General features: G+C 40.1%; 1 protein-coding gene across 2 annotated transcripts; it reads left to right on the top strand.

Annotated features, from left to right (window-relative positions):
• The first annotated feature begins 26,123 nt into the window (after positions 1-26,123).
• RGMB (repulsive guidance molecule BMP co-receptor b) lies at positions 26,124-52,863 on the top strand. Of its 2 annotated transcripts, none has more exons than XM_043594393.1 (5): positions 26,124-26,458; positions 27,423-27,498; positions 28,088-30,982; positions 36,294-36,802; positions 51,897-52,863. In XM_043594393.1, exons 3-5 carry the CDS (start codon positions 30,835-30,837, stop codon positions 52,563-52,565), a joined length of 1,326 nt encoding a protein of 441 aa, XP_043450328.1. In that variant the 5' UTR covers positions 26,124-26,458; positions 27,423-27,498; positions 28,088-30,834; the 3' UTR covers positions 52,566-52,863. The 2 variants fall into 2 exon arrangements, with proteins under 2 accessions (XP_043450328.1, XP_043450318.1); XM_043594383.1 differs by having other exon boundaries at positions 30,717-30,982.
• The last annotated feature ends 19,226 nt before the right edge of the window (positions 52,864-72,089 follow it).

The raw sequence follows: 72,089 nt of genomic DNA on the forward strand, positions 1-72,089 counted from the left end.
CAAATCTGTAGAGTTAGACTGGTAAAAATAAAAATCTAAATAATAATAATATTCCAGAAAGATCCCCAATGCACACTTAAAACATATTAATACCTTTTTATGTTTAGGAAAAGGATGGAAATACCGAATAATGGGAGCCCTGTTAAGGAAAAATTATAATTAAAAATGTATCTTTATATTTTAAGAGTAACACTAAAATAATAAAAACAGAAGTTATAGCTTTTGAATAAGAGAAACAAAAGGAATTTCATCAATGTAAAGAAAGCAAGGAAGGTAAAAAAGAGAACAATAACCACAAAACACAAAGTTAAAATAGAAGAAATAAACCCAATACATGAATTGCCACAAATAAAAACTACAATAGTTCTAATTACAGCAATTATCAGTTGATTTTTTCTTTAATTCCAACTTAAACACTGCTTTCAAAAAACCTAACTAAAAGAAAAAGCCAAACTTAAAATTGAAAATAAAGGGAAAGAAGCAGGGGCACCTGGGTGGCACAGTCGGTTAAGCGTCCGACTTCAGCCAGGTCACGATCTCGCGGTCCGTGAGTTTGAGCCCCGCGTCGGGCTCTGGGCTGATGGCTCAGAGCCTGGAGCCTGTTTCCAATTCTGTGTCTCCCTCTCTCTCTGCCCCTCCCCTGTTCGTGCTCTGTCTCTTTCTGTCCCAAAAATAAATAAACGTTGAAAAAAAAATTTTTTTTAAAAAAGGGAAAGAAGCAGAGATATTGTCAAAAATACTATTCTTGTAAAAAACTTGAGTAACAACATTAACATCAGGCAAAATAAGGTCAAAAGTCATTAGCCAAGATGAAGAAATCTATATAATAATAAACAATCCACCAAGAGGAAATAATATTCATGAATTTGTATGCACCTAATAGTATAGGTATAAACGTAAAGAGCAAAAACTTTTAATTACCTTTATTAGGAACATACAACAAGAACTTTTTTCTACTACTTCCCAGGGAACTAAGTAAAAGACTTCAAATCAATCAGTTATACTCTGCTCCCTTTTTGTAAAATGGTGGTGTTCATGCTCATCTTACTAAACTCAGTGTTTTTAACTAAACAAATATATACTGATGTACATGTGTACATATATATGTACATATGTATACATATACATATATATGTGTATGTAAGCATGCATGTGTATATGTATACATATGAATATTAACAGACACAAGATCAGAAAAAGAAGAAAAACAAAAGATCCACCGCAAAAATTCAGGTATCATCAGGTACAAATGCCTCTACAAAAGGAAATGGATAAATGACGACAGAGGATAAACCATGAAAGTCATGATGGACATTAAAGAGAAAGAAAGAACTAATTACAAAGATCTAGAACCAGGGAGTTACACATAATAATTAAAATAAATAAAAAATACATTTCCTTTGGGACCTTGCATTATTTAAGTCAAATAGAAAATAAGTTAAATTCTTGACTATTTCATAAGTGAATAGGTTATCAACATTAAAACAGACAAAACCATTGGCTCTAAAATGTCTCCTGAAGCATCTTTTAGAAAAAAAATAAATAAATAAAGGTAGTTGGATTGCATCAGGAGATATTTGCTCTGATGGAAGATTTTTTTTAATTTTTAAGATAAAATGAGCTGCAATACAAAAATATGTAAAATCTGACAATTAATATGACAGATTTTCTTTAAAAATTAGGTACTTTTGTGCTTTAAGAACAAAGTAGTTAAATAGTAATGCAGTTCATAATGAAGGTTGTTGAATTCCTTCTCATTACTTTGATCTCTCACCAATGTGTGTGACAGTACTTAACGCTAAATGGATAAACTTACTAAATTCCCAATGTTCTCTTCTCCCTTGGGAAAGTAATTTCTATTGACATACTCTTCAAAGAAAAGCAGTTGTCTGAAAAACTGAGAACTAGTACAAAACAAGCTGAAAAGAGCAGGTTCCAAAAAGCCTAGTATCTAAGGAAGACAATACTGATAAGGTCAGAAGATTAAATTATGTCAACAAAATGCAAAAAAAAATGTTTAGTTATTTAAAGATAAGACAGATTATTTCTTGCCTATGGGCTTCTTGAAAGTAAGATCCATGTCTTTTTCAACTGTTTCTCCAGGGACCAACAGAAGGCCAGGCATCAAACAGGCATTCAGTGATTAATTGTTGAATGGACTTAAATTAAGAAGGCATTGGTGCATTTACCTGGATCTGAAATGAAAAGGGAACACAAGAAAAGCGAATATGTGTGGAGAACAATGACATCAGTAAATGGCTGTTTTTACCACCCAGTGACCATTTGTGTTTCTGTTGGTAATAGTGCCCTGAGGTAGTTCCTCTCCCTCTTAGCACATAGGTTCCAAGTGAGCCCCCAAAGATAGCTTAGGGATAGCATGTGATAAAAACCGAAGCCAGTAAGCATAGCACATTACCCTGGGCAGCATCAGTTAGTTCAGTGATGGGCGCCTGACACAATTAGAGACAAAGATACTTCTAAGAATCAGGGTAGGGGTGCCTGGGTGTCTCAGTCGATTAAGCATCGGACTTCGGCTCAGGTCATGATCTCAAAGTTCTTGACCATGGCCCCGCATCGGGCTCCATGCTGACACTCAGAGCCTGGAGCCTGCTTTGGATTCTGTGTCTCCCTCTCTCTCTTCCCCTCCCCTGCTCACACTCTGTCTCTGTGTCTCTGTCTCTTTGTCTCTCTCTCTCAAAAATAAATAAATATTTTAAAAAATGAAAGAAAAAGAATCTGGGGACAGAATCACTATTTTGCATTTGAGATTTGAAGACCACACCACTATGGATTAACAGCTGCTGCTGATCATGAGGGGAGAGCCCTCGCAGGGTCAAAGTCAACCAAAACAATGCAGAGATGAGAGAAATCCCAGCTCCAGATTGAGCCCCTGAGTCCAGCTGCACCATGTGTGTCTGCCTCACAGGGTTATTTTGAAACACAGCTTTCAGCAAAGGGAGCCATAGTATTTCCCCCCATATCACGCAATCTTTAATTTTCTATGCTCTTGTCAGTTCTTATTGATATACCTCTTCGTCTTTTCTTCCCTTGTCCGTGCATGATTCCTGGTCCTCACAACCATCCTCTTTATTTTCTGTGAGTTTACTCATTCTACCTTTTTCCAAATACTTGTGCTTGTGTTCCAGAATTGACTTATTTGTGTGTAGGCCTGTTTCCTTTCTGAAGTATGAGCTCTCCCAGGTAAGGGATTATGTCTTATTCATTTCATATTCATAGCGCCTACATAATTTAATTTCTGGAACATGGTAGGTACTCAGAGTAATTGTAGACATAGTATGTGTGGTGCTGCAGAGAGAGCTGTAAAGCAAGCCCAACTAGCTCCCAACTGGCTACTTAACTACAGTACAGAATATCGTGGCATCTCAGTTTCCCCTGTATGTAAAATAGGAATAACAATATAACGTTCATGATTGTTCTGAAAAGTAAACAATGTTTGAAACATGTTTCTATGATGCCTAGCTTACAGAAAGTCCTCAATAATCACTGGTTTTTTAATTCCACTTCCAATAAACTTGATAATTCAAGTAAGCAATAATGAGAATGTAACCGAGGACTATAGTTACAGGGAAAAAGAAGACCAAATTTAGGAGCTAAAGTAAAATCAACAAATTTGGGCAAAGGACTAAATAGAATGAAGAACACAGATAATTAAATGTAACCTAGAAGATTTGGGGACTCAGAGGGACCACTGATGATTCATTATGGTGCAGAAAAAAAGCACAGAGCATGTTATCAGCTGGTTAAGAAAGAAATCCTCCTCCAGAGCTCTAGTAATGTAACTGGCAGTAGCAATGGTAAACTATAATTCAAGTGCTGTGAACACCTTAATTAGTCAGACTCCAGTTCTCTGTTAGGGCCTCCATCAGCCATTCCAGTAATTAATTGCCAAAATTAGTTGTAAGCATTGAGCTCATTGATAAACAATTTAATGATAACAAAGCATATGGCAACAGCAAAAAAGAAACAGCTGAATATCCAAAATGGGGTAGAGCTACCGTATAGAAATTTCCTTAATACTTAGTACCCTTCTCTCACTAATTAAAGTTTCAGGCCCTTCTATGGAATTTCTACTGAACCTTTCTGATGAAATTTGCTGACTGGAAATGGCAGATCTAACTATCAGAATGAAGTGGAGGTTGAAATATATATTTGACACATAGATACTATACACATCAATAGTGAAATATCAGCCCACGAATCTCTTTTTCATTACTAGAAAAGTGCAAAGCTTAAGTATGATAATGCATTTTTGCTGACAGACTGGACAGTGCCAATAAGGCCAATGAGATTATATGTGGATTATCTCTAGTATTAACCATGTCTATTCAAGTAATATAAATCTATGTACACAAATTTAGACAAAGAGTGTCCCATATGGGACAAAGAGTGTCCCATAGTATCTGCTATGGGACCCTTAGTGAATTCTTTTTTTTGAAAGTTGATTTCTTAATTTTATATATCCAAACTCTTTTATTTAACTATTTGGATGGGATTCTTTACAAAATAAATTGCTTATTTGCCCAACTCCTTATACAAAGAATATTAATGACTCAAGTTTATCATTATAAATAACAATTACTAAAGTGTTTTTTTTGTTTTTTGTTTTTTTTTAGTTTATTTGTATATATTTTGAGACAGAGAGTGGATAAAGGGTGGAGAGAGAGGAAGAGAGAGGGAACTCCAAGCAGGCTCTGCACTGTCAGCACAGCACCTGATGCAGGGCTTGAACTCATGAACTGTGAGATTATAACCTGAGCCAAAACCAAGTCGAATGTTTAACTGACTGAACCATCCAGGAGCCCCAACAATTATTAAAGTCTTTTTTGAGAGAGAGAGAGAGAGTAAGAGAGAGCACAAGCAGAAGAGGGGCAGAGGTACAGGAGAGAGAATCTTAAGCAGACTCCACGCCCAATCGGAGCCCAGAGCCCTATGCGGAGCTGGAGCCCATCGTGGGGCTGGATCTCGCAACCTTAAGATCATGAACTGAGCAGAAATCAAGAGTCAGACACTTAACCAACTGAACCACCCAGGCGCCCCTAAAGTCTTAGGTATTTAAATACCCTTTAAATTAACATTTTCATTACTAGGACTTTGTCTTTGTAGCATAGTCAGTCTTAAAGGTGCCCAACATTTTACTACAAGGATATTGATATAAGGTTGGTTTCACACATAATTATTTACAGGATGTATACTCAAACACCATCAAAATAGTATAGGTAAATGATAAAATATGCAACATTTACATAATTTTTACAAAATAAAAATTATAAGGAACATGTCATGCTTTTTTAAAAAAGGAAAATATAAATGTTACTATGAAAATATGAATCACAATATTGTGCAATGACATAGTGGTGACCTTAAAACCCCACAGATGAGCATAGAGCTGTTTGCTCTAACACACACAAAATCAGGCTCTATTATAATCCTTTTCAGGTCTTGTCCTTGAGTTTTGAAATGTTTTGCCTTTCTCCATGGCAGTACAGCTATGTGCTCTGTCTTCTCAATATTGACAGTACATCTTTCCATAGCAACCCCATTCCGTTTTCATTCTCTTAGAGTCATGAGAGTAAGATGTCAGTGATCATTGAAACCAATCACCTTCTCAATGCTCAAGTCACCCCATTGACACCTCTGTCAAATGCCATTCAGCTGAAACTTGTACCCATACACTTATGACAACTTCTGCCTCGTCTGTCTATTCCTTTCAATTATGCGAGTTTCTGCTAGTTCCCTTACAATGTTAACATTTTGGTTTTAGGGATAGTCCTTAAAGTCATTCAAATATAAACACCTTTCCAGTCACAATTCTTGAAATCTTTAAAAATGACTATCATAGTACCCACAGTCTTCTCTTTTCCTTCATTTTTCATTCAGTCAATATACCATTATTTACCACCACCACCACCACCACCACCACCCCCCCCCCCGGTACTTTGTGCTGGGCACTGCTCTAGATACTATTAATACAGTAATGAGTAAGACCAATAAGGTCTCTGTCCTCATCAAACTCACATTGTAATGGGGAAGATAATAAACAAGAAAATAAATAAGTAGACAAGATAATTATAGATCACAGCAGGTATCAGGAAGAACCTAAGTAAGTTTTTGTTTAAGAAAAGGTACTGAGAGGGTCTGAGTACATAGAGAAGGCAATGAATCTGAGTAGATATGGAAGTTGAAGCTCCACCCATTGCAAAAGTCAAGGGAAAAGCATTTTAGGCAAAAGGAACAGAATGTGAATTCACTCTTAAATAAGAAAACTTTCAGGGGCGCCTGGGTGGCGCAGTCGGTTAAGCGTCCGACTTCAGCCAGGTCACGATCTCACTATCCGTGAGTTCGAGCCCCGCGTCGGGCTCTGGGCTGATGGCTCAGAGCCTGGAGCCTGTTTCCGATTCTGTGTCTCCCTCTCTCTCTGCCCCTCCCCCATTCATGCTCTGTCTCTCTCTGTCCCAAAAATAAATAAACGTTGGAAAAAAAAAAATTTAAAAAAAAAAAAGAAAAAAAAAAAAAAGAAAAAAAAAAAAAAAAAAAAAAAAAGAAAAAAAAAAAAAAAGAAAACTTTCAAAATCATGAAGGAACACAGTGGAGGCAACCGTGACTGGAGAGAGTGAGAAATGGGTGGAGCAGGGAATATGAGATAAGGTGGAAGAGGTAAGAAGCACAGATCAAGTAGGGACTTGGTAAGAGGTTTAGATTTCTTTCCAAATGCAATGGCACGTGACAGGCATGAGAGTGATAACATCTGATTTGTGATTAAAAGAACATTCTGGCTGCCTAAACTTCACAAATTCCTGTAACCATTTCTCACAGGAATGATTTGCATTGCTTCTCTTGGTCCCACCCCTCTAAACAAGCTCTAGTTTTTCTACATTCTTCTCTAGAAGGGAACCCAGAGGGGAAGGCAGTGCTTTGAGAGTGATCTATCATTCAGAATAAGGTGAAATATTCTGGGATCTTCTATTAATTTAGCCGAAGATTGTTTTCCTACAAGATTGGAAATCGTATAAGGAAGCTTATTAGGAAAAAAAAAAAAGTAAACTCTGCTTGAGGGCTCAGAGCAGTGGTTCTTAACCTTGCCTGCCCACTAGAGTTACCTGGGAAGCTTTGAAAAAAAAATCCCTGGTGTCCAGACACTATCCCAGATCAATTAAATCAGAATGTCTGAAGGTAGTCTTTTAAATATCCCCAGGTGGTTTCATTGTACATCCAAGGCTGAACATCAGGACAGAATGGCTAGCCTTGTGCTTCCTAAACTTTAAGGAACAGAGGAATCATCTGAAGATCTAGTTAAAATGTATGTTCTGATTTTATGGGTCTGAGGTCTGTATTTTTTAATAGCTGCCAATATACTTTTGCTGCTGGCTTAAGAATCACACTGTGAGTAGCAAGAGTTTAATTCCAAAATTCTCATACCATGCACAAGAATCATTTGGAGAGTTTGTTAAGACACAGGTTCCTGGACCCAATCCTCAGAGATTCTGAGTTGGTAGTGTAAGGCCTGAGAATCCGTATTTTTAACAAGTTCCCTGTTGATGTTGAGGCTGCTGGTTCAGGGACAACATTTTGAGATCTACTGGGCTCTCCAGTGAGAAGGAAACACATAAACTGTAGGCTCTGATATTCAGAGCACAGAATTTATAATTTTGATTTTCATTACCCAGAAAACTTTTCATCTTTTTTCATTCTCCCCTGAATTCCATTTGGGCACATAGTTATGTATAGTCTCAACAGGAAAATGCTAGCTAAAAGTCAATTTATTTCAGGAAGAAAAAATATGACAATGACAAGCCAGCAAATGTGCTTTGGTAAGAGGGAAATTAATCAGGAACATTGAAGCCAGCCTGATATGTTTCATAAGAAAAGCTTATGTTAAATTTTGAATTGTCTCCTTCTCATAGATTTTAGCTATAGCATGTAACCAGTTTCTCTACTTAATAAGATCTTGAATATTCTGAATTCTTTTGTTTTCACTGTGTATCTGCCTATTCACTTTCTTGTTCCCTTTGTTTCAGTGAGTCTTCGTGTCTCTTTCCTGTGAACATGCTGCATAATACAAACTAATAAAAATATATGCCAAAGAGTAGGGAATTCAGTATCATAAATAGAAAATAAAGTGAATTGTTCTCCCAGCACCAAGTGTTTCTCAGTAAACATGTTTCTGAGTAATATATTTCCTTCAGACTCATCTGCATATCAAAACATTGATAGATATATCACACTTCATCTGTCATATATATGTATATATATACTTATATATTTCTGATATGACACCATTCATTTCCTTTTGCTGTTTATCATTCTAGGAGTTATTATTTAAAGAATTTTATTAATAAACTGTGTTTAACAAACCAGAAAGTTTGTATTTTCCTGATATAAATAATTATTTACTCAATAAATAAAATGTTCATTGATGTCCAGGAACTACAAAATAATGATTAACTGTCTATAATGTAGATATAAAAAGTACCAAGCTTAGCACTCTTCTTGAATCAGTTAAGAATTCAGGGGCACCTGAGTGGTATAGTGGGTTGAGCATCTGACTCTTGATTTTGGCTTAGGTCCTGATCCCAGGATCATGGGATCAAGCCCTGCATCAGGCTCTGCCCTGAGTGTGGAGCCTACTTAAGATTCTCTCTCAGGGGCTGGAAGAAGATGGCGGCCTAGGAGGACACTGGGCTCACCGCGCGTCCTGCTGATCACTTAGATTCCACCTACACCTGCCTAAATAACCCAGAAAACCACCAGAGGATTAGCAGAACGGAATCTCCGGAGCCAAGCGCAGACGAGAGGCCCACGGAAGAGGGTAGGAAGGGCGGCGAGGTGGTGCGCGCTCCACGGACTGGCGGGAAGGAGCCGGGGCGAGGGGCGGCTCGCCGGCCAAGCAGAGCCCCTGAGTCTGGCTTGCAAAAGCGGAGGGGCCTGACGGACGGAGTGTGTTCCGAGAGCAAGCGCGACTTAGCGTCTGGGAGGTTATAAGTTAACAGCTCTGCTCAGAAAGCGGGAAGGCTGGAGGACAAAGGGAGGGAAAGCTGCTGAGCCCCCGGGTGACAGAGCTCAGTTTGGTGGGGAACAAAGGCGCTCACCAGCGCCATCTCCCCCGCCCATCCCCCAGCCAAAATCCCAAAGGGAACCAGTTCCTGCCAGGGAACTTGCTCACTCCGAGCAAACACCCAACTCTGTGCTTCTGCGGAGCCAAACCTCCGGCAGCGGATCTGACTCCCTCCCGCTGCCACAGGGCTCCTCCTGAAGTGGATCACCTAAGGAGAAGCGAACTAAGCCTGCCCCTCCTGCCCCGTGCACCTTGCCTACCCACCCCAGCTAATACGCCAGATCCCCAGCATCACAAGCCTGGCAGTGTGCAAGTACCCAGACGGGCCATGCCACCCCACAGGGAATCCTGCCCCTAGGGGAGGGGAAGAGAAGGCACACACCAGTCTGACTGTGGCCCCAGCGGTGGGCTGGGGGCAGACATCAGGACTGACTGCAGCCCCACCCACCAACTCCAGTTATACACCACAGCACAGGGGAAGTGCCCTGCGGGTCCTCACCACACCAGGGACTATCCAAAATGACCAAGCAGAAGAATTCCCCTCAGAAGAATCTCCAGGAAATAACAACAGCTAATGAACTGATCAAAAAGGATTTAAATAATATAACAGAAAGTAAATTTAGAATAATAGTCATAAAATTAATCGCTGGGCTTGAAAACAGTATACAGGACAGCAGAGAATCTCTTGCTACAGAGATCAAGGGACTAAGGAACAGTCACGAGGAGCTGAAAAGCGCTTTAAACGAAATGCAAAACAAAATGGAAATGACGACGGCTCAGATTGAAGAGGCAGAGGAGAGAATAGGTGAACTAGAAGATAAAGTTATGGAAAAAGAGGAAGCTGAGAGAAAGAGAGATAAAAAAATCCAGGAGTATGAGGGGAAAATTAGAGAACTGAGTGATACACTAAAAAGAAATAATATACGCATAATTGGTATCCCAGAGGAGGAAGAGAGAGGGAAAGGTGCTGAAGGGGTACTTGAAGAAATTATAGCTGAGAACTTCCCTGAACTGGGGAGGGAAAAAGGCATTGAAATCCAAGAGGCACAGAGAACTCCCTTCAGACGTAACTTGAATCGATCTTCTGCATGACATATCATAGTGAAACTGGCAAAATACAAGGATTAAGAGAAAATTCTGAAAGCAGCAGGGATAAATGTGCCCTTACATATAAAGGGAGACCTATAAGACTCGTGACTGATCTCTCTTTTGAAACTTGGCAGGCCAGAAAGAATTGGCACGAGATTTTCAGGGTGCTAGACAGAAAAAATATGCAGCCGAGAATCCTTTATCCAGCAAGTCTGTCATTTAGAATAGAAGGAGAGATAAAGGTCTTCCCAAACAAACAAAAACTGAAGGAATTTGTCACCACTAAACCAGCCCTACAAGAGATCCTAAGGGGGACCCTGTGAGACAAAGTCCCAGAGACATCACTATAAGCATAAAACATACAGACATCACAATGACTCTAAACCCGTATCTTTCTATAATAACACTGAATGTAAATGGATTAAATGCGCCAACCAAAAGACATAGGGTATCAGAATGGATAAAAAAACAAGACCCATCTATTTGCTGTCTACAAGAGACTCATTTTAGACCTGAGGACACCTTTAGATTGAGAGTGAGGGGATGGAGAACTATTTATCATGCGACTGGAAGCCAAAAGAAAGCTGGAGTAGCCATACTTATATCAGACAAACTAGACTTTAAATTAAAGGCTGTAACAAGAGATGAAGAAGGACATTATATAATAGTTACAGGGTCTATCCATCAGGAAGAGCTAACAATTATAAACGTCTATGCACCGAATACCGGAGCCCCCAAATATATAAAACAATTACTCATAAACATAAGCAACCTTATTGATAAGAATGTGGTAATTGCAGGGGACTGTAACACTCCACTTACAGAAATGGATAGATCATCTAGACACACGGTCAATAAAGAAACAAGGGCCCTGAATGAGACATTGGATCAGATGGACTTGACAGATATATTTAGAACTCTGCATCCCAAAGCAACAGAATATACTTTCTTCTCGAGTGCACATGGAACATTCTCCAAGATAGATCATATACTGGGTCACAAAACAGCCCTTCATAAGTATACAAGAATTGAAATTATACCATGCATACTTTCAGACCACAATGCTATGAAGCTTGAAATCAACCACAGGAAAAAGTCTGGAAAACCTCCAAAAGCATGGAGGCAAAAGAACACCCTACTAACGAATGAGTGGGTCAACCAGGCAATTAGAGAAGAAATTAAAAAATATATGGAAACAAACGAAAATGAAAATACAACAATCCAAACGCTTTGGGACGCAGCGAAGGCAGTCCTGAGAGGAAAATACATTGCAATCCAGGCCTATCTCAAGAAACAAGAAAAATCCCAAATACAAAATCTAATAGCAAACCTAAAGGAACTAGAAGCAGAACAGCAAAGGCAGCCTAAACCCAGCAGAAGAAGAGAAATAATAAAGATCAGAGCAGAAATAAACAATATAGAATCTAAAAAAACTGTAGAGCAGATCAACGAAACCAAGAGTTGGTTTTTTGAAAAAATAAACAAAATTGACAAACCTCTAGCCAGGCTTCTCAAAAAGAAAAGGGAGATGACCCAAATAGATAAAATCATGAATGAAAATGGAATGATTACACCCAATCCCTCAGAGATACAAACAATTATTAGGGAATACTATGAAAAATTATATGCCAAAATTGGACAACCTGGAAGAAATGGACAAATTCCTAAACACCCACATTCTTCCAAAACTATATCAGGAGGAAATAGAAAGCTTGAACAGACCCATAACCAGTGAAGAAATTGAATCGGTTATCAAAAATCTCCCAACAAATAAGAGTCCAGGACCAGATGGCTTCCCAGGGGAGTTCTACCAGACGTTTAAAGCAGAGATAATACCTATCCTTCTCAAGCTATTCCAAAAAATAAAAGGGGAAGGAAAACTTCCAGACTCATTCTATGAAGCCAGTATTACTTTGATTCCTAAACCAGACAGAGACCCAGTAAAAAAAGAGAACTACAGGCCAATATCCCTGATGAATATGGATGCAAAAATTCTCAATAAGATACTAGCAAATCGAATTCAATGGCATATAAAAAGAATTATTCACCATGATCAAGTGGGATTCATTCCTGGGATGCAGGGCTGGTTCAACATTCGCAAATCAATCAACGTGATACATCACATTAACAAAAAAAAGGAGAAGAACCATATGATCCTGTCAATCGATGCAGAAAAGGCCTTCGACAAAATCCAGCACCCTTTCTTAATAAAAACCCTTGAGAAAGTCGGGATAGAAGGAACATACTTAAAGATCATAAAAGCCATTTACGAAAAGCCCACAGCTAACATCATCCTTAACGGGGAAAAACTGAGAGCTTTTTCCCTGAGATCAGGAACACGATAGGGATGCCCACTCTCACCGCTGTTGTTTAACATAGTACTGGAAGTTCTAGCATCAGCAATCAGACAACAAAAGGAAATCAAAGGCATCAAAATTGGCAAAGATGAAGTCAAGCTTTCTCTTTTTGCAGATGACATGATATTATACATGGAAAATCCGATAGACTCCACCAAAAGTCTGCTAGAACTGATACAGGAATTCAGCAAAGTTGCAGGATACAAAATCAATGTACAGAAATCAGTTGCATTCTTATACACTAACAATGAAGCAACAGAAAGACAAATAAAGAAACTGATCCCATTCACAATTGCACCAAGAAGCATAAAATACCTAGGGATAAATCTAACCAAAGATGTAAAGGATCTGTATGCTGAAAACTATAGAAACCTTATGAAGGTAATTGAAGAAGATTTAAATAAATGGAAAGACATTCCCTGCTCATGGATTGGAAGAATAAATATTGTCAAAATTTCAATACTACCCAAAGCTATCTACACATTCAATGCAATCCCAATCAAAATTGCACCAGCTTTCTCGAAACTAGAACAAGCAATCCTAAAATTCATATGGAACCACAAAAGGCCCCGAATAGCCAAAGTAATTTTGAAGAAGAAGACCAAAACAGGAGGCATCACAATCCCAGACTTTAGCCTCTACTACAAAGCTGTAATCATCAAGACAGCATGGTATTGGCACAAAAACAGACACATAGACCAATGGAATAGAATAGAAACCCCAGAACTAGACCCACAAATGTATGGCCAACTCATCTTTGACAAAGCAGGAAAGAACATCCAATGGAAAAAAGTCTCTTTAACAAATGGTGCTGGGAGAACTGGACAGCAACATGCAGAAGGTTGAAACTAGATCACTTTCTCACACCATTCACAAAAATAAACTCAAAATGGATAAAGGACCTGAATGTGAGACAGGAAACCATCAAAACCCTAGAGGAGAAAGCAGGAAAAGACCTCTCTGACCTCAGCCGTAGCAATCTCTTACTCGACACATCCCCAAAGGCAAGGGAATTAAAAGCAAAAGTGAATTACTGGGACCTTATGAAGATATAAAGCTTCTGCACAGGAAAGGAAACAACCAACAAAACTAAAAGGCAACCAACGGAATGGGAAAAGATATTCACAAATGACATATCGGACAAAGGGCTAGTATCCAAAATCTATAAAGAGCTCACCAAACTCCACACCCGAAAAACAAATAACCCAGTGAAGAAATGGGCAGAAAACATGAAAAGACACTTCTCTAAAGAAGACATCCGGATGGCCAACAGGCACATGAAAAGATGGTCAACGTCGCTCCTTATCAGGGAAATACAAATCAAAACCACACTCAGGTATCACCTCACACCAGTCAGAGTGGCCAAAATGAACAAATCAGGAGACTATAGATGCTGGAGAGGACGGGGAGAAACGGGAACCCTCTTGCACTGTTGGTGGGAATGCAAATTGGTGCAGCCGCTCTGGAAAGCAGTGTGGAGATTCCTCAGAAAATTAAAAATAGACCTACCCTATGACCCAGAAATAGCACTGCTAGGAATTTATCCAAGGGATACGGAGTACTGATGCATAGAAGCACTTGTACCCCAATGTTTATAGCAGCACTCTCAACAATAGCCAAATTATGGAAAGAGCCTAAATGTCCATCAACTGATGAATGGATAAAGAAATTGTGGTTTATATACACAATGGAATACTTCGTGGCAATGAGAAAGAATGAAATATGGCCTTTTGTAGCAATGTGGATGGAACTGGAGAGTGTGATGCTAAGTGAAATAAGCCATACAGAGAAAGACAGATACCATATGGTTTCACTCTTATGTGGATCCTAAGAAACTTAACAGAAACCCATGGGGGAAGGGAAGGAAAAAAAAAAAAAAAGAGGTTAGAGTGGGAGAAAGCCAAAACATAAGAGACTGTTAAAAACTGAGAACAAACTGAGGGTTAATGGGGGGTGGGAGGGAGGGGAGGGTGGGTGATGGGTATTGAGGAGGGCACCTTTTGAGATGAGCACTGGGTGTTGTATGGAAACCAATTTGACAATACATTTCATATATTAAAAAAAAAAAAAAGATTCTGTCTCTGTCCCTCTCTCTCTCTCTCTTTCTTTCTCTCCACCCCCCGTCCTTTTTCCCTGCTGTCTCTAAAAATAAATAAATAAATAAATAGATAGATAAATGTATGTTATGATATCATCAAAGTCTTTAAAAAACCCTAAAACAATTATGGTACAATTCACCTCAAAATAGCATGGATTCTTATAGCTGTAAATTATAGTATGAAGATTCAAAGTGCATATTGTCAAACCAGGCAGATATGGGAGGTGGATAATTAGATATCTCTAAGTGTTCTACCAATTACCTGACATTCTTAAAACATAGTAATAAAAGGTACCTATTGGAGATCCTTCTCCCACTGGATTTAAAATGTCCAATTATTTTCAACCCTTCTGATTAGAAACAATCTCTGAAGAATAGAAAGAAAGAAAGAAAGAAAGAAAGAAAGAAAGAAAGAAAGAAAGAAAAGAAAGAAAGAAAGAAAAAGAACACTCTCTTCAAATTGTGTTTTATTTTTAAGAAAAGAGAAGAGAAAGATTGACTTGAGAACTTACTCATAATAAATCTATTCTGGCAGAAACCTAAACAGAAACTAGAAGTTTCAAGTTAGAATATGGCATTTGATTGACATTTTGCTTGCCATCAGTCTTAACAGTTAAAGAAAATCAGTGAGTTAACATGGAGTGCCTTGCAAAGAAGTATAGAAAAACCAAAGAATATACCAAGACTCAGATTCCTTGTAAGACATGTTAGAAAGGTAAATTTCAGGCATGAATTCAATGACATGCTAAATTTTGAATTATCTCTTTCTCATAAATTTGAGCTATAGCATGCAACCAGCTTCATGATTTCATTATTGAGTCACTTAGTGGATTACCCAGTGTTGACTAGCTCTAGTTGCATGGCTGGAACTGCATTGTTGAAGTCACCACGTTATGAGTATTGCAGGTATACACAGCCCGATATGTTTCTTAAGTGAGTTAGCCCTAAGTGGAAACCTCTGAAGGCAATTAGCATTTTGGCAGTGGGGAAGGCGAAATGACCGAAAGCCCCTATAGCTAAAATAGCTCTACCTATGAATTATTATTCAAGCCAATATGTGTAATTTCTTCTGTGACAGGAGATGGGAGAAACTAAAATTAAACTACTGGGGAGATAACATTGCTTTAAAAAAAAAAAAAAAAAAAAAGGAGCCATTTCAGAAAAAAGCCCAGAAAGTAATTATAAATGTAAGATATCCTGATTGGGAGAAAACACTACCTAGAGTTTCACACAAGTCTTTTAGACGCTAGTATTATTTAATGCTTTCATTAAAAGCTCAGATGAAAATGTTAATAATAATCAAACTTACAAATGATTAGAAGAATTACTTTTGTTTTGAAAATTAGGATTAAAATAGAATATGAACCTGAGAAGTTGGAGAAACAGGTTAAAAATAACAATAGTTCATTTGATAAAAGAGAAAAATGAAGTGGTTTACACAGACAACAGAGTCCTACAAAACATTAATGAGAACAGAACACCAAAGAGCATGAGAAAAATGAAAAATGTCAATAATGTGTCACTAACACAAAAATTCTATGATACATTTTACCCTTCATTAAATATAGTATTTAACACAATTGAGCGAATTCTATTTGCATTGCTCTGGTTTGGTACCAAGTGAAATTCATTCTAGAAATATTATGTAATAAAAGAGACACAGATTATATCATTTCGAAGAGAATAGAAGAATTCATAGGTTAAGAAAGAAATACCTTCAATACGAAGATTACAGGAGTTTGTTAGTCCAGAAAAAAGAAGACAAAGTGAAAATGAAAAAAAGTATTGAATAATATATAAATGGAAAATTGTACTAGTTGTGATGGTTAAGAGACTTTATAGGCAGAGACATGGACTTGATTCCTACCTCTTCAACCCTACTATCCGCAGAAAAGAGAACATGACTTGGTAAGTTACCTCACCCTCTAAATTTCCCGATCGGTAGAATGTAGAAAATAATAATATCGGGGCGCCTGGGTGGCGCAGTCGGTTAAGCGTCTGACTTCAGCCAGGTCACGATCTCGCGGTCCGTGAGTTCGAGCCCCGCGTGGGGCTCTGGGCTGATGGCTCAGAGCCTGGAGCCTGTTTCCGATTCTGTGTCTCCCTCTCTCTCTGCCCCTCCCCCGTTCATGCTCTGTCTCTCTCTGTCCCAAAAATAAATAAACGTTGAAAAAAAAAAAAAAGAAAATAATAATATCTAGGTTTGTAGGGTTCTTATAAGAATAAGTGAAATAATATATTACTGGAGAGTTTACATTGGTTTCTGAGTCTCATTTTTTTGTTGTTAATTAAGATAATTTAGTTACAGTAATGTTTTTCTATTTTTTTAAGTTTATTTATTTATTTTGAGAGAGAGCCCACATGAGCAGGGGAGGGGCAGAGAGTATGAAGAGAGAGAGAAAGAGATGACATTTTCATCTGCACTGACAGTGCAGAGCCCAGTGTGGGGTTCTATTGCTATGAACCGTGAGATTATGACCTGAGCTGAAATCAAGAGTCAGACACTTAACTGACTGAGCCATCCAGCTGCCCCTACAGTAATGCTTTTCTAAAGTGAAAAACAGGAAATACTAGACTACATCCCAACTGTGGGTTATTTTAAAACCAAGTCATTTTTTCCCAAAAATAAAGGGAATGATCTAAATCAGATTCCCAAACTTGCAAACAAAGCTTGTTTAAAATATTTTATTGTATTTCACAAGCACCTTTTGTCCTTGGGGCTACAGTTTGCTCTCACTCTTTTTATCTTTTGTGCCTTAAACTTAACTTCTAAGATTTCTAAACTTAATGTGTTATTTCCTACCTAAAACCTTTATATCCTCACTCTTTTCTCATTCTTCATACATATAATTTGAAGTCTACTATTTCCAGTGTCTTTCCCAAAAGGCCTACATTTCTTGTCACTTCCCTAACCACATCGATCAAATGTTGGCTGTCCTGAATTTCATAGGAAATGTGAGGCACTCTATGAGGGGTAGGACATTTGGTGAAAATCTAAATGAATAATTTCTAACACTATAAAAAAAATTAACCATTTCATGTATTTTATTGTATATAGTTATCAGAAAGGTTTTCACGTATCTTTAGGAGATTTTACTAAAGAAAGGCATGGTTTTTCTAATTCACTGGACACCTAAGTGCCCACAGGGGAGAGAACATATGATACATGGGGGGGGGGGGCAGTGAATATGAAATCAATTCTGATGAGCACTCAGAAGTCGTTCATGATTAACGAATCCTGTCACTGAGACCTAGAATATCTAAGGTGTCAGATGAAGAAAAACTTGGCTCCAATTTCATTAAAATACATCATTTAGTAATATGGAAGCTGTTATGAAAATGCTTACATAAGAAAAAACAGTTCAGAGACCTCATCTGCATTCTGAAATAAAATTGATTATTCAAACACATATTTTTACATGTGACTTGAGAATTCAGGGTTAGATACAGCAAATATCTTGATGTCAGGCATGAAAATATTGAAGAGATTTTCACTAGGAAGTCTAACAAAAATCTCGAAGCTAATAAATCCAAAACTAAATCTCCCAGACAAAATTTAACTTTACCTGAGCCCTCTGCTTCCACCCTTTTGCATTCAAAAAAAATGGGTAACCACCCTGCACTCAAATATTCCAAGATAATTAGGGATGCCTGAGTGGCCCAGTCGGTAAAGTGTCAGACTTCAGCTCAGGTCATGATCTCATGGTTCATGAGTTCTAGCCCTGCATCGGGCTTTGTGCTGACAGCTCAGAGCCTGGATCCTGCTTCAGATTCTGTCTCCCTCTCTCTCAGCCCCTCCCCCACTCGTGCGCGCGCGCTCTCTCTGTCAAAAATAAATAAAAACATTAAAAAAATGTTTTGAATAAAATAAAATAAAAAAATATTCCAAGATAATCACCTCCACCCTTCCTCAAGGACTCAGGTAGCAGTCTTCTCCATCTTTGCTCATGACTCCCGTAAGACAACCTGATGATTCCCTTGCCTTACCTGTCTCCCCTTCAAAGCCCCTCTCTTTTCTTTGAGATGGTTCTCATTAATAATCTTTCTCCATCTTGCAACAGACTGAATAAAATCCTCTCCCTAATTGTCTGGTGCATTTTCTCTTTCACACACCAAAAACCGGTTCCAAATCTTGGCTCAGTTGATAGTAATCCATCCTGATGGTGGCTCAGGCTACAAGTCTTAGAGTCATCCCTGACTCCTCTCTTTCTCTCAAAGATCCCTGTCTGATTTATCAAGAAATCCTTTTGATTTAAACATGAAAACATATCCAGAATCTAGTCACTTCTGAATAATTTCTTCACTATCATTGATCTGAGCCACCAGCATCTCTTACATAGATTATTAAAATAACCATCCCACTGGACTTTCAGCTTCCAACTTTGCCTGGCTATTGTATATTCTCAACCAAACAACATGAGTGAATTCCTGAAATTTAGATCATGTCATGCTCAAAGGTTCTCCAAAGCTTCTTATATTCAGTCAGAATCCTTACAGTGGCCTACAAGTTCTCTGCGAACCAGGCCACCGTAATATCTCTGACCAATCTCCCCTGCTCACTCCATTCTGACAAAACCGGCCTCTTTTCTCTTTCTTGAATAAGCCAAGCATGCTCCTGCCTCAGAATCTTTGCATTGGCCATTGCATCTGCCTTGAGCTCCCTTCCTTCAGGTAGCTACATAAGCCATTCAGTAGGCTCCTCCAAATGTTTGTGCAAATGTCACTTTCTCAGTGAAGCCCACCTTAACCACCCTTTAAAAATTGTGCAAACAGGGGCGCCTGGTCGGCTTAGTTGGTTAAGCTTCCGACTCTTGATTTTGCCTCAAGTTGTGATCCCATGGTTTGTGGGTTTGAGCTTTGTGTAGGGCTCTGTGCTAATGGTGTGGAGCCTGCTTGGGATTCTCTGCCTCCCTCTCTCTCTGCTCCTCCCCTACTCACTCTGTCTCAAAAATAAACATTTTTTTTTAAAGTTTTGCATGCAAACCAGCTTTCCACATCTCACTACCATGTTCTGTTTTTCCCAGAGCACTTTACTTCTCTTAATACACTCTAGAATATCTTCATACCTATGTTTATTCTCTCTCTCTCTCTCTCTCTCTCTCTCGGAAGGAGAAACATTTTTATGTTTTATTCATTGATGTACTTCTTAGTCCCTACCTATTTTCTTTTTCATTGATATATTCCTAATACCTAGAAAAGCATTGGCACATAGTAGGCAGTTCAATAAGTATTTGTTGAAAGATTGATTGGTCAGGTAATTAACTTGACTGGTTGAATGAATAAGTGGACATAACAATACTGGCTATCTGTCTAGAGTAATAATGAGTGCAGTGATGAAGCTGTGCACTGATGACCTGGATTGTTTTCATTATGATTCTGTTTTAAGTTTTCCACATCATTACCCCTAGTTCTCTTTCCAGGTTCTGAATGTGGTAAGAAACACTAGTATTACTGTGTATCTGGCAACATGGACACTACTTATGCATTACCATAGCCACACAGTCCTAAATAATAAGGAAATGGTGTAAGCTAAGTTGTGAATCAGGCAAGAGTATGCTCATAAGATAATTCTGTTTTGAATTCACTAGAAACTTAGAGACCTTGGGGCACCTGGCTGGCTCAGTCAGTTAAGGGTCTGACTCTTGATTTGGGCTCAGGTCATGATCTCATAGTTTGTGAGATCAAGCCCTGAGTGGGGCTCTGGGTGGAGCCTGGAGTCTGCTTGGGATTCTCTCTCTCCCTCTCTCTCTCTCTCTGACACTCCCCCTCCCCCCATCAAAAATAAATAAATAAACATTAAAAACATAGAAAGAAACATACAGACCTCCCATTAAAGGAATGTGTATCAAAACCTGTACTTCCAAGATAAAACCATAGGCTACTGGGCATTTAATCAAGCCAAGAATGTTCATTCAAGTCTTGATAAGAGCTGTACAGAGTGGCAGGATGTGAGGTGGGGAAAAAGAGGCTCCAGCTCTCTTCTCTATTTGAGGAGAGAAGGAGAGATTCTTGATTGGGCTGGAAGAGGACCACAGGTTTTATTTAAAATTTTTTAAAAATAATTCTTAAGGTTTTTTTTCCCAGCCAGTTCATTTTCAATTCGCCTATTAACTATACTCATTTTGTCAGTGGCTCCAAAACTTTAGGATCAATCTCTGAAGACTGTCCGGTAAATAATATAGAACAATGAAGTCCAATGGAAACAACTGGCTTTTAGAATCAGAAAGATTCAGTTCAAATCCTGTACCAATCACTCATTATGTGTCTTTGGCCATGCTTTTAAATCTTTTAACGTAGTTCCTCATCTAGAAAATGAGAACAATGATCTGTGCTTCAGACAGAGGTTGTGACAGTGCAGTTAGAGCTCCAAATACTAGATGTCGCTCATACTAGTAATTAAATAAACACTATCTCCGGGGCTTTTTTGTTGTTGTTTTTTAGTTTTTGTTTTTGTTTTTGTTTTTTTTTCTTCCTGAGGTTTAGAACCAACCAAGAAATCTCCCCTCATTCAAATGCCAATTGGGAATTAAAGAACTCTGTTTAAATTTCTAAAATTCTCCCAGGTTAAGGTACTTTCTGCCATAGGTTTTTCTGTTCCTTGAACACTCCAAGATTGATCATACCTTGAAACTTTGACTTCTGCCTGGAATTCTTTGCCCCATTTCATTACAGGCCTTCATTACAGGTGTGATATCTTAGAAAGTCCCTTCTCTCAATGGTGGCTCCTTCCCACGTTTATTACTCTCTATCATAGCACCCTGTTCCTCAAACTCTATAGCATTATTAAAGCTATTTTGTTTATTAACTTATTTAACCCTTTATTCTCCCTCCACCACCAGAATGTACTTTCTAAAGAGCCTTGTCTGAATTGTTTATAGCAGTATCCAGAGGACTTAGAAGATTGCCAAGCTTATTAGTGAGTGCTCAAAAATCAGCTGCTTAATGGAAGAATTAAAAGGATTTGTATTTAGTTAGTATCCTTTCTTTAAGGAGGAGCAAGTATCCTGGGTGCTGATTGCTTACCAGGGGGCTGGGGCTTGCATTCCCATCTCCCCCATGGAACCCTCCCCGAGAGGCAGGGGAAAGGGAACTTCATCTATTCCACATAGATGCCTGTATCACTCATACATTCCTCACATTCTTTGTTGATGGACAGTCCCAACTGGGACAGCTGAAGAGCATATTAACAACTCAGCAGCAAGAGACTGACCTCTGAGAATCCTTTCCTACTCCTAAAGGATCCTCTTCTTTTGAAACAAACCCCACTCCTGAATTCAGCCAGATTCATTTCACTCAAGCTTCTGACAAACATGCAGTTTTCATCCCTGGGTTCATTCTCAGGCTTGAGTCTAGCCTTGTTTCTGGCGCAAACATGACCCGAGCCTCTTTATGTGGCTTGGACAATTTGAAATGATGGGATGATGAAATATGAGAAGAGAAAAAGGAAAATAATACTTACTATTTTTGTACTTGTGATTATTTGAACAGATTCCTTTGGTCCCATTATTGTTCCAATCTACTAAATTGAATTAAAATGTATGCTTGGGGAATTTTCTCTAATATTGGTAAAGTATAAGCATATATCATCTATTATATTAGAACACAGCACTTAAAATTCTTAATTGGTAGTATTGACTATTAGAATACATGGTATCCAATTTCCCATATATCTTAGATTTCATGGAATTTGAAGGATTGTAGTATATTCCATTCTGTAATGTTTTCATAACCTTCTTGCCACTGTGTATACAGGTGAGTGTCTGAATAGAGATTTTGCCAATGAAAGAAACTATGAATTGCCACCATAGATCTAAACCAGTTCACAGAAGAATAACTTTGCATTTGTTTATCTTTCTAAAAAGATAATTTTCCAACTGCTGGAAGTTTATTTTTTTATAGAGCAAATGTAATGAAAAAGAGTGGATATTTGGGGGGTATATATATTTAGCCTCTTAAAACTCATATTACAAGATCCAGAAAAGATAGCATGTGTGTATAATGACTGCAATTGAAATCATCAACAAATACAATAGGAAAAAGGCCAGTCCCTGTAGCTTCATGTCTACTGTTTTACACTGTGTTGAATGGCTAAATGGTTCATGACAAAAGATTTTCTAATGCCAAGCCGACCAAAAAATATGGCTTTTCTCCTGGCACTTCAAGGAGATTATGGTCTATTTATCACATATTTTTTTCATGAATATTGACTTTATGAATTTAATATGCATTCATTTACCTGTTTTATTATGCACATATGTAGGAGTATTTTAGAACTGCAGGATTTTTCTAGAAAGTTAGGTTTACATTGCTGAAAGAACAAAATAGTTTTCACATTCTGATATTCTTTTATTTATTCAACAGCTATGTGTCCAGAGGTTCCATTTTTAAAATTTACAATTTACCTGAATTCTTTACCTTAACCATCATATGTGCTGATGGTTCAAGACAGCTGTCTTACACCTTTATATAGACGGAAAGAAGGCATAGGAAATTCTCACCCTTTTAAAAGTAAAAGTAGGTCTTGGATCCTTTATGTTATTACTCAATTTAAACAATGATCCTCCAAAATAAAAAAGAGATCTTGAGGGACTTCAATAATATTTAACTACAGAAGCTATTTTTATTAACCACATGTAGAAAGTAGCATTTCTCCTAGCATTATTTTATAAATATTCCGTTTCTTACCAATATTATTATAATTACTATTAATATTTAAAATAGTGTAATTTATTAGCAATAATAATAATTCTCAAACATGATGAGTACATAAAGGAATTATCAAATTGAGAATCAGTCCAAAACTAGAGAAGAATTTCAACTAAATATGCAAGAAAACCAAAACAAGAAATACTAGAAAACAGATTCATATGTTACTTGATATTTGAGATGACTCCCCCAATTTGCAAAAGGAAAAAATGAGAAATATCAAAAGTAAACAAGCTATGACCTTAACAACTGGAGAGTTGGATGTATACATTAGCTGAACATTTTAAAAGCTGAAGTTCCATCACATTTAAGTGGAAAATCAGAAGGTGGTGCAAATACACATTGCATCATCATCAGGTCTTTTAACAGCACAGAAATGGTAAGTTGATTTTACTAAAAAGTGATTTCTTGTGCCTTTTCTATTCCCATCTTTGGTTTATTTTGGTTGGTATGAGGAAAAAAAAAAGGAAGATTAAAGTGAGGTAAGAGAAAAAAAAGTCGTGGAGCATTGAACAAGATAGAATTTTGGGAGAAAAAAAGCCATGTCCTTCTACTAATGGGACATCCAAGGTCCAATCAGAAATATAACCAGTTTTAGCTTGTATGAATGGGACCATGGGCAGGGGTGACCAATACAAATGAAAGCCACCAAATTAGATAAGTTCAAAATATTTTTCCACCACTATTGTTTAAAGAACTTTTTTCCCCCAGTGAAGGTATACTAAAGAGTTTTCTTTAGTGGATGATTTTTTAAAGTGTGCATTGCTATGAAAGCTAAGCAATTCTGAAATTTTTATGAAATTGAAGAAGCAAGAGATTTTTAGGTCAAGAATTAATACTTCATTATGAAAATTCGCCCTCTTTTGTTTTGGTTTCAGAAAAGATTCCACAGAAAACAAACAGCTAAGGTTACCCAGAGGGAGAACTAAGGCTCCGTGTTCCAAAGTGGGTAGTGAATCGAAAATCCTGGAAAGTATCATGAAGCTAGAGAAAAGGTATTGATTTAATGAACGCATGTACATGATGATTGACAAGTTAGCATCCAGGTTCACTCCCCAGTATTTATGGGAAGGAGTGGGGAGAAGGGGATTCTGGCAGCTTGTGCCTACTATTTCTGTAATGTCCAAAACAACCTTAGCAAGGGAGTGAGCAAGGACTGGGTCTGCATCAGGAAACATTCTCTGGGTTCGTGAGGCTTGCTTTGAACTCTTTTTCACCACTATGTGTCAGCTTGTCTTTGTGTTGGTGGAAGGAAAAGGAAAAAGAAAAACATAAGACTGGCCTTTAGGTTCTAAATCAAAGCTCTATGCTGCTGATTGTTGGTGTGGCTTTTCAAAGGCAAAGCGAGTGGGGGACATTAAAATTCCTTGTTTCTATGGACCAGGAGCTGAGATGCTTTTTAGTTTTTTGGTTTGGGTTTTATTATGATGATGATGATGATGATGATGATGATTCTAAGTAGCAAGAAGAGGATTTTTCAATATATCTTACATTTACCTTAAAATATCCCTAATATTTATTTTTCAATTTGATTGGCACTTTGACAGGAAAAAGCAAGGTGAGAAAACTCTTTAAAAGGGAACCTAAAGAGAGTGTGAGGAGGCTTCCCTTGTCACGTGATTTAAGAACCAGAGGGACCATTGCCCCTAACACAGTTTCTTGATAGTGACCCCAAGGTTCAAAGACATTAGATCAGTCGCCCAAAACTCCCACTCAGAAAGTCATGACAGGACCCTCCTCCTTGGATATTTACTCTGTCCTCTTTATACTGCCCTATGCTGCCTCTAGCGTTAGATCAGGAAACTTTAAGGGATATTGAGGACAGGAGACTAGAAGAAAGCTGGAGAGGGTCAAAGGTACTTAAGTGATTTACCTAAGTCAAGATGCTTGAACCTTTGCCTGGACAAGAAGAGGCAGCCTGCTCGTGCCAGGCAGTGAACGCACAGAGCAATAGCTAGCGCTGAATACCTCTGATGCTCATTTTCAACATTGGAAGATCAGCCTAGAGGAAGAAAACTAATCGCTTCCCTCTTGCCCTCCACACCTTCTACTGGGATTCAAGTAACTGTCCTTCCTCAAACATCTTTGTGGGCTTGTTCTCTATAACACACGTCCTCACCTGTGTCTTAGGTGCCTCTTTAAATTCTTCGTCCCCTCACAATTCGCAAATCATTATCCTGGGCATTCGTAAGCTGTAAACTTTGCCACTTTGGCACCTCAGGTGGACAGGAAAGATCTCTAGATTCCTTATTTCAGCGAAAGTCCAGAGGACCGTTCCTGCCACTACCCCAACGCCTTACACCAACCCCCGCCCCCGCCCCCACACATACCCACTATTTATACACGCTAGGAAGACCCTCAGAGATCATTTATGGAGAAGAAGGGGTGCATTTTTGTGGCTGCTGGTGCACAGTTACCGAAAATCCTGGAAAGGCGGGCGCGGGACCGCATCCGTGCCTGTGCCGAGGCGCAGAGCGGGAACAGCCTGCACGTGTCCGCTGCCGCCCGGCCCCGAGACGGCTGGCACGATCGCCAACCGGGAATCGGTTGGTGCCGAGGGTGGGCAAAGGCAACACGACCCGGTGGAGGGCGGCGCAGAGGGTGGCGCTGGCGGCATGAAAGGCGTCTTTGTGCGGGACTTGGGGTGAGGAGGCGGTGAGAATGGCGAGAGCTGAGCCCGGACCTGGTGGCTGGGGCTCGGGGACGCCGCCACCCGCCACTCCTCAGCCGCGCTGGAAAGATCCGGGTAGTGCCGGCAGGGGGCGGTGTGACGCCGGAGGGGGTGAGGTGAGGGCCCCCGGGTTTGGTCTTCTTTGAGACCTGAGGGGAGAGAGAGACGCTTGGAGAAAGCGGGACGGAATTGAGAGATTTGTCTCCCCGCCCCCTCCCCTAGGTGGCGGAGAGATCGCGCTGGCTGGAAGGGTGCAGCCCCTCTCCGGGCGCTCACTCCGCAGTCTAGGAGGCGAGAGAGCGGCCCCCGAGGCGGAGCCTCCCTCCTGCCCCCGGGTATCGCTGCCCCCACCTGGGGGGGAGAGGCGGGCGCCGCGCTGCCCTCCCTCTGCGCCCCCGCCGCGTGGCTTGCGGCTTATTTTCCCAGCTGGCAAGCGTCGCGCTGCAGACAAGGGAATGCCTGTGGTGAGTTGTTTATTTTGTCGAAGTTTGCGGTGGGCCAGGGGGACGTGGGGGGCGAGCGGCAGGCAGCAGTCGGGACTATTTTGTTTAGGTCTTGCTCCACCTGTGTGGTATAAATCTGCCAGCCTCAGGGCGGCAGGGGGCCAGGGTGAGAAAACCCCAGGGCTCCAAAAGGCCTCTTTTTGCCACTTGCAGACCCAGAACTACATTTGATTTTCCACTCCTGGAATCGGCTAGATCCTAGCTTACACTACGCCCCATACCTCTAATCACTGCTTCACGTACCCGCTGCGGACAGGGCTTGCGCTGTAAAGGACGGTCAGCGCCCATGGCCCAGGGACAGCTGGCCGTAGAAGTTCTTCCCGGGTACCCTTCCCCATTTCTTGAGGATAGGAGAGCTGTTTGATAGGAGGGGCGCTCTTCAAACTAGTGGGAACTTGTTTGGGCTACTTATGGCACGAAGTCCGTTCAGGCGTGTCGGGTCTACTAGTACCGCAAACAGATCCAGGTTGGCCAGAGTTTCCCAGACTTGAGGCTGGGGGTCGGTAAGCGCTTGGCTCCCAGGGGAGCCCAGAGGAATCCCCCAGGGCTGATGATGACAGTCACCACCGCGGCTGCGTTTGCCTGGAAGAAAAGCCTAAATACATTAGCGAGCTGGTAAAGCTTTTAAGGCCTTCTCCGGAGTGAGTGGCTGGCTAATGAGAGGTTAATTTTGTTTGGAAGGGAAGGCTGCGCTGGTTTCCTGAGATAAATGGACAGGAAGCGCATTACCTCCGCGCGCTGGCAAGCGGCTACCAAATGCTTTTTGCACCTGCCGCTTTGAGCGGTGCGATCCGCTGCAGAGCCCGCAGGGATCGTGGGGGCCGGTTGTGTACGCTCGGGTGATGAGCCCCACTCAGGCCCCGGGCCCTCTCCTTCCGGGGGCGCAGCGCTTACGCCAGGCTCTGGGGTCTTCTCTCACACCCAGGTCCTGTGTGCTCAGGAGCTCAGGGGCCCCCTGATCCCGCCAAGCCCCCTCCAGGAGCGGAAGGGTTAAGAATGATGTAAGTACAATCCACTAGCTGCTTTCTGCTGGGCTGTGGGACTCAGGGCTATTTTAGCCCCAGCTTTGCGTCCACCCTGGACTGGGGAGCAGCGAGGGGGCCTTTACTCTAGAATGGGTTGAACAAATCGCTACCCTGGTAGCTCCTCTGTCCTAGGTGATCTGTTAAGCAGAGAGACCCTCATGTTAGATTTATGGAAATGGAGATATATTAATGGGAATAGTTAAGACATCATGTATGGGTTCAGGAAAATAAACCTGTAATTCTTATGTAGAACCCATTAATGTTGCTGGCATGTGTTTTAATTCTGTCCATTCGCACGTTCATACCATGGGATGTTTTGCTGTGACCCCTAATTGTGCTGTTCTGGTCTCATCTTTTCTTCCTGAAAAAGATGAAGGGAGAAAGACTAGAGATGGCAAGGAATAGGGTGCGTTTGTGAGTTGTGCGAGCAGTCACTTCACGATTTTTTTTTCCTGATTAAAATGTAAAACTTTTATAAGTCATTGATTTTACGGGGGGGGGGGGGGGGGGGGGGGGAATAACCAGATTTTTCTTTGTGTAATCTTAAAATTCTCCTAACTTGCAGCATTCGAGCTGGAGGAGTGGATGCGCTATAAGCGACCATTCACCACGCTCTTACTTTCCAAGCCAATTCGGGGGATCTTGCTAACCAGTCCTAATTAACCCTGCGAGTGTGTCAACTGACCTTAAGTCTTGAAAACAGGAACCACCTTGCGGTTTAATTGTGAAAATTAACATTTTACTCTAGCCGGCTGAACACTTATGTGGTAATAAAAAATGAATTGTTAGGCGTATAAATCTTGAGCTTGTCAAATTTTACAACAGATGAGCAATAAAGCACCTTAGAAAAAATGAAGTTTTCCCTCTAAAGAACAGTTCCATTCCGATGCCGAATTTGTGATGACTCGAGGACGCCCTCTGTTGATAAGATAGTTTAGAGCAGTGTGTGTCTAAGGAACAGGATATGGAGGTGGGGAAAGTGGAGGCTGGGGGCAGGGTGGAATCATAGCAAGTAATGACAGCGAAAAGACCCCAACTAAACTGAATTTGATTCCTAAATTTTGGTTATGTGTTCTGAAGTATGGTGAATAAATTGCCATGCTTTTTTCATAAGGGTCAAATTAAATCTTGGGTTAAGGAAAAAGAACCATCTTACTGTTAGTAGTCTTTGTTGGCAACATACTTCGCAAAGCTGTTCACATTTGATTACTTTAAAAAAAAAAAGATGTTGACCAGTATTTCATTAACTTTAGTTGATTTATGTAGTAATTGCAAGGGAGTAAATTTTTAGTCCCATAGTATTTATTCCATAATATTATCTAAAAATCGTATCAGATAACTCCTCCTGCAAAAAAAGTCATTTCTCCAGGCCACTCTGAAGCTATTATTAAGCATATTATGGATATACACAAGGCTTGGATTATATCTTGGGCAGTGAAAGGTGTGTTTACCACTTGAGTCATCATAGTATGTAATAAGTAAGTAATGAAAAGTTACAGTAAAAATAGATAGGCATTCTTCTTTAGGGACCTAGTGGTTTGTACAGTTCATAATGTGTCTAATGAGTAAGCCGGAGTGATATAAGGTTTGCCCTCAATTATCCTAGTCCATTGATTAGCACATTGTAACATGTGGAATATTAACGTGTCCGTGGTTGATACGAAATTACCAATTAGAGATTATGAGTAGCGAGCGGGTAGAATTGCAAGCTACAATTTGACTATAAGCGAATTTAAAATGGCAGCCCTGAGCCCTTTGGAGGAAAGGCAAAGGCAAGGGCAGTCGAAGTAACTCCGAGCCTTTGAAGCCATCTTTTAGATTAGATACCACTTCACACCTACTGATAACAGATTGGAACCTATCGTCAACCTCACAACATGCTTTCCTGTGTCTCCACTTGCCAACCTCTTTTGTGGCACACAGTTGGGGTTTCTTCCTCATTTTTGGATCCATCCAAGTGGCAAAAGTAGAAACCGATCTGCCATTAAATTAATATATTAAGACCACGAAAATTTGTGGAAAAGCCACCGAGCAACAAGAAATGATGGCATAATTACTCTACACTGCATTAAAAACTCACTATCCTCATTAATCTAATTACACTGTAACAGAACACGTTGAAGTTCGCCCACTCTCAGACTCCTCCCCGCTGCTTTCAGGAAGGGAAATGTCAGAGGAACAATAACGCCAGAGCCTCGAACAGCTGCTAGCGAATTCCACCGGGAGCTGGTGGGTACCTTCCCAGCCCATCCGATCTGTTCCGGACCGCAAGTTGCAATCGGATTTCCAACGCGGTGGGGTGCTAGTTTTACCAAACGTCCGGAAAGGGCTCGGAACACGGTTCCGCAGAGGTGATTGGCTGCGAAGAGACCTGCCGCCAGGCGCCTGGTAAAAGCGCCCACTTCCTCTCAGGAGCAGGAGCTGGAGCGGGAGTGACAGAGTGGGGGTGACTTAAAACACATATGCACACAACACCTTAAAGGGAAGCCGAACCCAATCACATTAATTAAAAGGAAAGTCAAAGGCCGCTTCCTTTGTAACGCCGGCAAGAGGGAGTAGCCGTTGCCAATATCTGTAGGACAGGAGGAAACAGTAAATCGCGGAAAGGGGTGAAGGGAATAGAAGAGGAGGGAGCGCGAAGGAGGTTGGGCCCGGGCGCGACGGACAGGACTCTCAACAGGCGGACGCGGAACTCAAATTACAATGAGCAATCTGAGGGTGGGAGCAGGAGCAGGGGCGGGCGCTTTGTCCCCTGCGAGTGGCCAGCTGAGCCCAGTGGACCAGCGCTTGCAGCCAATGGGGTGAGAGGGAGGGGCTAGGCCGGGGGTGGAGACGACGCGGATTGGCGTGCGTGAGGAGGGCGGGGCGGCAGTGCAAGGCTGAGATTGATTGACCGCGGGGTCGCGGCACAGAGATATCCGGGCTGCAGGCGGCTGCTCGCTAGGGCTGGGCGCGCCTCCAGTGGGTCCACGGCCGCTGAACCCACGCTGGCCGGGACCAGGGCGCCCGCGCTTTGGGGGCCGGGCTCGGCACTAAGCTCACCGTCTTTGTGTCTTTTCTCCCGCCCCCTCTGCCCCGCCTGCCGCCGCGATGCCGCTGCGCCCCGTTGCCGCCGCCGCCGCCGCCTCGCTCCGCCCGCGGCGCGCTTTTCGCTGCGGCGGTGGCGGCGGCCCGTATCCGACGCGGGCCTGAAGGAGGAAGAAGAGAAAGCGAGGCACGTCCCCCGGTCCATGCCGCAGCCACGGCCCCGAACCCGCCACGGCGCCCGTGCCGCCGCCCTCGCCGGAGCCCACGAGACCTGCATGGACGGGCATGGGCTTGAGAGCAGCACCTTCCTGCGCCGCCGCCGCCGCCTCCGCCGCTGCCGCCGGGGCTGAGCAGCGCCACCGCCCCCAGCTCTGCCCGCCGCCCCTGGCGTTGCTGCTGCTGCTGCTGCTCAGCCTCGGGCTGCTCCACGCAGGTATGAGGCGCGCGCGCGAGGGTAACCAGCTGCAGGTCCAAGTGCTTTGTTCCCAAACACTCCGGCTCCCGAAGGCACACGTTGGGGCAGAAGGGCGGCGTGGCGTGGTGAGACGGTAGAGGCCTCATGGGCTCCAGCCCTGCACCTCTGCCGGGCTCACCGCGCAGCGGCAGGAACGCACCCGCAGGTCGTGCGGCGCGCCCAGGGCGCAGAGGAGAGGCCTCCTCCCCCTCCCTCTCGCGGTTCCCCGCCTTCGGCTTGGACCGTTGATAAATCTTCCCAACAGTCGCTTATCAAAGATTTAGCGGGCGGGGGCGGTGGGGGCTGCGCCCCCGAGACAAACGTTCCGGATGCTTTATTGCTCGCTGCATTGGTGTTTACTGAAAGTCAGGCTGGGATCAGGTTTCCACCGCCGCCGCCCCCTTCGAAGCGAGACAAGGAGCCTTGTGCTGCTTCTCTGGAGTTGGGGGTGGCGACGAGGGGAAGAAATCGCACCAGATGTAAAGATTTTCACCGGAATTTGAAAACCTGGGGGGTTAATCTCGAAGTAACTTAAACGTCTTTAAACAGGGATTTCTTCGTATTTGCCAAAACTGCTTTTAGTTCAGCTTTCAACCTCTGTGGAAAAACTGGTGCTTTGTGGTTAAGCCGCGTGTTTTCGGGTTCCCGGAGGGGTTGACACATCTCCCTGCTTTCTGGAGGTCAGCGCTTCCCCTGTGGAAGCGGAGTGAGTTCTCTGTCCTTAGCCAGGTAGACCTACAGATGAGCCTTCTAGCAGGTGATAGTTATTTTTGTTGTGAAATAAGTTTCACTAATACAGTGTTATGTCGTTTGTATCTCAAGGGAGGGGGTATCTAGGATGCTCTTTATAAATAAGTGCTACGTCTTGGAGTTTGTCTAAAAAAATTCTTTAGTGCCAAATTGAAGCTAAATTCTCTTAATTTGAGAACTAGAGCATTAGATAAGTTTTCCTTTGAGATCTTTTTGTCCTGTATTTTATGACAGCAGTCTCAACGCTGGAGAATCGTGAACTGTAATGCCACCCAACTGTGTGGAGTAGTATTTATTTATTAAGTCATACCAGCCTTTCTAAAAATCTGGGAGGTCTTTTAAGTAATGGAAAAAAAAATGTGGCATTTGAGGAGACTTAATTTACTTTTGGTAACTTTGCATTGTGATGGAACAGCTGCATTTTAACACTCACTTGGGGAAACATAGAGTGTAATTGTAAGTTTTACAATGATTAAGGCTTTAAATGACTGACTTTAGAACCTTAGAAAATAATGTCAATCTGCTTATGGTTCCAAGAAAATTTTCATGATGTGTCAAAAGTTACATTCATAAATGTTTTGTGTGAAGAATATATGTTCATAATGTCAAAGTGTAGGTTTCTTGAAATGGAAATTGAAGTACTGGGTAGGACTGTGTGTCCCTCTTGACTGCTTGGAATATTGTTTCCCTTAGTTGCCAGAGAGTTCTATTACAGAACTGGAATGTGGTCCTTGAAGATTTTTCTGGCCAATAATGAAAGCCCTAAGAAGTTGTTTTAATGTTTTTGAAAATTAAGGTGCCTTATTTCAAAAACTTGGAATGTGAAACTCCTCTCAGTATCTTAATGTGCCCTCACTTAAAGTCACTGTTATATTCTACCTAGAGTTTCTGTGGTGAGTGATATCTCTGGACAACTTGTTGGGGTTGGGTGATTAATTTGGTTATCGAAGAAAGGGCTCCTTTTGAAAGATAGCTTTGAAGCATTTTTCTCTTGATCATACAAAGATTGTTTCTCAGAGAAGGGAGCCTAGCCGAGTGCTCTTTGCAGATGGGCTACCATATGTTTTATGCCTGGATCCATATAATTTGCCACAGCACCCCATATGTCCCTGCATTTTACTTAATTCAGCTTCAGCATATCTTACTTCTTTTATTATAAACTGGTGATTGTGTGGCAAGTTCACACGTGCAGTCCTGGCATCAAGGAAATGGGTCTTGAATGGTGAAGTCTTTGAATCATTAACCAGAGCTCTAGACCCACAAATCCTTTAGCACTTTCATTAACTGGAATGAAAATAGTACCACACCAATCATAGATGACCTGACTCCAAAAATGAAGAGATCTGTAACTGCAGGTTTTGATTTCTGCCCTTAGGAAATGAAAAAAGAACTTTTATACTTTGCTCCCTACCTCCCCCCCATCCCCCACTTTTAGCAAATCTCTACAATTCCTGAATGGAGATCCAATATGGGAGTTACGTGCTTACTCATACACTTCATGGCCTTGTTGGCTACATCCTTGAGATTGTTTCTGCTCTGCATTTTCTTGGCATTTTGACAGGAAGCTTACTTTACCTCCTATAACAGGCAAAGTGTGCACTGTCATTATAAATTCATGAAGCCTGGATATTTCTGGGTGTATGCTGCAAATTAGTCATTATACGGGAGCCTGCAGTGGGGCTGAAACTGCTGACCCAGATGCACTCTCTAGTTAGCCCTCCTCTTTCCCATCATCTCTATTTGAAAGGCTGTTAGAAACCTCATCCCAAACAAAAGAACCCAAGGAGTTCTGTTTTATGTGTCATTTCTCAAAAGAATCAGCACCTGCCTGCTATAAAAAAGGGAAGGGGGGGGGGCGGCCTGGGGGAGGAAGGAAAAAGGAGGTGGGAATCTAAATTCTTTTCTGAACAGTTGCATTTGCATTTCATGCTCTTACTTTGGAATATTTTATGACTATTTGAAATAATTATAAGTAAATGTATGCTCGGATAGATTTTATAGACCATAAAAAGAACAAATAGGCACTGGAAGTTTAGCGGAAAGTTCTTGTGCTGTCATTTACCTTGTAGTCCAGGAGCTCTTCATTATTGAGTGATCTTGGTCCAGCTTTCATTTCCTTGCTTTCTGCTTGCTATGACTCTGATTTAAAAAGAAAAACATAATTGATACAGTAGTTGCTTAAGTCTTTAAGCCATCAGCTACTGTTGTGTGAGACTCAGGAATGTGGAGGAGATGTGATATGAGGAAGGAAAACGGGATTTGAGAAAGGCATTGCGCCCTGGGCTTTGCTCTACCCATTTGTGATCCAGCCAGGACAAGGCCTGTAGTTTCCCTTTGTCCTGAATTTCCTAACTGTAAAATGGCTTTAATGCTTTTGGGGTTGATTGGGTTTTTTTGAGTAAAAACAGTTGAAAATGACTTGACTTCATCTACTTTGGAGAGAGGAAATGTATAAATACAGGAGCTGCTTTTTATCAACTCTGGAATGAGTAAACATGAAATATGCCAAACACATGAAGGTGTGCTTGTTTTTTTTTTGTTTTTTTTTTTTTTTTTTTGAGTGTGATTTAGTGAAAGCTGTAAGTCCATAGCTCCAAAGTATTAAAATACTGGGGTTTTTTTGTTTTTTTTTTTTTTAATTCAGGTTAAAGTAAATGCCCTATCTAGACTACATTTTTCTCTTCTTGGTCTTTGAAATTTAAAAACGGTGGGGAGGTGGCTTGAGAGGTTGTCATCTTGCAGTCTTTTCTGCTGAATTCAAGCTAGAAACAGATTACAGGCTGTTTCATTCAGGCTTAAAAGTACTTTAATACTGAAAAGATTAAAGTATCTTTCTGGAATGTTACTAGGGTTAGTTTTAAGTCTTCATCAGATGAAGTCCTAAATCTTGATAGTATCCTGAAGTTTGTGTCCACATCTTAAAATAATTATATACTTAATGATACTCTTCCCCCCCACACACATCTAGAATAGGAATTGTAAAATATTTTATGCCTGTAAAAGATCATGAAGTTCTTTTTAGAACAGTCTCCTCATTTCTCAGCTGAGGTACCTAAGACTTGAAAGGATTGAAACTTCCTCCAGTGCAACGACCTAAAAAGAATGTGGAAGTAACACAAAATATGTCTTAGTTAGTTTCTATAAAACTTGAGGTGGATGATTAAGAAAAGTACTTTTCTTTTCAGTAATTCTAGAGTTCCCACTTTAAGGACCAGAATATTAAACTGTTTGGCACATACAACTGACCTAGTATTGGCAATTCTTACATATTTTTATGCTTTGAGAGGTTTTTATTTTTTTATATGAGAAGCTAGTGGCAAAACATCATTTGAAAACTGTGAAATAGTAGGGCAGTAGTAGGTGGTTTTTCATTACTTCATTTTAACTTTGCTTAAATCATTAGGTATATTGGAACTGTCGACCTAAGGAAAAAAGCCATTTTTTCCTTATGTTCTAAGAATTCTGTGTGCTATGTTTCCTTGGTTCTGATAAAACACAATTGGTGCAGTCATCTGCCTGTGCAGCAGGATTTCAGTGCGGTGTCCTTTTTGATTCAGTGTACCCTTCCTGATGAGCTGCTTGGGATCTGGGATCCAATGGTGACGGGTGTTAAGGGAGAAGTAAATCTGCAGCTTGGTTAAACGATCAACTTTATTTATTTATTGATTGATTGATTGATTGATTGATTGTAACATTTATTCATTTTTGAGAGAGACAACACAAGTGGGGGAGGAGCAGAGAAGAAAGGGAGACACAAAATCCAAAGCAGGCTCCAGGCTCTGAGCTGTCAGCACAGAGCCCGATGCAGGGCTCAAACTCAGGGGCTAGAACTCCCTGACCGTGAGATCATGACCTGAGCCAAAGTCGAATGCTCAACTGACTGAGTCACTCTGGTGCCCCTTGACTTTATTTTTTTAAGAGAACATTTACACTTTGTAGCATCCAGGAGATTGTAGGTTTATATACAGTTTGTCAATAAACATCCTTAAGGAAATGCAGAATAACTTAGTACCTGGATTTTCTCTTGATATTCTTACCCTATAGCTGTACTAGAATCAAGTAAAGGTGTTTTAACTAATGCTATAAATTTAGGGATCCCTACCTAAGGTGTGGAACCTTAATCATGGTTTTGTGCTTTCCAAAGCGAATGAGTTATACACTTAGCAAAATCAAAACAAAGTTCACATCTTTAACTTGGCCTTAGAGCAGAGGAATCTTTCTCAAAATCTATAAACAATAGCAAAGTGATCAAATACTCCGTTTAATTTTAACATGAGAATACTGGGCTCAGACTCCTGTTCCCTCATAGTGGTTCACGATTTAAAGTTTTAAGGTAACTGATTGCGTGCAGTTTTTCTCCCAGTGGCTTAATTTGTGAGGGAAAAAGAAGCACAATGCAACCCTAGTTCTGAAGGCTTTCTTAAAATAGGAGTGTATGGAATAGAACAAACTGTTCCCAAAGGACAGTGTCATTTTCTCATGTAGCTCAGGGAGTTATGAAGCGTTTAAAAAACGTTTGGTGTTATCTTTTTTCTCATAGGTGACTGCCAACAGCCGGCCCAATGTCGAATCCAGAAATGTACCACGGACTTTGTGTCCCTCACTTCACACCTGAACTCTGCCATTGACGGCTTTGACTCTGAGTTTTGCAAGGCCCTGCGTGCCTATGCTGGCTGCACCCAGCGAACTTCAAAAGCCTGCCGTGGTAACCTGGTGTACCATTCTGCTGTGTTGGGTATCAGTGACCTCATGAGCCAGAGGAACTGTTCTAAGGATGGACCCACATCCTCTACCAACCCCGAAGTGACCCATGACCCTTGTAACTATCACAGCCATGCAGGAGCCAGAGAACACAGGGGAGGGGACCTGAGCCCTCCCAGTTACCTTTTTTGCGGCTTGTTCGGAGATCCTCACCTTAGAACTTTCAAGGATCACTTTCAGACATGCAAAGTGGAAGGAGCCTGGCCACTCATAGATAATAATTATCTTTCAGTTCAAGTGACGAATGTGCCTGTGGTCCCTGGATCCAGTGCTACTGCTACAAATAAGGCAAGTATACTTTTTTCTTTCTTATAACTTGCAGATGTTTGATTCTTCAGACAATTTTTGAAGTATGATACAAAAGACAGTTTAAAAGGAACTTTTTCTTGTTCTTGGCATGCAATTAACAGGGTGAATGAAAGATTAAATGAAAATCATTTAGTAAAGAATTTCTCTGGAATTCTAGGCTTATGTAAAATGTGGGTCTTAGTACAACTAAGCAGTGATATGCAAAAAACAAAACAAAAACAAAAAACACCGAAGTTGAGTTCTCTATGGAAAAGGCAGGCCTGTTTAATGGGAAAATGTATACTTTTTTTTTTCTGTGAAGTCTTTTGAGTGTGACTCTTGTTGAAGAAATCCATGTTCCTATTTATCAGATGACCAAAGTGGGTGTTCCAAGTAAAGAAAGCTATCAAACCTGGGGCAATAACCCATCGGGAAACATATTTTATTGGAAATTTGGAAGCTATAGTAAAATGTAATGGCTATAAGCCAGCTTCCCAGTGGCAAAGCCACAATTGTGTTTTAGTTATTAATGTTGCCGTGACCAAGGAATTTTAGAATTGGCTGTTGTGGAGCAGTGATGTATAATCCCTGTTGTAATCTCAGGATAACATTTTAATTAAGCTGAGGGGGAAACTGACAAAATTAAGTTAAGCTTACCCTGCGTAGCTGCCCTTGTCTGCATTTGTGTGTGTGTGTCTGTGTGTGTGTGTGTGTGTGTGTGTACTTGCGTTAAAGAAGCTAATGCCAAATAGAGATCATTTGAACCAACTTTAAGGCACCACTGTCAGTGCAACTAGGTGAAGGGCTATGAACTGGATTCCCAGTTGGCAGTCAGTGCTAATTCAGGCATTAGTAAGTAAATACAGAGGTCAAAAAAGGTTTTCCAGAAAAAAAGACTGTCCCAAATAACCAGCTCCTTCCCTGTCTCTCCCAACTACAAAATCACACATACAGGCTATCTCATCTTGTTCATTTTCCTTTATCTGTTCATCAGTTGGTTTGGACTGAAAGATAGTTGACAAGGATCAAGCTTTTGTAATAGTTATGACGGCTCTTTTGATTCCAGGACACCCTCCCTTGCCTCTAAACACGTGTGGCATATTTTTAAGTGAATTTAAATGATTTTACTTGGCATTTTGTGGAGGTAATTTTACAACCCCTCCAGAGATAGCTGGAGACACCCAGGGGTGTCACAAATCTAAGATTAGAAGTCATTGCTCTGAACAAAGAAGTCTGTTACATCAGTCCAGACATTTTAGGTGGACTCAAAAATGTTTATGCTTTAACTCCCAGTAAAAGCCCAGGCTTGCCTTTCCAAATCCTGCATCTCAAGTAAACTTTACCTCCTCTGGTTTTTATAAGCATGCAAATAATTTTTCTTGTCTATATATTAAAATAAGTATCAGCTGTAAGTTATGGTAGACAGGTACACAATTATGAACTTATAACACAAATCATGGCCAAAAATCCATCATTGCTGCAGAGTCATAGTGCATAAAACCTGGAGATAGTCTTTGGGAAAATATGAGACTAAAGATTCAAGAAGGCAGTTCCACTGGGAATGGAGAGAGTCATCATTGATCGTGTAGATAATTGAGGGCTTAGAGGGCCTTCACAATACCTTTGAGATTAGTAAGTGCTTTGTGCACAAGAAAATATTGGTTCTTTTCACAAGCCCTAAATTTAATTTTCCATGCCTTCCATCCAATCACGTGTTACGTCTACTTGTTACTTAGCCTTTCAAAATTCTATACTTTTTACTGATTGTGGTGAAATATTTGGGGACAATGAATTTTGTTATGAGTATTAATATTACATAAATGGAACAATTGACACTGAAGTATTTTAGGTCATTCCATTTCAGTTGTGATTGAATCTGTCATAGTTTTTAGCAAATAAATAAAAAGTACAACTTTGCTTTCTCCCTCAGTTTTGTAATGATCAGAAGTTTCACCCATTCCAAAAAGGATGTGGGAGAAAAACCGTCCTCTGACTTAAATTCAAGCAGACAATGAGAACGCGTGGTCTTTAAGTGCACTGCTGGAAAGTTGTTCCCCACATCTGGTGACCATGCTTTTCAGCAGCAGATGACTCCATGGCTTTGCGACCTCTGGTAGTTGTGTTGTTTTGTTTTGTTTCCCTTCTACTTTTTTCAACTCTCTGCAAAGCCCCCCAAAATATCTGGAAGGTTACTGCCGAAGAGCTTTCTCAATGCTGATATGATCTGTGCTGGTGAAACACAACTAAGGGCCTAAAATTTTGCAGCACAATTTCCTTTTACCTACCCAGGGCCAAAATAAAACCTTTAAAAATTTTTAAGCAATGAAAAAATGATGGTAATAAAAATAAAAATGCTCTGAAGCAAAAAGAACGTAGGAGATAAGTTCCAAAAAAGATCTGATTGGTTTTTTTTCCTGATGTCTACTGTAATACTTTCTTAAAAAATCTTTCAGAAGATTTTTTTGCATGAGTCTCAGCTTTACTGAGACCTCAAAGAGGTACATAGACCAGCTCCTTAATAACTTAGCACTGCACATTGGAGTTACTGTATCATCCTTGGGGTCAAGCATTTTTAATGACGTATGTGCTCAGTGTCACTAGATTTAACAGCTGACCAATGCTATGGTAGAGGCTAGCCAACTGTGCTGCTGAAATTGTTGTATGTAAGCACTCATTCATTTCACTGTCTTCAGCTATGAACTGAAGCACTGACCCCAGTGTTATGCTCAGTGAGGGCCTAGAGATAATTTCCTCAGTCCTGGGAACCTGGCTTCTTGAGCAAGCCATCTTGTAGTCATCTTTGTGATCTCTACCTGGCCCTTAGTACCTTTCCATCCTCACAGAAAGAAAAAATGTAGGGGGAAAAAATCTAAACGCAATGAAAGTGAAGTCATCTCTATTCAAGGGGTCATTTATTAGCTAAGCCTTTTTCTTTGTCCACATAGCAAGCATTGAGTTTAGGGCAGCTAGACTTGCAGTACTCAACAATGTGGCCTCATCCACCGTCATCTACTTTCTGTCCTCCTTCCCTGGGAAACTTAGGGTGGTTTTCCAGTTGATCATGATGGGCACAGATATGCCTCCTCCAGGCAACTCTTGTTAGGCCCTCTACCAGCCCGTCTCCCTCTCTTCAGAGGAGTCTTGTGCGGTCGCTACCTTGCCAGGTAGGTGTGTGTGTCGCTAAAGGGGAGGCCAGGGCTAGCTTTTTATCCCCACCCAGGGGCTTGAGGGGTTTCTGGCACAGCTGCATGCCTTGGCTGAGATCCACACCAGCTCAGAGCTGTCTTCCCCACCTTTGGCTGTGAGCAGCGGCTTCAGGCCTGCAGGCCCTGGAGAAGAGAGATGAGAGGGACAGGCTTAGAACTGGCAGAATTGGCTAAATAGGGAGAAGGAAAAAAAAAAAAAGCAGTTTTTGTTTTGGGGGAAGAGGCGGCCGCACTATTTAGGCTCCAAAAAGGACACATGTGCATAGCTCTCCTGGGCCTCAGACAAATACGCCAGATCATCTGGAGAGAATTCTGTTCAGTACCATCTCTTGCCCATTCTCTTTGCCAGCTCCTTCATCTCCTGTTCACTTCACTCTGTGTATCTGTGTATCTCTGTTTAAGTGGACTTAGGCTTTGTGCCATGGTTACAGAAGGCAATTTTGGAGTAAATTTGATGAAAAGATTCTTTACTTCACAAATGTATTCCTAGTAGCCTAAACAATGGGAATACTTTTTAAAATGATTTCTTACAAGTACTTTGGATACCTTAGCTCTATTTTTCAATTTATTTTAATGTAATCTTGTCTTTGTGCATCACTCTGGCTTTGTCATCCTGTCCTTCAATCTCAATAAAACAAAATTGTAAGTAGGAGGGGAGATTGGGGATGACGGCAAGTGCCTTTATAGACTGCTACAGAATTTTCCATGCTTCCTCCTTTAGTGAGAGAAGGCGGTTTACCTTAAGGTGTTTGCATTTGGGAAAGAGGTATGTTCTTCGTCTTGGCCAAGCCAGGTGACTGTTGGCCAGGTGGCTGAGCACCCTGGGGTGCCTTGTATGTTCCGTGGGCTTCCAGCTCCTGGTAATCCTGTTGGCAGTAGTACTTAGCGCCTATCCAAAGCATGGGAGGAAGAGGCCATGCCCAGCAGCTAGTTACTTATTTATTAAAGTCCATAATTATCCCTAATTCTCAAATTCCAGCTACTTTCTGGGAAATTCCTAAAAACTTCCACTGGTTGATGATACTAGAGATATAGGAAGACTTAGATTGTTGGGTTCATTCTTGCTTTCTGTCTCCTTCAAACTATAACCCAAAGTGCATCATTGAGGTAAAACATACTTGCTTGTGGGGCCCTAGAGCATGGTTTGGGTCCTCTCCTCCTCTCTGACGCCCATTCACATGTAGCTGTTGTTTCACAGCAGTACGTGGGCACGTGAACCAGTGTTCAGGATCATTTTCTGTTGGTTACAAAATCAAAGCAAGATGTGCCTGCATTTCAAAGGCTTTCAACTGTCCTGTTAAACATATCTCTGGATCAAGGTCAGGAAGACTGTCCTCTTTTGAACCCAGGCCTAGTACATCTTTGTAGCCAAGTTTTTGCCCCCGACCCCACCCCATTATGTTTTTAGTATCTTTACAGAGATAGTCTGAGCTAAACAATAATGATCATTCTTATTTTTATTGACTAAGGAAGATGCCTCATACTCCCATAGGCAGGATTGTATTTTGAATATATGGACACTGTTCTTGCATGCTGGCTGCATTATTAGAGGGGACAGTGGCATTTGCTTTGTGAATATAGAAGCCTTTGCTTCCAGAGATCAGAAACTTCCTTGCAGGTGACTAACTTTTAAAGGCTGAAGTTTCTCTTTATTTTGTTGTGATTATCTTTTATGCAGGTAATTCGTGCCATCTCTTTAAGATTGCTCCTTGTCCTAGCATTTGCAGAAATGCTGGGGGGGAAAAAGTAAGAGTGATTGGAGCATATTGGGGAACAGATGGGAAAGAAGTTTGCAGTTGTAGCTCCCTGCTCAGTGTAATCATTTCTCTCCTAAAGTGTATGATTAACTTGACGCTGCATTTGAACCACCGAGCTTTACAGGGCCTACCATGGGGTGGTGAGGGAGATGCAGAAGTGGTATCAGTCTCTGTCTGGGTGTATGCACATAGCACATCAGCCGTTGGTGGAGAATTGTGGGGCTTGTGTGTAGAACTAGCCACTCAGGGTTTCTTTCTAGAACATCAGTGGCCCACATTCATAAGCTGGTTGCAGATGTGCCTACTTAGCAAGTTGTCACAGGTGTCAAGAAAGGCCAGAGAGGTGGGCTGCTCGCTGTACCCAGGGCATACCCCTTCCCCTGGTCACTGTCACAGGTCACCGGTTCTACTCCTGGTATTTGGCACAGTCTCCCTTTCCACCCACTATCGTCAACGTGGCCCCTCTCTTGAACCTGCATTTCCTTATTCCCTTACACCCTAGAAGGATCTAGAACCCTGGCTGCCACTTTTGAAGGTTGTTGGTCTTTAATAACCAAAATAAATTTCCAGAGTTTTTTTAATAACTTTCCAGAATTTGACATCAGAGTCACCAATTCTTAAATTCATTTTTCTGGGTCCCATCTCATGAAACCCATGAAAGCATATCTTAGATAACCTTCTCCTCCCTGACTTTATTTACTACTTGTAGAAACAAGATTGAAACAGTAAACAGGGTGCCTGGCTGTCAGTTAGGTGTCTGATTCTTGATTTGGGCTCAGGTCATGATCTCACAGTTCATGAATTCAAGCCCTGCATCGGGCTCTGCGCTGACAGTGTGGAGCCTGCTTGGGATCCCCTCCCTCCCTCCCTCTCTCTCTTTCTCTCTGCCCCTGTCTTGCTCTCCATCCCAAAATAAACTTTTTTTTTTTTAAGAAGATGAAAACAGTAAATAGTTTTTAGAAGAGAAGTCAGCTATAATTCCAGGTGGTTGTGTTCTTCCTTTGTCCTTTTCTGTTTCCTGCCTCGCTCCTGTTTGTACTGGATTATAAGGTCTTAGGCCCAGGAGCTACTCAACTTTGCTTCATACGGGTTCAGCAAATTTCTTGGAGGGAAACAGATTTCCAAATATATGTAAGGGGGAAAAGAAGAAGGAGAAGAAATTATTAGCTGTATGGTTTATCTTTTAGTGTAAAAGATCATTCTGTAAGATGAATGGGCCTGCCTTGGTGGTTCTTTATGCCATTCTTGCCATACAAGCTACATCATCCTATTGTTATGTGCATTAAAATCCTCTGGGTCCTAGTCTTTTACCATCTCTGTTCTGTAGAATGAAGAGACTTAGAAGATGTTAGTAGAAACCATCTAAAATTGTATAAAGTTTGTACCTGCATATCTATTAAGCCCTGTATTTTGAGTCCTCCTTCTCTGTGCCCCTCCCTCTGTCCCAGCTGTGGTTTAGGAGGAGGAGACCTTCAAAATATCCTCCATTTGTAAATGAAATGAACACAAGTCCTGTGCTAGCTGGGCAGGACTCCCTCCACTGCTTATGGGCCTCTGCTCCTTTCAAACAGATCCACAATCCTCCACAGCTTAAACCAGAGGCCAAGTCTGATACACAACTGACAGAACTTCTTTTACTGTCACATTTCTAGCTGCCCTGTTAAATTTTCTTTGGGTCAACATTTTGAGAGGAAGGGGCGAGAAGGAAACACCGGATGGTTGGTACTTTTTTATGTTGGCTTCAATTAATGCTACCCAAACAGTTTCTGCCTATGTGGAATGTGGCACATAAAAAGAGTTACCCTACAGTGCCGAACAATGAAAAATCTACCTTACCCATCTTGTCTTTATTTGTTTTGACTGCAGTAGAACTTGCTCTTCCACTGTTTTGAATTTTGTGTTCTCGTGGGTGGGGTAACTTCAGGACTTTGTAAAATGCTCAACTTAAGCGATAACTAACAAGCATAGCAGCACACATCTGAGGTACAGAACTGAACTGGACAGGCTTCCAGTGAAAACACAGTCCTGTTAATTGTAGAAAGAGCTTTTGGTGAAACTGGGTCTCTGGCAAGACGAGTTCTTTGTGTCCTCGTGAGCCGGTTATTTTAAGAGTTGAAGCTAAAAGAATGTTTGGCTAATTCTGGTGGGGTTCTGTGAGTGTCAGAACATTGCATGTGTGCTACGGTAGATTGATAATGATGGCATTTAAACACTAAATGCTCCTCAGCTCTGCATTTTCTCCTGAAATGAGAGGTCAGGGTTTAATCTTTATACCTAAAGGTATGTTCAAGTGTGCCCGCGTGTCCAAGTTTGCACTCGGTGGTGTTGCTGACTTCCTCTCTCCTGCCTCACGCACATGAAGACCAAGGCTATTGCTTGTAGCATTTCAGTTAACTGACTTCTTGAAATACGTGGTCATCACCTCCAGCCACCTCTTTCGTGAATGGGCTTTTTTTTTTTTTTTTAATAGCCCTGGGAACTTGAAATTGAACCTAGAAGTGGTAGAGAGTGAGTGTATTGTAAAGACCTTCAGACCCTTTTAGTTTTCAAATCATTTCTCAAAACTGAAAAATGATCAGAAGCTGTGATTTCCTAATCCCCATAGGTTTGGGCAATAACTCTGCTGAACCAAGGCCTAGGGCATTGGCCCGAGGTTCTGCTCTAGGGTCTCAGGATCTATGGCACTGCCCCCTCCCCCTCTTTGGAGGGCAATCCACAAAGGCAAGACCTGCTAGGGCAGATTCCTGCCCCTAGAGTTATGCCTCCAGCCCTGGCTCTCACCTTTCAGAATACTTCTGGCCTCTGGTCTGAAGCACAGTGGCAGTGGAGGCCTGTAACACTGTCCACACATGCTTAACTTCACATCTAGAAACATGACTTCTTACACTTGGTGGCCTCATCATAATGCAAAATCTGAATACAGCAACCAACAAGTGCCATGTTGAGTCCTCTGAGTGGCTAAGATTTGAGGACTAGATGCCCTCCCTCCTCATGCCCAGCCTAGCCTTGCTCTGCTCTGTACAAGGAAGCTGGCCTATTTCACTGTCTCGGAGCCTATTTATACTTAGAGCCTTCCTTGTTTTAAGTACACAGAAGTTACTCTTTGGAAGTCTACATTTTTGTGCCTGTCTCTTTTATGTGTCATCCCTGGGCCTGCTTCCCTTTCACTCTTGCGTATTCTTTCCAGCCACTGAGATTAATGCTTCTCCCCTGGACCACCCTAGCAGCCTCAGCTGTGGGTGTCCTTCGCCTCTGGTTTGGTTTCTTCTTTCTCCATCCGCTGCCAAGAACCCCTCCAGCAGCCAAGGCAGCCCTTGTTCCTGCATGTATTACCTGGGGCAACACTGAAGAATAAATAAGTCTGATCCATTCCATTTCTCTGGAATCCTGGAAGTGCGCCTAGAACAGAGCTCTGTGGAAAGAGATTCCGAGGGTAGAGAAACCTATTTTGATACCTCTTTTGAAGGTAAGAGGCCTCATTCCAGCCCTAAAAGAGGAGTCCGCCACCCTCCTCTTACACACGTATACTGTCTTTCTGCTAGTACCTAAAAAAATACACTTTTGTAGGTCTTAGGTTCAGCTTTCTTGTATGTAGATACCTGATGTATAGGTTAAGTCGTCATTTTAGAATTACATATCAGTTACTGACCATCTCAACATTTTCCCCTAAATACTGTATATAATATTCTTCTGTGTCTTTTTTAATTCAAGTATACTTCACATACAATGTCATATTGCTTTCAGGTATACAACATAGTGATTTGACAACTCTATACATTATACAGTGCTCACCACGATAAGTATAGTCACTATCTGTAACTGTACGACGTTATTACATCCTTATTGACTGTAATCTCTGTTGTACTTTTCATCTCCATGAGTTACTTATTTTATAACTGGAAGTTTATACCTCTTAATCTCCTTTATATTTCACCCATCCTTCCACTGCTACCACCACCCCGCCCCCAGCAACCACCAGTTTGTTCTTTGTATTTTGAGTCTGTTTGTTTCTTATATTACAGGTATAAGCGAAGTTATACAGTGTTTCTTTCTCTGACTTATCTTACTTAGGATAACACCCTCTTTATCCATTCTACTTTCAGTAGACACTTGGGTCACTTCCAAATCTTGTTTATTGTAAATAATGCTGCAGTAAACATAGGGGTGCATGTATCTCTTTAAATTAGTTTCCATTTTTCTGGAGTAAATACCCAGCAGTGGAATTACCAGATGGTATAATCTTTTATTTTTAATTTTTTGAGGAACGTTTATACCGTTTTTCCACAGTGGCTGTGGCACCTGGCTCCACCAGTTTACATTCCCACCCTTTTCTCTCCTACTCACTAATACTTGTTAGCTCTGTCTTTGTGATACTAGCCATTCTACCTGGTGTAAGGTAATCTCTGATTGTGGTTTTCATTTGCATTTGCCTGATGATTAGTGATGTTGAGCATCTTGTTATGTGTCAGTTGGCCATCTGTACGTCGTCTTTGGAAAAATGCATATTCAGGTCGTCTGCCCATTTTTTAATAGGATTTTGTTCTTGGTATTGACTACTATAAGTTCTTTATATGTTTTTGAAAATTATTCTCTTACTAGATACACCATTTGCAAATATCTTTTCCCTTACAGTAGATTGCCTTTTCATTTTGTTGGTTTCCTTCACTGTGGAAAACCTTTTTAGTTTGATGGAGTCCCAATAGTTTATTTTGGTTTTATTTCCCTTGCCCAAGAAGACCTACGGAGAAAAATGTTGCTAAGGCCAACATTCGAGAGATTGTGGTCTATGTTTTCTTCTAGGAGCTTTAATGGTTTCCAGGCTCACATGTAAGTCTTCAATCTATTTTGATTTTACTTTTATGGTGTAAAAAGTGGTCCACTCTTCCCAACACCATTTATTGAGAGACTGGTTTTTCCATTGTATGTTCTTGTGCCACTTTGTTATACATTAATTATCCATATAAGCATGGGTTTCTTTCTGAACTTTTTTTCTGTTCCGTTTATTTGCGTGTCTGTTTTTGTGCCAGTGCCATACTGTTTTGATTACTACAGCTCTGTATTATAGTTTGAAATCAGGGATTGTGATGCCTCCAACTTTGTTCTTTTTCAAGACTGCTTTAGCTACCCAGGGTCTTTTGTGATTTCATACAGATTTTAATCCTAATTCCGTGTAAAATGCTGTTGGTATTTTGGTAGAGATTCCATTTAATCTGTAGATTGCTTTGGGTAGTATAGACATGTTAACAGTATTCTTCTACTCCATGAGCATAGTATATCTTACAGTGTATTTACTTTTTGTCTTCAATTTCTTTCATCATTGTTTCATAGTTTTCAGAGTAGAGGTGTGTCACTCGGTTAAATTTATTCCTAGGTTGGGGCGCCTGGGTGGCGCAGTCGGTTAAGCGTCCGACTTCAGCCAGGTCACAATCTCGCGGTCCGTGAGTTCGAGCCCCGTGTCAGGCTCTGGGCTGATGGCTCAGAGCCTGGAGCCTGTTTCCGATTCTGTGTCTCCCTCTCTCTCTGCTCCTCCCCCGTTCATGCTCTGTCTCTCTCTGTCCCCCAAAAAATAAATAAACGTTGAAAAAATTTATTCCTAGGTATTTTATTAATTTTGTTGCAATTACAAATGGGATAGTTTTCTTAATTTCTCATTTTGAGAGCTTCTTAATAGTATATACAAAGGCAGCGATCTCTGTATGTTAATTTTGTATCCTGCAACTTTATTGGATTTAATTTTTCTAATAGGTTTTTTGTTAAATCCTTAGGGTTTTCTATACATAGTATCATTGTCATCTGCAAATAGTGACAGTTTTACTCCCTCCTTACGAATTAAGAATGACTTATCTTTCTTGTCTGATTGCTGTGGCAAGAGTGGACATCCTTATTTTATTCCTGATCTGAGAGGAAATTGACCCTGAGAAATAAAGAGTAGATATTTTGGACCTAGAGATAGAGCTTGTGAATGTTTTCCTTTGAAGCATGTACCCTTATTGGAGTGGTTTATTTTTGCTCACACCAGAGGACTTAATGTAGAGGCTGTGTGCCAGTTTATCTAAGTAAGGGTAAAAGGGGATGTGAGCAGTGGTTCTCTTATCCTCCCTTATAGGTGCCTTTTTTTTTCCAACCTAAAATTGCACCCAGAGGATCTACTGAAGCAGACATATCAGCTGATGATGCGAAATAGAATTAATCTTAGCTTCCTTTAACACAAACAGAATTTTAACCAGGTACTTATCAAAATTGTGTTTCTCTGTGTTCTTTCCTAATTTCTGGGACTATTTCAGTTTCGTTGGTTGGCCCATCTTAATCCAAGAGATAGGAGTCCCTTGATCTGAGAGTCCAGTTCTGGAATTTGAGGATTCTGGTAAGGTTCTGCACTTACAGTGCTGAATAGCCTGACTAAACGCTGATGGTTATTTCTTCCAAAATATAATAAGCACTAGTTAAGTGTACAGCCTGAAGGGAATTCTGCTGTTTGAAAACCTATGCACAGCACTTTGCAAAGCTGTTGAGCCTGGTGGAGCTCTTTCTCTATCTTGGCAAAGCTGGGCCTGGGTTTTCCTTTGTTGGTTACCTCATTTTCTTTTAATGCATTTTCTTTTCGTGGTGGAAAAGAGAGGCAGGTGCCCCTAAAGTTCGATTTTTCACAGCAAACCTTAAATCCGTATATCACATGTAGAAAGGTTGATTTGTAGCTGCTATCTCTGTCTTCCTAATAGACCTTGTGGGTGGTAAAGATCTTAGGGAGTGCAACATTAAAAATGAATGAGGAGTACTGGAGTAGTTTGTCTGAGGTAGGGGTTGAGAGGGACTTGGTGGGAAAGGTTTAACAAAAGGCATTGATGTTTTAAATGCACAGAAATGCCATCCATCAATAATAAATGGTGTGGCGTAGAATAGATGTGCCAAATTGAGTTATTACAGCATATGGATCAGTTCATGGATGGGGAAAAGTAAGCACTATAGCTGGTGTTTTTAAATTATCTGTTTGAGAGCTTTAGAATACAGTTTTGAATATCCTGTTTTCACCCTCTAATAGCTGCTAGTTGGCAGTTGAAAATGTTTGGAATGTCCAAAAATTCTGAGGTTTTTTTTTTTTTTTTTTTTTGAATAAGAATTGGGGCGCCTGGGTGGCTCAGTCAGTTTAGTGTCCGACTTGGGCTCAGGTCATGATCTTGCAGTCCATGAGTTCGAGCCCCATGTCGGGCTCTGTGCTCATAGCTCAGAGCCTGGAGCCTGCTCCAAATTCTGTGTCTCCCTGTCTCTCTCTCTGACACTTCCCTGCCCACACTCTGTCTCTCTCAAAAATAAACATTAAAAATATTTTTAAAAAATAAGAATAAACAAATTTTGTTTTTCTAAAAACAAGATAGAATCTGAAAATTAATTTCTGGCTCCTCACAGCTGAGTGCCTTTTTTAAGAGCTTGAGTTGTAATTGTATAAGGAATTAAGTTACATTACAAAATATAAGTCACGTACAACTGTTGCCTGGTGTTTTCTTCACTCATGTTGATTATATCTCTGGGTACCTCTTCAGTACACACTCAAACTATAGGGAACCACTCAGGAAACCCCTCTAGAGAGCGAGAGAATGTGAGGTGGCGAGAGGGGCAGAAGGAGAAAGAGAATGAATCTTCAGCAGGGCCCACACTGATTATGGGTCTCAATCCCACAACCCTAGGATCATGACCTGAGCCGAAATCAAAAGTCAGATGTTCAACTGACCGAGCCACCCAGGAGTCCCAAGATTTTGATTCAAGGGCTAATTCTGTACATTTGCGCCGTGAGAATTATTTTGCCCAAAAGAGAAATATCAGCTTTGCTGTCTCAGAGAGAAAATGACTCCTAGAAAATTGGACAAAAATCTGTTAGAAAGACTGGGATATTTGGTAAATGTAGATCTTAGTGCAGAAGTCAAGCTTGAGTGTTATTTGATCTAGGGTTATGGGAGTTACTGTTAGTGGAGCAGGCATAGCAGAGGACAATACTGCATGAGGTGTTTGAAATGACTCCTGAGTTGGAATTGGTGTGCTTAAAGAAAACACTAGGCTTGGTAAGACATGTGGAACTATTCCACTCCTCTTGATGTTGACCCTTGCTTGCCCGTTTAGGAACTTGACTGGAATTGGGTCTCTGATTGTCTCAACAAAACTAATTCCTCTTTGTTTTTCCTAAGATGAACAAAATGGTACTTGATTCTTGCAAATAATGTTCACTTAAATTTGAGGTTGGTTAGACTAGAAAGACAAATTACTTAGCTGTTGTAGAATCATTGGTTTAGTCCTTGAGTGTGTGAATGCTCCGGGTAAAAATGAGGACAGTGATTATATGAAAAGTTTTACTCACCCTTATTGGAGCCATCTGTATTAACTTTCAACTCTGTGAGGTGCAGAATTTACTCGAATTAATCTTTTCACCTCCAAAGGATCCTGGCTTGTGTTAAAAAAGGCACTTGTCAAACTGTCTTTAGAGCCACCAAATAAATCTATTTTATAGTCCCATTAGATATCTAGCTCAGAATCCCATTCACTCTGGAAGGTCCTATGGTTGGATGCACAACAAATTTCCTGCAGTCATCTCTGGTACACCTCCTTTGGGTTGTTAAGAAGGTGTTGAAATGTGAGAAGGCCGGTAGTGAAATTAAATTGTGGGTCAGGGTAATTAGGAAGGGAGAACACCAAGCATTTTCATAGTACATTGTCTGGCTTTTAGTCGCAGCTGCAAACAACGGATATGAGTTTAACCAGTTGCTACAGTGCAGCTGGTTCGGATCTGGCTTTATAACTAACTGGCTGAAGTAAAATGAAATGGCTGGAAAATTCCAGTCAAGTAACACCAGTGGTTCGAACATGTGGAATTAAATAGTGTGAGTAAATGCTGGCCAGGTTGAGGAAAAAAACTTCAGACAAACTAGAGGGTGGTGGTGAGGATGTGTAGAAGAGGGGTGGGGAGGGGGCAAGCAGGGCATTTTCTGGCCCTTGTAACAAGGGTCTGTTGTTTGCATTAGCTCCCTTGCAGGAGAGGGGAGTTTTCCTCTCTCCAGAGAAGTTTGTAGTGTGGCTGGTCTACCTTCCTCCTGGACTGAGGTCACCTGTTTTTGTTTGTGTTTTCTTCTTCAAGAAGAAAGAAAAATATGCCATTACTTCAGGTCCTGACAACAACAGAAATGGCAGGCTATTGTCTTTCCTTTTCTTCAGGACGCTTTTCCTACCTTGTGTGACCCAGAAGGCCCTGTCTCTCTTGATAGTCCTCTTCTTACACCACGTGTACCAGACATGCTGAGTGTGTTGAAGGTGAAGGTTCAGTGTCTTGCACTTGTTCTAAATAAGGAAGGAAAATGGGTTTACTAAAGGAAAGCTTTTGTATTATCCATTTTGTCTGCTTAATTTGGAGAATTTAGACTTGGCTCCAGAAAAAATTTCTGAGAAGTTCAAGGGCCATTGTGCTGTTTGGGGAAAACATTTGCTGTAACTAGGTTGAGGGTATTTATTCTCTGCCAGTGCCCGGGACCTGTGTTTGCCAAGTGATTTCCCAGTCCCAGGGATTAGCCAGTCATGTGAAACATTTGATTAAGAGACTTAAAGAAATCTTAGCTGAGGCACGATTGGTGGCTATTGGCAGGATGGCCCCATCCTCAACTCTGCTTTGTCTCTTGAGTGTTTGTAAGAATGTTTGTAATGATGAGCCATGGGGGCTGGATTTATGATCCAGTGAGGAATCTTTTTAGAAATCAAAGTTCTGGTGGGTATATTATTAATTAAGCCCCATAAGTTTCTACATAACTTAGAAAGGAGTCTTTTTTTTCTCAGAGCTATACCACCAGTCAGCTGTTTGGGGAAGAAGATACCAAGTTATCAGAAAAAATTACCTGTATCCGAACAGCAACATGGTTCTGTCTGAGGAAAGTAAAGTTTTTCTTGATGCACATTTCCTGGATTTGCATTAAATTTTTATACTTAAGCCTAGAGGACTTTTTCTCCCCCTTAACAGTGGCACCTTTCATTTGTGAGGCAGGAGCACTTGGGCCTGAGTCTGGAGATCCTGTCTCCAGCCATTCACCTCCAGCCTAGAAGAGAACACTTCTGTTTCCCTTCCACCCTGTTTAAATTTGTATGCGTTCCTCCCCACAGATAACCATCATCTTCAAAGCTCACCGTGAGTGCACAGATCAGAAAGTGTACCAAGCTGTGACAGATGACCTGCCGGCCGCCTTTGTGGATGGCAGCACCAGCGGTGGGGATGGCGACACCAAGAGCCTGCTTATCGTGGAGAGGGAGAGCGGCCGCTACGTGGAAATGCACGCCCGCTACATAGGGACCACGGTATTTGTGCGGCAGCTGGGTCGCTACCTGACCCTCGCCATCCGCATGCCTGAAGACCTGGCCATGTCCTATGAGGAAAGCCAGGACCTGCAGCTGTGTGTGAATGGCTGCCCCCTGAGCGAGCGCATTGATGATGGGCAGGGCCAGGTGTCTGCCATCCTGGGGCACAGCGTGCCTCGCACCTCATTGGCGCAGGCCTGGCCTGGCTACACACTGGAGGCTGCCAATGCTCAGTGCCACGAGAAGATGCCAGTGAAGGACATCTACTTCCAGTCCTGTGTCTTCGACCTGCTCACCACTGGGGATGCCAACTTCACCGCCGCTGCTCACAGTGCCTTGGAGGACGTGGAGGCGCTGCACCCAAGGAAGGAACGCTGGCACATCTTCCCGAGCAGTAGCCACGGGACACCCCGTGGAGGCAGCCATTTGTCTGTCAGTCTGGGACTCACATGCTTGATCTTTATTGTGTTTTTGTAGGGATTGTCTTTTGTTTTTTTTTATTTTTTGTCTATAACAGAATTTTAAAATATATATTGTCATAATATATTGAGTAACAGAGTATATATGTATATACCATGTATATGACAGGATGTTTGTCCTGGGGCACCCACCAGACTGTACATAATGTGCGTGACTGTTCCAAGTATGTTGGATGTAGTGTTCTTCGACTGTATTGATTTTGTTTTGCAGTTTTGTGAAATATTTTATAATGTCCCTGCCGGGGGACCTGTTAGAAAGCACTTTATTTTTTATATATTAAATATTTATGTGTGTACCTGGTTAGTACGTATAGTACATATACAAAGACGCCATCGCAGCGTTCCCGCTGAAGAGGACCAGTGACGGTGCTCGTGGCTGTCCCTGGCTGTCCGTCCCTGCCTTCTCCCTTTGCTACTGATCTGCCACATTGGGTGCGCAGCTTTCACTGGCCTCCTGCTGGCGGAGCTGCGTCCCTTGAGCGAGGAGGTCCTTACTCTCACTCCGTGTGGAAGGACAGCTTACTCCACGACAGGCACTTTGGCTCTTGTGAAACACGCATCTCTAAGCAACCCTCGCCCTCCACAACTGTCACTTTTTCAAAGGGCAGGGAGTGTATTACTACAGTTTTCATTAATTAGGATTGTTCTGAGCACTTAGGGAATGTGAGGTTGAGCCATATGAAACTGCTGTTTCTATTAGGTCAGAAGGGGCTGGTGATGGCAATTTCATAGATAAATACCAGGCATTTTACTAGACGCCAGGAGCTCTCAGACATTTCCTCCTTCCGTGTTCCTGTTTAAAACCGTATCACGCCTTGCTCTTCTCTGTATCATTTGTGCAAGCCCAAGTTCTAAGCCTTCTTTCCTTGGCTATTTATGCCCAGAGACACACTGCTCCCTGTCTCCACCCCCCGTAATCCCTCCTCAACCTCACCTGATGAACCCAGAGACTAGGCCTTGTTAGATTCTCTCTTCGTGTCGAGGCCCAGATCCCATCACAAGGTGTGCCACTCTTCCTTGCCGTCCACACCGTGGCCTTCACAGTCGCTGGCGCTGACGTGTCTGCATGCATGAGGGAAAGGATAGGGTGTTAAATGACAGGAAAACTTTGAGGGCCTGAGCCAGTAAGTGGCAAAATGGGCTCTGGTGAACCCAGACCTTCTCACTGAGCAACGTTGCTTCCCAGGTGGTCTCTCTTTCTTTAATTAGATATGCTCCTTTGTAACATCTATGGTGATAATATACTAGTGAGTGCTCATGTAACTTGGTAAAATTCCTATAAAGTAAAATACCTCCTTCCATTTCACCTGTTGGCACGCCCTTGCAAAAGGAAAGCACCACCCACAAAATGCAAGAACAATGAGGAAGTGAGTTCTACCTAGGGCAGGTGGATTTCTATTGTATCTATGTAAATGTTTGGTTCCAAGGAGAAACGAAAGAATTTGTACCTTACCTTACTCAGATTTACATAAGTGCAAGAAGAAAGTTAATTTTATATACCACAGCAATTAGGATCCAACTTGTGCTGAATTTTAGATAGCCAGGTATCTAAACCTGGGGCCTGCCTTTTGCCATGCCCCATTGATTAGGGTCACGGCCAGAGGTCCAAACTGGCAGGAGAAGAGGATTTTGGTTCGTGAAATTCTATTTCTTAGTGAACTGATGATCCAATTACAGCATGGAGCTGTGGGTTCACCTAGAGGTGGGAAACTGCCCTTTTTCTGATCTAGGAGAGGATAGTCTTGGAAAGTCTGGGAAAATCACAAAGGCACCCTACTTCTTACTTGATAAAAAGACACAATACCAGAGAAGTGAAACTGAACTTGTTACCCTTCTATAAAGACGCGGGGGCCTACCTACCATGAGCTCTGAACTGTGGCTATTTCTGTTCACCTACAGAACATGTGCCAGTTCAGAAGCTATAGTTAGCTAGTAATTTTGTTAGGTAATTGAGTAGAACAAAGGAGGAAAAATATTTAGAGTATAACCACTTCTTGTGTGAACAATATAAAAGTGAAGTAAAAGCAATAGAAGTTTCTACAGTGTCTGGCTTTAGAGTGTATATGGTTCATATTACCTTTGTCCTCTTTAGGGAAAGCAAAATCACCACCTCTACTAATAGTTGGGGAAAGAAACAGGTTGCTCTGCCATATCCTAGCTGGGAAGGATGCCTCTAAGCATTCTGTTTCACTAGCATTTGTGCCAGTGTGTTTGGCTATTCTCCCTTTATAATCAGTGTCCTCCTACAACATTTACAGTCCCCACAGATGACTAAGAAATACAGATGCTTCTCTAGAGAAGGGCCAGCTTATTTTCCATTTCTTTTCTAGGACTTTTAAAGAAAATAGTACTTGTACATTTTGGTTCTTGCAATCTTCCTTAACCAAGAGTTTCAGGTGATCCCACCACATGGATAAGATGTAGCTATTCAGGGGCGCCTGGGTGGCGCAGTCGGTTAAGCGTCCGACTTCAGCCAGGTCACGATCTCGCGGTCCGTGAGTTCGAGCCCCGCGTCAGGCTCTGGGCTGATGGCTCAGAGCCTGGAGCCTGTTTCCGATTCTGTGTCTCCCTCTCTCTCTGCCCCTCCCCCGTTCATGCTCTGTCTCTCTCTGTCCCAAAAATAAATAAATGTTGAAAAAAAAAAAAATTAAAAAAAAAAAGATGTAGCTATTCAAAGGTCTCCTGGGGGAGGTTAAAACTTGAGGGAAAACACTGGTTTTCACAGATGCTCCACATGGCTGTCTTTAAAAGACTCAAAACATTTTTTTGTCCTTTTCTTCCCTTTGTTAATGCTTGGAAATTCCCACAGTGTGTCGAGTCTTTGCAAAGAAACCTTTAGATGTGGTTCATAGGTATATGGATAAGTATCTGTGTAAAACAGTGAGTGTGCAGTGTGTAAATACTTTAAATTATTATGCTAGAAAAATAAAGTTACATACCATGCTGTGGAATGTTTGTTCTGTGATTATAGTGACACCTGCTGGAAGAGCTGCAGAACACAGGAGGGGAAGAAAGGGAGTGAGGGGGTGTTTGTGCAAAATCCTCTGATTACTGACAATCCAAAACTGTCCACAAACTTGCGTGTTTTCTAAACTACATCTTTACTGTAGCTTTTCATTTTTCAATTTTAAGCAATTTCAAGTAAGAATCTGTAAAACTAGTCCACTGGTATGATCCTAAAGGTCTGTCTTTAGTAATAGTTTTGGTCCCTTGGCAGACATGGGACCTGCTCTGTGGTGCTTTTAAGATAGCATGGATGGGAACTTCTGGTGGGAAGGACTTGGGGGCAGGATTTTTTGGCTTTGGGAACTTGTAAATCCCTATTTCTTGGATGTTCTAAAAAGAGATCACAAGATCTCAACTTGTTCTTTGTTCAAGAAACATGCCGAAGGGTAGAAAAACTTGAAAAAGAAATTAAACCCAAACTGAAAGCAAAGGAAATCAATTACTAAGTCAAATACTAAATGGGACAAATTCCAACTCAGGGAAACCTACATAATCATTTCTTAAATAGAAGACTCAATCCTTATACGTAGTGTTTTAAGTGTAGTTCAGAACAACAACAAAATCCTCTGAAACACAAAATAAGATGACCATGATACAGCCACTGAGAACCTAATACATAAGCCTACACTAAATGAACACTAAGAAATAAACCACATCACAATGACGTCTATACTTACAAGTCAAAATTTCTCTTTCTGTATACTCTAAATCCAGACCCCCAGCTTTTCAGGAATTGAAATTTAAGGAACTGTCCAAAAACCTAACAAGGAGGTCTTTATTGTTTTACATAGGAAACCGTGACTTTAACAAACATTAAGCATCCTGTTAGTTACTGGAATTTTGTTGTCTTTTGGGGGTTTGTTTGTTTTTGTAGCCACATTTAGTATTCTATTGCCTGAGATCAGCTGGAATACCAGAGTCTTGGATTGCTGCGGTCCTTTCTGAGCAAATATACTTTAGGGGAACAGCAAGAAAAAATCTAGCAGTTTCTTTGTATGTGTCCTAAGGACTATCTCCCTGCCTCAGAGAATCTAAGACATTAAAAAAAAAAAAGAGGAAGCAGTTCACAGTTCCTTATTATTTGACTGCCTAAGCTCACCATATTTTTCTCCTTCCATTCCCTTTCTGTCTTCCAAATGGATAAGCCATATCATGATATTATTATTTCAAGAATATTTGTCTCTGAACTTATTACTCTAGTTCACCAAATAAACAAATGTTTGACACTATCAACTAAATAACATCAACTAAATAGTATCAACTAAATAAATATTTAGTCCTTTGTACCCAAAATATGAAGTATGTGCTGGGAGTGCAGAAGTTTGTGTTTCCTCTCTCTTGTGAGCAGTGTGTATATTTATAAACAGAGTGGGGCAGCCACAGCCTAGGAAATATACTAACAGATCCAACACAGATGGAATGTGCACCCTGCCTGGTTACAATGATGTTCAAACCAAGTGAACCCACCAGGCTGATCAGCTAAAATATATTACAGTCGGTATACCAAACTCCAGCAAGAAGAAAGCAACAGGGCCAAGTTTTCTAACTGACAGCTCATCATGGATGACAGTTATATGACACTTATTATTATTATTATTACAGTAATGAAAAGTCCAACTACAGAAAAAGAAAAAAAGTAAGTACTGCTACCCAATGGAATACACAGGACCAAACCATACACAAATTAACCAAGTAGGAATTGCACTTGCCATCAATGACATAATTTTTAAAACATGATTATCTCAATCACTAATGTAGCCCTTGCACCTAAATATATAAAGCAAATATTAACAGATGTCAATGGAAACTTGACAGTAGTATAGTAATATTAGGGGACTTTAATACCCCACTTACATCAACGGATAAATCACCCAGACAGGAAATTAGTAAGGAAATATTGGCCTTAAATGACACACTTGACCAGATGAATTTAACTGATACATATAGAACATTGCATCCCAAACTGCAGAATAGACAGTACTTTTCAAGTGCATATGGAACACGCTCCAGAACAGATTACATGTTAGGCCACAAAACAAGTCTCAATGCATTCAAGAAGATTGAAATCATGTCAAGAATCTTTTCTGACCATAACAGTATGAAACCAGAAATCAATTACAAGATAGAAACTGGCAAAAAACACAAATACATGGATACTAAACAACGTGTAACTGAACAACCAAAGTGTCAGGGAAGAAATCAAAGAGGAAATTGATACCTTGAGATAAATGAAAATGGAAACAACTTACCAAAATCTATGGAATGTAGTAAAAGCAATTCTAAGTTCATAGTAATACAGACCCACCCAACAATCAAGAAAAATCTCAAATTATCTAACTTTATACCTAAAGGAACTAGGAAAAGAGTAAAGCTCAAAGTTAGTAAAAGGAAGGAAATCATAGGGGCGCCTGGGTGGCTCAGTCGGTTAAGCGTTCAACTTCTGCTCAGGCCATGATCTCACAGTTTGTGGGTTTGAGCCCCACGTTGAGCTCTGTGCTAACAGCTCAGAGCGTGGAGCCTACAGCCTGCTTTGGATTCTGTGTCTCCCTCTCTCTCTGTCCCTCCACTACTCGCTCACTGTCTCTCTCTCAAAATAAATAAACATTAATTAAAAAAAAAAAAACTTTAAAAAAAGGAAGGAAGTCATAAAGATCAGAGTGGAAATAAATAAAATATAGATTTAAAAAATAGAAATATCAATGAAACTAAAAGCTCGTTCATTGAAAAGATAAACAAAATTGATAAACCTCTAGCCAGACTCATCAAGAGAAAAAGAGAGGGCCCAAATAAATAAAATAAAAATGAAAGAAGTTACAACTGATACAGAGGATCATGAAAGATTACTACAATTATTAATTACATACCAGCAAACTGGAAAATCTAGAAACAAATGGCTCATTTCTACAAAACTTCCAAGAATGAATCACAAAAAAAAAGGAATAAACCCATGCAAGAAATGAAATTAAATCACTATTTTTAAAACTTCTGGGGCACCTGGATGGCTCAGTCAGTTGAGAAATCTGACTCTTAATTTCAGCTTAGGTCATGATCTCATGGTCATGAGGTCAAACCGCATGTCAGGCTCTGCAATGGGTATGGAGCCTGCTTAGGATTCTCTCTCTCTCTCTCTCTCTCTCTCTCTCTCCCTCTCTCTCTCTCTTTATCTCTCTCTCTTCCTCCCACCTCATGCCCCTCTCCCCCACTCATGCTTTCTCTCCTTCTAAAAAAAAAATAGAAATAAAACTCCTAAAAAATAACATTTTAGGACAAGACAGCTTCACAGGTGAATTCTACCAAATATTTAAATAAGTGTTAGTACCTATCATTCTCAAATTATTCCCAAAAAAAAAGTGAATAGGGAAAAATGCTTCCAAACTCATTTTGCAAGACTAGCATTATCCTGATACCAAAACCAGGCAAAGACACCACAAAATAGAAAACTGTAGGACAATATTCCTGATGAACATAGATGTAAAAATCCCCAACAAAATATTACTAAACCAAATTCAACGATACATTAAAAGAGTCATATACCATGATCAAGTGGGATTTATCTCAGGGATGCAAGGATGGTTCAACATCTGCAAATCAACATGATACTCCACAATAACAAAAAGAATAAAAGTTCTATGACCATCTCAATAGATGCAGAAAAAAATGTTTCAAAATTCAACATTCATTTGTGATAAACACTCTCAACAAAGTTGTTATAAAAGTAATGTACCTCAACAAAATGAAGGCCATTTATGAGAAACCCATAGCTAACATCATACTAAATAATGAAAAGCTGAAAGCTTTTCCTCTAAGATCAAGAACTTTCATTCTAGCCATAGCAATTAATCAAGAAAAAGAAATAAAAGGAAAATTGGCAAGGAAAAAGAAAAAGTAACTCTATTTACAGATGACATGATAATATATATATGGAAACACTAAAGACCCCACCAAAAAAAAAAAAACTATTAGAAAAAAAAAATTCAGTAAAGTCACAGGACAAAAATGGACAAACAGAAATTGGCTGCATTTCTATACACTAATAATGAGGTATCAGAAAAAAAAATTAAGAAAATCCCATTTACAATTCCACCAAAAAGAATAAAAAATCTAGGAATAAAGTTAACCAAGGAAGTGAAAGACCTGTAATCTGAAAACTATAAAACAACAATGAAAGATATTGAAGATGACACACAAAATAATGGAAAGATATTCCATGCTCCTGGATAGGAAGACTATTGTTAAAATGTGCATGCTATCTAAAGCAATCTATGGAGTCAATGCACTCACTATCAAAATACCAACAGCACGTTTCACAGAACTAGAACACATGATTCTGAAATGTGTATGAAACCACAAAAGATCCTGAATAGCCAAAGCAATCTTGAGGAAGAAAAACAAATCTAGAGGTCTCACCATCCCTGATTTCAAGATATACTGCAAAGCTAGTAATCAAAACTGTATGGCACTGTCACAAAAAGAGACACATAGGGGGTGCCTGGGTGGCTCAGCTGTTAAGTGTCTGGCTTCGGCTTAGATCATGATCTCAAGGCTCCTGAGTATGAGCCCCGTGTGGGGCTCTGGGCTGATGGCTTAGAGCCTGGAGCCTGCTTCAGATTCTATCTCTGTCTCTCTGCCCCCTCCCCTGCTCACGCACTGCCTTTCTCTCTCTCTCTCTCTCTCTCTCTCTCTCTCATTCTCTCTCTCTCTCTTTCTCTCTCATATAAATAAACATTAAAAAAAAAATTTTAATGGACACACAGAACCAAAGAACAGAATACAAAGCCTTAATAAGAAATCCACACTTATGTGGTCAATTAATCTACAACAAAGGAGGCAGCAATATACAATAGGACAAAGGCTCTTCAACAAATGGTGCCAGAAAAACTGTAGAGCTGCATGCAAAAGAATGAAACTGGACCGCTTTCTTACACCATGCACAAAAATAAATTCAAAATGGACTAAAGAGCTAAATGTGAAACTGGAAACTATAAAACTCCTAGAAGAAAACACTTCTTTGACATGGGCCATAACAATATTTTTCTAGATATGCCTCCTCAGGCAAAGGAAACAAAAGCAAAAATAAACTACTGGGACTATACCATAATAAAAAGGTTTTGCATAACAATGTGAACAATTAAAAAAATGTAAAGGCAACCTACCAAATGGGAGAAGATAGGTGCATATGATATATTCAATAAGAGATTAATATCCAAAATATGTAAAGAACTAATACAGCTCAACACACACACAAAAAAACAAATAATCCAATTAAAAATCCCACAACTGATAACATCTGCTACCTACTGGAACCAACGCGATTTGTTTGACTAAATAAATGTGTGACCGCAGGGAAATCCACTCTGGCAATTTACTGATATTGCCATGGTGTTTCAGTAATAAACCTGGGGACCAACTTATCTTATAATATTGGTGGCTGCCACAGGATTAAGCCACAGTAGGCTCTAGGGCAAAAGAAAACAGGCAGAGGACCTGAATAGATGTTTTTCTAAAGAAGGCACCCAGATAGCCAACAGATGCATGAGAAGATGCTTAACATCACTAACCATGAAAGAAAAGCAAATCAAAATCACAGAGATATCACGTTACACCTATCTTAATGACTAAACTCAAAAGACAAGAAATTGTAAGTTTTGGTAAGGTAGTAAAGAAAAAGGAACTCTCATGTACCATTGGTAAGAATGTAAGTTGATTCAGCCTCTATGGAAAACAGTATGGAGGTTTCTCAAAAAATTTTAAATGGGAAAAAAAATTAAAAATGGAAATACCACATGATCCAATAATTCCACTACTATTTACCTAAAGATAGAAACAACACTAATTCAAAAAGATAGATGCACTGCTAGGTTTATTGCAGCATTATTTATTTACAATAGCCACAATATGGAAGTGACCCAAGTGTTCATCCACAGATGAATAAAGAATATGTGGTATATATACACAATAGAGTATTACTCAGCTATAAAAAAGAATGAGATCTTCACATTTCACAACAACATGGATGAACCTAGCAGCTATTATTCTAAATGAAATAAGTCAGAGAAAGACAAATACCATATGGCTTTACTCACACATGGAATATATGAAACAAAACAAAGAATAAAGAGGCAAACAAAACAAAATAAAAAACACCAGACTCTTAAATAAAAGAAAAAAACTGGTTGTCACAGGAGGGGAGATAGGTGGCAGGATGGGTGAAATAAAGAGGTTTCAGAGGTGCAAACTTCCAGTTATCAAATAAGGAAATCACAGAGATGAAAAGTACAGCATCAAGAATATAGTCAATAATATTGTAATAACTTTGTATGGTGACAGATGTCAACACCCTTATCGTGGTGAGAACTAATGTATAGAATTATTGATTCATTATGCTGTACACATGAAACTGATATAAAACTGTTAATTTTACTTAAAATAAAACATGAGCTACCAAAAAATAAAGATGAACCTCGTAACAAATTAAACCACAAACTTGAAAGTCTTATATGCTAAAAACTGTAAGACATTGATGAGAGCAGTTGAAGGACAACACAGATAAATGGAAAGATATTCTGTGTTCATGGACTGAAAGAATATTGTTAAACTTTCATCCTAACCAAAGCAATCTACAGATTCAATGCATTTTAAAGCAATTTATCAGTGGCAATTTTCACAAAACTAGAACAAATAATCTTAAAACGTGTACGGAACCACACAACACCCCAAAATTCCAAAGCAATCTTGGAGAAGAAGAACAAACCTGGAGGTATCACAATCCCTGATTTCAAACTATAATACAAAGCTATAGTGATCAAAACAGTGTGGTATTGGCATAAAAGTAGACCCACGGATCAATGGAACAAATTAGAGAGCCCCAAAACAAACCCATGCATGTATGGTCAATTAATCTATGAGAAGTGAAGCAAAAATATACAATGGGAGAGAAAGAGTCTCTCTGATAAATGATGTTGAGAAAACTGAACACCTACATGCAAAAAAAAAAAAAAAAAGAATTAGGACACTATCTTAAAGCATAGAGAAAAATAATACCAAAATAGATTAAAGACTATGAATTTAACAACTGAAGCCATAACACTCCTAGAAGAGAACCTAGGCAGTAAGTTCTGTGAGGAGAGCCTTTTTTTTTTTCTCCCAAATTTTTATTTAAATTCTACTTAGTTAACATATAATATTATTTTAGTTTCAGGAGTAGAATTTAGTGATTCATCACTTATATATACACCCAGTGCTCATCATAGTAAGTGCCCTCCTTAATACTCTTCAGCCATTTAGCCTATCTCCCACCCACCTCCCTCCATCAACCCTCAGTTTGTTCTCTATAGTTGAGTCTCATGGTTTGCTTCCCTCTCTCTTTGTCCCCCTTCCCTTATATTCATCTGTTTTGTTTTTTAAATTCTACATATGAGTGAAATCATATGGTATTTGTCCTCTGACTTATTTGGTTTAGCACCTCTAGCTCCATCCACATCATTGCAAATGGCAAGATTTCATTCTTTTTGATGACTGAGTAATATTCCATTGTGTATGTTTATATATATGTACATATGTGTGTGTATATTACACATACACACCACATCTTCTCTATCCATTCATCAGTTCATGTACATTTGGGCTCTTTCCATAGTTTGGCTATTGTTGATAATGCTGCTATAAACATCAGGTGCATGTACCCCTTCAAATCTGTATTTTTGTATCCTTTGGGTAAATACCTAATAGTGCAATTGCTGGATCTCAGAGTATCTCTATTTTTAACTTTTTGAGGAATGTCCATAATGTTTTCCAGGGTGGCTGCACCAGTTTGCATTCCACTAACAGTGTAAGAGGTTCCCCCTTTCTCTTTGACATCGGTCTTAGCAGTATTTTTTTGGACAAGTATCCTCAGTCAAAGGCAACCAACGCTAAAATGAAGAAATGAAAGTACATCAAATTAAAAAATTTTTGCATAGCAAAATACACCATGAATAAAACAAAAAGGCAACCCACTAAATAAGAGAAGACTTTTGCAAATAATACACCTGATAAAGAGTTAATATCCAAAATACAGAAATAACTCACTCATCTTAATATTTAATTTTTTTAATTGTTTTAAGTTTATTTTTTTGAGAGAGATAAAGAGTGAGTGGAAGAGGAGCAGAGAGAGAGGGAGAGAGAGACAGAATCCCAAGAAAGCCCCACACTATCAGCGCAGAGCCAGATACGGGGGCTTAAACTCACAAACCTTGGTATCATGACCTGAGCTGAAACCAAGAGTCTGATGCCCAACCGAGTCACCCAGGACCCCCTAAAAAAAAATAAAAATGAACAGAAAACTTTTTCAAAGAAGACATATGGATGACCAAGAGGTACATGAAAAGTGCTCAACATCACTGACCATCATAAAAATGTAAATAAAAACCACCACGAGATACAGCATTGCACCTATCAAACTGGCTGTTGCAAAAAAAAAAAAAAAAAAAGTGTTGGCCAAGATGTACAGAAAAGGGAACCTTTATACACTAGTGGTGGGAATATAAATTGGTGCAGCCACTATGGAAAACAATATAGAAGTTCCTCAAAAAAATTAAAGTGGTTTCTGAGAGGCTCAGTCAGTTAAGTGTCTGACACTTAGTTTTGGCTCAGGTCATAATCCCATAGTAGTAGGATGAGCCCCACGTCAGGTGCCATATTGAGCATGGATCCTGTTTAAGATCCTCTCTCTCTCTCTCTCTCTCTCTCTCTCTCTCTCTCTCTGCCCTTCTCCTCCAAATCTATCTTTCTCTAAAATAAATAAAATTTAAAAAAAATAATTGAAAATAGAACCACCACAAGATCCAGAAATTCCACTTCTATTTATCTGAACAAAAACAAAAACACCAATTCAAAGAGATATATGCACCCCTATTTTCAGTGCACCATTATTTACAATAGCAATGATGTGGAAGCAACCCAAGTGCTCATCAATAAATGAGCAGATCAAGTAGAATGTGGTATATACATACATACAAGGGAGCATTACTTAGTCATACAAAGAATGAAATCTTGTGATTTGTGGCAGCGTGTATGAACCTAGTGGTTATTATGCTAAATGAAATAAGTCACGTAGAGAAAGACAAATACCATATGATTTCTTACATGGAAACTAAAATACAAAATAAAATCAGACTTACAGATACAGGAAACTAACTGTTGGTTACCAGAGAGGGGAAGGGGCTGGGAGGGCAGGCAAAATAGGTGAGGGAGATTGAGAGTCACAAAGTAAAAGAGTCATAGGGATGAAATATACAGCATAGGGAATATAGTCAATAATACTGTAATAACTTTACATGGTGAGAGATGGTAACTAGACTTATGGGGATCATTTCATAACGTAAAAATATTGAATCGCTATCATGCACACCTCAAACTAATAGAATATTATGTCAATTATACATCAATAAAAAATAAAATAATTTGGCAATGCCAAGGGAAATAGTGCTACTTGATGGCACAAAAGGCTTTCAAAGCCTTTACACAGGAAGCAGCAAGGTAGTAACCACTGCCGAGGACAATAAATTTATTTTCTAGCAAGATCTTCTTCTGAGCTGTCAATAACAATGCCATGAATACATTGTTGGTGATTTGTGCAGTAAGGACTATGGAGAGATCTATTCATTTGCTCATTCTAAGTACAAGGGATAGATTCTGAGCCATGAATGTTCATCTTCCATCTTGGGAATAAAAAGGAAAGAGTAGTCAAATAACTTGGGATGGCACAAAATATAAGATTCTGAGTTTTCTGTCAAATTCGAAATTTGGTTGACATTTGGAGGTTGGGAATTAGGTGAAAGTTTATTTGGGGAGCTGGGAGGAAAGGAAGATATGTTCATTTTGGGGAAGTGGCAAACCCTTGAGCTATTCCTAGAACTAAATTTGCATTTATGCCCCTATGAACGTTCCAGAATCTAGGTCTGGGTCAAAGTTCCAAAGATACCTAAGTTAGACATATCCATAAGGGGGATGAACTTGGTACCAGGGCTTCTAGAAAAATGAGTGAGACCAAATGCAAAAGTTGCGCATACCACATGACTCCTGCTTGCCTCCTCATGGTAATGCCCCAGAAATCTCAGCATAAATTCTGTAAGGCCCTAACTCAGTAATGCTGACCTGCAAACAACTATTTGCCCTGGACAGAACCTTAGGGATGAAGAGTGGCCTGGGGACAGGAAGAACTCTGAAGAAAAGCTGCTACCAGAGAAATTATTGCAGATTTCTGGTCATGTGTTATGCACTTCAGCAAATAAGAGTCCCAGTAGAGTATCCAGCTTTGGGAAAGGACACTCTAAAATGTTTTCATTGACTGGGTTGCACATAGAGTGTTTGGAGACAGGTCCCTGCAGTGCTTACAACGTAACCTTAGCTCTTGTCTGCAGATCCCTTCCAATTGTTCAGACTAGGCCAGGGATAGCATTCTGAACTCTTCAGAACTGCTTGCAGTAGAAAATGACAAAAAGAAGGCAGCCTAGCCTGGTGGTTGAACAAGTCTTTCCACTCTCTGATCTTACAATTTTTTCAAAGGTAATAAGTGAGAGGAGACAAATGTGAGAAATTGCACACAGACGCTCAATAAAAAAGCAACATGGACAAAAGTTAATGAAAAGATGTTGAAAAGGACTATAAAAATAACAGAACTGTGAAGAAGAAAGTGACAAAGAAGTAAATAGTGAAGGAGGGACAAGTGAAAAAAATTGTACATAGCTAATAAAAACACAGAATGGAGTTATAAAAATGCAGGGCAATGCTGGAGATATTTACGAAGAAAAGTAGTGGCGTAGAGTAATCCCATATCCTCTGTATCAGTCAAGGTTCTCCCTGAAATAGAACCAATGGAATATATAATATATAACAACATGTACATATATAAATATAGATAGGTACAGATACACTGTGTATATAACCAAATGTGTATGTATATACATGTGTCTGTGTATACACACATATATATGTAGATGTATATGTAAAAACACAACAGTTGACCTTTAAACAACACAGGTTTGAACACAGTAGTACATGGGTCTACTTAGGATTTTCTTAATATTTTCTCTAGCTTACTTTAAGAAAATGGAATATAATACATATACAAAATATGTGTTCACAACTGCCTATGTTATTAGCAAAGCTTTCAGTCAATAGTAAGCTATTAGTAGTTAAGTTTTGGGGCAAAGTTATATGTGGATTTTTTACTGTGTTGGCAGTTGGGACCTCCAGGCCCCATGTTGTTCAAATGTCAGGGATGTGGGGTGAGGGAAGGGAATTTGTAATAGAAATTTATTCATGCAGTTATGGAGTTTGAAAGGCCCACAATCTGCCATCTGCAAGCTAGAAAACTAGGAGAGCCAGTGGTGGAATTTAGTCTGAGTCCAAAGGTCTGAGAAATGGGGAACAGCTGGTATAAGTCCAAGACTCTGAAGGCCTAAGAAGCAGCAGCCCCAATATGCAAGGGCAGGAGAAGATGGATGTCTCAGCTCTTGAAGAGAGAGAGAATTCACCCTTCTTCCACCTTTTCATTCTATTCAGGTCCCCAGTAGATTAGATAAAGCCTACACCCATCGGTGAGGACAGATCTCTACTCATTCTACTGAATCCAATGCTAATTTCTTCCAGATACACTCACACAGACATATCCAGAAGTAATGTTGTACAGTCTGGACATCTTTAGTCCACTCAAGTTGACATATGAAATTAAAAATCACATCCTCCTTTCATATATTTGCTTTTAAAATTTATTATACATCTCTTAGGCATTGGAAGGGGTAATAACTGATCAAGACTCTATGATGTCCTCAACACAATCCAATTTGAACTACCTCAAGCACAAAAGCACGAGGGATTTATTGTAAGGTTTCAGAAGTATCTTATGCAACCCCAAGGGCAGGAATGGAGCCAGACCCACAAGGCTGGAAACTGCCTGGAAAGCTGTTAGGGTCTCATTTCTGCTTTTGATTCTACAAGTACTTTTTATTCTCTCACTCTGCAAGCCGGTTTCTCTACTTCACAGGAACTCTTACTGGAACGTGGCCAACTGTGGTTCCAACTACCTGCAGAGAGTTTACATTCTTGGGAGCAATCTCTTTGTTAGGTGAACATAACACAAAATGGGCAGTGAGCCTCTCCCTCACTTCACCACAGACCTTCATGAAATTTTGGCACTTTGGTGCTCTACAACTTTGGTGTTGCCCACTTTATTCAGTTTCTGAGAGGAAGGAAGGGAGGAAGGAATAATTCAACTTAGTAATGCCACAAGAGTAGAACTAGGACTGAAATTAGAAGAAACAAAGAAGGGAAGAGTCAAGAATAAGTTGACAGATGTAACTGAGATCATTGTAAAGACTCCAAGCTCGTGGTAGCCACTTTTTTTTTACCCTAACCTATTAAGAATACCAACATGGAGGCTGTGTGAAAGGGAAAAATACTAGAACTGGACTGATCCTACACCAACAGAGGGAAGCAAAGGGATTTTTTTGATCATCTATCATGTCAATGCAGGCACTTTGCAAACTCTATGAGATTTGAAGAAAATGAGCAGAGAGGTTGACTAATTAGGGTGTGATCACCAAGCAGTAAGGGGTGGAGCTTGTTTACATTAGCATCCAGGCTCACTGAGATTATCAAGTCAATGCTTGCCATGTGAAACCATGCTCAGTCCAATAATGTTTTATTGTTGTATATGATTTAAAGTATAGTTACCTACCTGAAAGAAAATGCTAAGACAGTCTATTAAAAATCATTTTTTATGAATTAGTGAATACTACAAATTATCATTTGTTAGTTAACAATGCATCTAAAATATTTGAGAATATTATCATAAGAAGATAAATCACAAACCCATAATCTTAGTTAAATACTTTATTTAGTTACTATAAAAATGAACTTCACCATCCTGTTTGAATCAATAGGGTCAAAAAATTTTAAATATTTAGACTGTTTTATATATAAATACTGATATAAACTCATGTGCATGTATATAACATCAATAAAATCTTATATAAATATCAACATTACTAATCACCTCACAAAAATGTGCTGGAACTTGTCAACTCATCAGAATCACATTCTTTGGCAATCATGGGATAGGACTATAAATTCACTATATAAAATAACTCACTGCAATTGAGGACATATATTAATGCGTAGAAGAATTGGATTGAGGGTAATATTAAAGGGAAGAGTTATTCAGTTAACAAATGTTTGTTGAATACCTACTAAATACAAAACACTGTTGAATACTAGAGATTCAAAACTAAATAGTCTTTTTTTTTTAAAGCTAAATAGTCTTATTTCCTTACCTAGAGAAACTTACAATCTAGGATACACATTTCTATAATGTGTATCCACGGTTTCAATTAAGTAAAGTAACTTGTCTCATGGTTCTATGGATTAGCTGGGCTCAGTGGGGTGGTTCTTCCTTGGGATCTCTCATTCAGTGGTAGTTAGAGATCAACTGAGGATACTGTGATCTAAATGCTCACTTGGGCTGGACATCCAAGATGGCACACTCAAATGGCTGATAGCGACTTCACTGGGGGATCAGCTGGGGCTGCTAACTAGAGTACCTGCACATGGCTTTTCTATGTTGACTTTGCCTTGGGCTTACATACATAGCATGGCAGCTCTAAGAGGGAGATAGTATAAAAGCAGAGAAGATAAATAAAATGGAGTTAATGGCTATACCAGGAACTAGCACAGTGTCACTTCCACTGTATACCATATGTCAGAGCAATCACAGGGCTTATCCAAATACTGTATAAGAAAATAGAGAAATAAACCATCTCTTGGTAAGAAAGTATAAAATCATAGTGTAGAAGATAATGTAGGACTAGAGTTATCTTTAGACATCTTTGGAAAACACCATCTGACACAGATACAAAAGCATTGTTTTGACAAATGATTTATTTCAAATCATTTTAACTTACTATTAAAACTTTGTATGCAGTAAATTACTATCTATCTAGAAAATGAAATTATCCTATCTATACTTTCCTGAGGGAAAGAAAGAAATGCCTCATTTAGGGAAAGAACCCCCTACAAATAGTAAGATAATACTAGTTTGTGTCTAACATGTGTATCACCCCCCCCCCATAGAACAAAAACAAGTCTTTAATACACAGGGCAAGATAATAAATCCAAACACAACCTTCACTGATAATGAATCTAAGTGCTTATCTTAGACTGTTGTATCTTTTCAGCTCTTCATCAATTCAAACTGAAATTAATCTATTGAAATCATCTATATGATACTGTTACATGTTTTAGACTATATAATCATGTCTTCTTGGCATTTACAACCTATGTCCAAGAGGAGAAAAATGCTCTCTCTCCTTCATGAAGAGTCTTAACAATGGTTAATGTGTCTATTACTGAGTGTTTGGTTTTTGGCTCTTTCCCCCCACCCCCAATGGCTACCAAAAAAAGTTACACAAAATATATAATTGAGTGAACTGCCTCTTAACCTGCACTAATTTTGAAACAGGTTCAAGAATCTCTTCTTGCTCATCAATAGACATGAGATCACTGTAAAAGTCTCAAAATTTTTCCTATAATGCTCTGTATAAAATAGAAATGTGAATCATAAATTTGGTGAAACTTCCCTCAACTCTTCATTTTTGAATAGGGTCATTAGATAGGCATGGAAAACCCAAAAATATCCCCCTGCTTAAAAATGTCTTCCTAGGTCTCTACATATTTTAGTCTTCTTATAAAGACAACTTACTTAAGTGGAGACTTAGAATATCCCAGATGGTAAATATATAGGTTCTTCCATGGCCAGAAGAAAGAAAAGTATATTAAAATATTGCAGTTTTTCTGAGAAGAACCACCTCCTCCCTCACCTTTTGGTACAGAGGAGAGAAGTCTTTCTTTCACCTCATGTTCTCCATGAGCAAAAATTCAGTCCTCTTTCCTAGTTCTCATCCCCAGTGTAAGCCTTGCTGACATTTATCAGTAAAGACAGTCCTGATAGCTTCCAAGCTCTCTGAATGATGAGGTTAGAAAAAAGTAGAAGGCGGCTGATTCACTGGAGGGCATGTTGAATCGATACCCAGCATGTGTTGGGTATGCAAGTCAATGAACTCTGGGAGTGGGCTCAGGTGGCTCACTGAAGAAGGTTTCTTCCTTGGGCTACCTTTGACCTCAATTTAAGCAATTTATTTATAGTTGGGATAATGTAGTGATTATATGACCTCAAAGTAAATTGAACAAGCCCATTAACAATGCAATAATCACCCATTATGAAGCCCATTTTTTACAAGAACGATGCATTTATCTCTTGGATAGAACTTGATAGGGACCAAGATGGTAGAAGCGTGGGGAAAATTTTCAGAAACAAACATAAACAGTTTGTTTTCTGAGGAATAAATAGGTCGGGGTTCCAAACACTCCATTTCATTAATCAACTTGGCAGGAGCATCAACAAGCTCAATTGTAAATTATTAAAATGGGAAAATAATACGCCCAAAGAGGTGGGAAGAGTGGTCTAAATTTTGTAACATTTAAAAATACTCTTAATAAATTCTTCACTGACTGTGCAAGTAATATGTTGGGTAACACTTTTTTTGGCCAAAAAAAAAAAAAAATCTCAAGGATTTATTTCTTCATTACAGACTATATATCCCTTATTATCTGGAGAATCTTACTTCACTTCTCAAGTGTACTGAACTACACTGATCCACTTATAAAACTAAACTGATCTCAGTTATCCTTGTTCATGATGCTAAAAATGAATTCCTTAAGGTCATATTGTGTTATATTGTCCATGCATTTTGTTGTGCCATTCTCAAAAATATCTTCGTTTAGGTTACTAAAAATAATTTTAGTAAAACAATTAAATCACTTAATGAAAACTGTATATAATATGCAAAACATTCAGAGAATAAAGGAACATTCTTTTTACTCTACCCACAGAATATGAAAACGATGAAGAGAGGCAATGACTAACCCCAAACTCTTGCTCCAAGGACAGGCAAGCGATGTTTCAAATGGGTACAGATGGATATCTAGGACCTTCAATTTCCAAGCCCTGAGCCTTCAACACCTCTGTCTCCTATGTTGGATGACTCAATGCTACAGTCTGGTTTATCTAGTCCCCACTCACCTGGAGCTCTTGCTTAACTAATCTATTATGTACAATAAGAGGACTTTCCCAGAAACACTTCTACAACCTCCTCATGCAATATTTTACATGAAAGCTCTCCCTTTGACCCCTTACTCAGTATAATACTGTATCCTGTGTAGATTAATATTGCATTTGTCTGAGGATCAGTTATCTGCAAAACTCTGCTATCCAGAATACAACCATGATTAAATAGTAAGACAAGAGGTCAGGTGAGCCAAAAAAGGAATCTTACAGAGCATGTACACAAAATTGTGCATTTTACCCACCCTCTGGTCATCACTCGGGGCTTATTTACTTCCATGTTAGGTACAATTCTTACATCCCAATCAGCCAACTTCTTATTCACCATCAGAAGGAAAACAACAGATATACAGAGGG

This window comes from Prionailurus bengalensis, chromosome A1 (genome assembly GCF_016509475.1).
Source record: "Prionailurus bengalensis isolate Pbe53 chromosome A1, Fcat_Pben_1.1_paternal_pri, whole genome shotgun sequence".
NCBI lineage: Eukaryota > Metazoa > Chordata > Mammalia > Carnivora > Felidae > Prionailurus > Prionailurus bengalensis.

Coding starts and splice junctions, on each gene's coding strand:
- RGMB (XM_043594383.1), top strand. Junction 30,983..36,293: donor CCTCGGGCTGCTCCACGCAG/GTATGAGGCGCG, acceptor TTTTTCTCATAG/GTGACTGCCAACAGCCGGCC. Junction 36,803..51,896: donor GTGCTACTGCTACAAATAAG/GCAAGTATACTT, acceptor TCCTCCCCACAG/ATAACCATCATCTTCAAAGC.